Below are 72,089 nucleotides of genomic sequence, written 5' to 3'. Positions count from 1 at the left end.
CATTGAAGTAGATGCCATGTCATCTATTCACAAAGCCAATTTTCAAACTAATCCATGTATTAGAAACTATTTTAGAGTTTGTGCAAACTCAATACCTAATTATATACAAGCTATTGAAAAGGGCCCTGAGGACACAATCCCTTGGAGAGGACTACTTATATTATTTTTAGTGTTGTAGATGTATAGAACAACCAAAATAGACTAGTGAGAATACTTAGAATCTCCGCCTCATGAAAAAGAGGTTGAGTGGTTTCTAATAAGGGAGGTAGCTAAAAGCTTGTAGTACTTGCTTAGGCATGGTAGGAATTTTTATGGTCAAATTGACATCTTCAATTCGGTAATTTTTTTTGAGATGTGTGTTTTTGGGTACTAAATCTTGATAATTAAGTGGAAAGGGCTCAAATTTTTATATTGCAATGGAACGGTATAGTGTTTATGCCCTTTGAGTGTGTGGAGAATACCAACTATCCTCAATATGGTTGATGGATGTCTTGGTGTTCCTTGGCTATCCCAATATAATGGGTATTGCTTTCACCATATTGGGCATTGTAGGTGGTGGGAATGAGTGAGGGGGAAGGGGGAGGGGGAGGGGATAGTGGGGAGACGTGTCTTCGTCTCTATGCCCTAAGCAGATCATTGTCTTCAAAACAATCATTTTTGGGGGGAACACATCCCCATGAAACACTAGAAAAAGAGTTGTAGTGGGAGCCTACAATTGAGATTTGAAACATGGAAGGGGGAGGTGAGAGGGTTATTGACAACATCATAAATATAGCCACAACAAATGAGTTGAGAGTTAGGACGTTGGGGATATTTAATCATGCTAGAATGCAAGGAAGAGCAATGGCTATTTGATTTGCACCCATCTACAAGCAAATTAAAAATGTTTAAAGGGTACATAACATTGCACAACAATAATGAGTTGAAAGAAAAAGGTAATCAATTTGGTAGATCTAGGCTCATCACAAAGAGACTTATGCTTGAATTTAGAGATCTCAGGAGATAAAAAAGCCAAGCACCTTTGATTAGGACAATAGAAGTGGAAAGAGACATTATAAACAATAATACCTCCCACAAATTCCATGGTAGAACATACATTGGAAGATAAAATACTCTTTAGATTCCACATCTTGGAAATAATGAAGGCAATTTATCTTCCATTTTGCAAATATGTTCTATCTCAACATGAAGCTCATGGGAATACCCCTAGAATTGGCAAAGGAGAATCCTCAAATCCAAAACAAATGATGATAAAGATATATGGGTTGAACAATGACTCCAACAATCTATAAGAAATGCCTTGCACAAAAGGCTAGTTTATGGTTAAGAGAAGTCAAAGGGGAGGTCCAAGTGAGTTGGATGTATTGATAATAAATGTCCTTGTGAGATAGATCAATTAAGCACCTCTTTCCCTAGAAGTAGATGACGAGGACCAAATAAAGAATACTTAAAGGGAATGTGAACTTCAAAGCATCAATATTGTGATTTCTAGGGGAGCCTAAAGAGGCAATCTCCTTTAAAGGAACAAAGTGCCAAGAATGGTTTTCTCCCATGAGATAAAGAAAAACCACCTATGGATTTTACCCTGTATATCAACCAAGTGAGTCTAAAGATAATCTTAAGATGAAGGGGTTGGCCGCAAATTCAATGTGGACAATAAATTGAGTAATATGCTAAAGCAGAATCATTTGAGCCCTCTTAGTTTGAGCTTAGTCAGAAGAACCCAAGCAAGGTCCTGAAACCTTAAAACCATTCAATATTGTAGGCTTAATCATTGTATTGAAAAGATGCATTTTAGAAGGGATACCCCAGAAATGTACTTGTTAACATTGGCTATCCCCACATTGCCCTCTTTATAGTAATGAACATTGAAATGAATGTCTTTGTTGGCATTGAAGATCATGACCTTATTTTTATTTAGATTGAGAATGAGCTAGTGGAGATCACAAAATTTTGAAAGTACGTCAAGTTGCTTTCATAAGCCATCAGGGGAATGAGAGAGGATAATTGCATCATACATAACTTGTAAAATACCAATCCCTATGTAGTGAAGCTAGAAACCATATCAACATGGGTATTTTGCCTAAGAAAAACCTCTAGCTCATCAATGGTGAAGTGAAAAGCCTTGAATCTTTTCTTGTAAAAGAAATCATTAAGGATACTAACTCTAGCCTCTTAAAGCAAAGAAAGAATCAAGTTGTCTTCAAGAACACCAAGTATGCATTGGGATTGCTTGCATTGGCTTTCTCACAAGATAAGTCAAGTTTTGCACAAGAAAATGGAAACATTAAGCAATTTCTTCAAAAATCACTACTTCAAGAAGAGAAATTGGTTGCTCACAATGCAGAGGAAGTAAATTTGATTTGAAATATGTTAAGATTTTTTCTTGAACTTGTTTATGTCACAACCCTCTCTTTTTCTTACTTCCTTTCTAAAATAATTATTTATACAATCCTAAAGAAGAATTAAGAATATGTAATATAAATTTGTTATATTTATCCAACGAGATCTTGCTCTATTTATTTTTGATCTAAAACTAGCTTGAGGGAGCTCTTGACCACAGTGGTTGAAAAGGAGTTACCAAGATCCATTTTGGTGTACATCTTTAGAAGAGGTTAAAAATAACCAAATAATGGAGGTGAGATGAAAAGTCACTTGTTGGGTCACTAAGAGAGTAGGAAGATTGTATTTTTTTAGGGGTGTAGTAGTGAGAGGTGGGAATGCTTAGTAAATCACCATTGTCATTATTTCCTCCTTTAATTCGTTGCTTTTAGATTTAAATCTGGTATTTGATGAATGAAAATAGTTACTATTTGTAGCATCGTAAATTGTACTCATTTAATTATGACTCCAATTTCACACTCTCAACATATATTTTATTTTTTCGCATTCATGACCTTTTTCTTGCCGTGAATTAATTCTCAATTCAAGATTATAAGTCCTATCCTACTTCAATCCTTCAACACATTTATATTTGGGTTATTATTTTAAGTGTGCACTTTTATCTTATATCATTTTAAACTTCAATGGACATTTGACCCACTTAAGTGTTGTCATTTCTCATATAAATTATAGATCCAATATTAGTGCCCTATTATCTTGCTTCCCTTAAAATTTGGGTCTATTTTGTTAGGATGCTAAGCTTAGCTAGAATGCCTGTTGCTTTTTGGTTGAAATTTTGGGAGGATAATGTGTCAGCCTTGGCATTTCCAGATCTATCCTTGAAGTTGGGATATGACCGTTGTAAGTCAGCCAAAAAGTGAATTCACCTTGAGAACCCTATATAAGATATCATCTCTAATTCATTTATCATCTCATTTCTTACAATTCAAGAGCAATTATTATGATTCAAGAGCAGATTTGAGTCCAACGAGCAACAAGCTACAAGTAGGTATATTCAATTATGTTTTCATGATGGATTTTAATGATATATCATGTTATTACATCAACACATGGAGGAATTATTCTAAGAGCATTGCATCATCAATTGAAGGTATAATCATTTAAATTAAATATTTTCATTCAAGCATTTCATTTTAGATTTAGCCTCTTCCTTGCAAGGGTAAGCTTTTTCTTTCTAATCATCATTGTTGTAGGGTTTATTCTTACCTACGGTTTGGCTTAAACAAGCCCCTATATAGTCTAACACCATTTTTCTCCTCTTTTGTGCATTTGCAAGCTCAAGGATAGGTTTAAGTTTCAGATTGAATGTACAAGAGTACAATGTAGACAATGACAAAAGTAACCAAGCAAAATTCATTACAAAAAGACAGGACACTGACAACTAGCTCCATAGTCCACTAGGATTGCCATAGTCCAGGTGTTTTGACTTGAAAGCTGACCAGAAGGAAGATTAGAAGCTCCTGAGATCAGTTTACTTGCTATTCTACAGACATTTGTCAGGACTAGGGCACCTAGCTACAATGTCCAGTCATTTGAAGCTCAATTTTTTGTGGTAGGTTCCTCTCTACATCCCCTTTCTAGTTTTGTACATGTTAGTTGATTTCCAGACCTGCATTTGTCTATTTATTTTCAAGTTTACATCTTTTAGCCTTGTTCTTTGCATCACTTATCTAATCAATCGAAATACAAAAGTTAGCTGTCAAACATTGTGCCCAACTTTCCCAAGGATTTGTAGTTGGGCCTATTGGTTGTTCTCCAATGTAATTGGTGGGACTGAGTTTGATTCCCAGTTTGCATGTTTAGACTAGTCAACCCCATTTTCCACTACATTACATTATTAATAATGGCTTTTTCTATGGTAATCTATTTGTTTTTCGTGCCTTCTCCATGTTTGTTCATTTTGCATTTGTCTTTCATTCTTTTCCATTCATTCTGTTAAACCGATTTCATGCCTAGTATATGTTTCTCCACTTTGCATTAGTTTCATGTTTGATTTGCAAGACAGTGACACAAGATAGAAATAGGTAAGTACTAGTATAGACTCTAAGAGTATGAATTCATTGATGAGTTTAAGGCAGTGTTGGAAGTTGTTTGTCCTAATAGAGTCTCTTGTATTAATATTAATACTTTTGCTATTAGAGATGTATTGGCCTAGGTACGTACCCTTGTGATTTGGTCACCCTCTTTTTGTGTTAGAACATAGATACATATGATAGCTATCCATTGCATGTTTGAAATACATTTAATGTGATTTTAAATCTTTCAATTAGTTTGAGTAAAATATAATTCTATTGTACATTATAAAATTCTGGGAACTTCCCAAATTTCATTTTTATTTGTATTTTTATAAAATTGTGTTTATTGTGCTTGAAATAGAGTATTAAGACATTGGATAACACAGTAATGTCAAAGGTACGCTCTAGACTATCTTGAGATATATTTCAATAATAGCCATTTGGCATGACCATGTGAATGAGTCTTACACCTACCTGTTGCATTTGCTTGAAGGTTTCTAAAGCATACAATCATGAGTCCATTAGCTGTATAGTTTACAATTTTGTTGTATTCCATGAGATTGTACCACTTGAGGGATTTTGTTTACTAACTCGTGCTTTCTTATTTTCTTTGCATAAATGTTAACCAAGGTAGTTGTGCGTGTGAAAAGTGGTAATCTGCAAGATGTAAGACACAACACTTCAATAAATCATTGTATGCATGGTTAGATATAATCATAAATATTAAAACCATAACAAATCGACCTACTGCCTCCTAAAAGATGTGAGTATAGACTTGCTCTTAGATTTGTTTAAGCAATACCAGTGACTAGACTACACCAAGACGAATGATTTAATCTACATGAGCACAAGATTGAGCTAAATAGATGCAAGATTAAGCTAGATATGCAAGATTAAGCTATGAATGATTAAACTAAATATGCAAAAAACTAAAATGCAATAATCTCAAAGCACAATATTCTCAATGACTAGAGCAAAAACTGCATAATAACAAGAAATCTTGAGGGTGTTTTGAATGAGAGACGAAAGACTGAATTTATAGAGAATCGAAAGAGAGACCAACGGTCAAGATCGATTAATGATGAGCAGTTGAGATTCCTCAAGAGAAAACACAGTCCAGGTGAATTGAAATGATTGGATGTTTTGATTCAGTTTCAAAGAAGATTAGATTAAGTTAATTTTGAGATAAATTCCAATTAAAGTTTGATTGAATGCATTGAGATTATAAGTCTGAGTTTGCATGGGAGATAAAGTTAGTTGATTCCATGCACATGAGATAAAATTAGTTGATTCCATCCACATTCCTCTTATTTGCTCAAGATTTTAATTAGAAAAAGCCTCTTGAATGCAACTAAACCTCTTTCCTCATGATTTGCTTTGAGTTTTAATTTTAGAGAAAATGATTTATTCAATTTAATTGTTTTTCTTGCTTTTTTGAGATTTCTCAAGTTGTCTCAATCTTAGAAAAAAAAATATCTCAAGTTGATTTCTTTTCTCAATTTAATTCCTTTTTGTAAATCAATTCCCTTTTTTTTTTCAAATTAATTCATTTTTTTTCCAAATTAATTCATTTTTTGATGATTTAATGACAAATTTATTTATTAATCAAATATGCTAGGATATTTAATTAGATAAATAGGACAATTGATTAAAATGATTTACTTGGAATGATTAATTAATCAAATAAATATTTAATTAATATAGAATGATTTATTTGCCATGTGACATTGATGATCGAGGAATTAATTAATTAGATGCTCAAGGTTTAATTTAATTGTCTTTGGTTAGGGCCTTGGCGATGTAGTCGAGATTAGGGGCCCATGATTTAGATGACCATTTTTAGGGTATTACATTTTCCCCTTCTAAATGTTTTCAATTTTTTATTCAATGAGCAAGATATATAATGTTATTGTATTTTTCATGTAATTGTCAATTCACTATATAATAAATCTGATTATTATATTGTATGTTGCAGATGGAGAGAGAGCATTAATAAATTTCGACGATCTTCCAACATTCACTTATCGATATATATACATGCAAGTAAAGGGGATCAAGTAATACCTTGACCAATCATTTCTATTAGACATGGCCGATCTAGATATTACTTGATCGTGCCTTTTCAAAACCATAATCGTATTTAACCAATATCAATCAGTGTGAATGTATTTGATAAATACAATCGATACTAATCGGTGTTTGTGCATTACAATTTATAATCGATGTTGATCGATATTTAAGCATTGGTTAAGAACCCGATATTAATCGGGATTTGTTTGCAAGGTTATATATATACAAATTGAGGAATACGATCACAACAAGATCGTATATGTGAATATCAACATAAGTTTGAATGATCATGCATACGATCATCATTATTGGTATAAGAAAAACCGAAAATGCAATAACATATAGAAGAGTAATTATAATAATCATCAGACAAAGGAATGATAAATGAAGTCTTATCATAGTCTATCGATGAGATAGATGATTGAATGAGAGACTTCATTTATCTCTCATTCAATCATTTATCTTACTGAGGCTATCATGTATCAACACTCCCTCTTAGCTAGGGAAGATAAATGAAAGACAATATATCTAGCATCACATTTCTCATGATGGTCAGTATTCCTTATGTAGTCTTATAATCTTACTCTCCAGGGGATCATATCACCTAGACATGTGACATGAAGTATCATCAATCATATGATACAAGAAATCACATCACCTAAGCACGTGACATGAAGTATCACCTAAACACGTGATACAAAAGTTCAACACTTCAACTTGTGATGACAAGATATCACCTAAGAACGTGATATCAGTATTGCAAAGTAAGCAATACTAAGGATAAATACATAAGAGTAATTAAATCCAAATTGTGGTATGTGCACTGACATTTCCAAATGTCTTTACCACAACATAATCATGGCACATCCATGATATACCAGGAATCACACATGATATCTGGTTTGACCATTATAAGATCGTCACCTTATAATGTCTACATATAAGTGTTCATTATTTGAGAGATCGTCACCTCTTAGAAATGTACACAAGGGGTGGAGCCCATAAAAGTCATATCACGACAAAGAAGTTTACACATTAAACATCTTAATAAGTACAGGAATACAAAGCAAATTAAATTTCAATCATACTGAGACCTTTTCTGAAGTGCTCAACTTTCACCCTGGAAAGTGGTTTGGTAAGAATATTTGCTGTTTGATCTCCTGTACAAATGTATTCCAACTGGATCACATTCCTGTCTACCATGTCTCGCACATAATGATATGGAATCTCAATATGTTTGGATCTGTCATGAAACACCGGATTCACTGAAAGTTTTATACAACTTTGGTTGTCGCAATGAATAACTGTAGGTTTCATTGGTTCACCGAATAACCCCACAAGCAACTTCCTAAGCCATACTGCCTCTCGAGCAGCCATGGAGGTTGCAATGTATTCGGCCTCAGTGGAACTCTATGCTATCAATGACTGTTTTCTACTGATCCAAGATATCATGGCTGAACCTAAACTGAAACAACATCCCGAGGTTCTTTTCCTGTCATTTACACTTCCAACCCAATCTGAATTTATGAATCCGTGTAAATCTAGTTCAACTCTCTCATATTTGAGACCAAGTTTTAGGGTACCTTGTAGATATCTCATGATATGTTTTACTGCTACTAGGTGTGTCTCCTTTGGCTCACACATAAACTAACTCAAGGCATTAACTGCATAACAAATATCTGGTCTCGTATTTACCAGATACATCAAAGACCCAATCATTTGCCTGTATAGAGTAGGATCTGAGGGTTGTGATTCTGTTGCTGCTTCCTTAAGTTTATGAAGGTTTGTTTCCATTGGAGAGGTTATGGGTCTGCAGTTTAGCATTCCAAATCTCTTCAAAATGTCCAAGGTATACTTACCCTGGTTTAGTATAATGCCATCAGAATTCTGCCATACTTCCAAACCTAGGAAGTAATGAAGGAGTCCCAAGTCCTTCATGTCAAATTCTTTAGCAAGGTCTTTCTTACACTGATCTATGAGGTGATATTTTCTTGTGATTAACAAATCATCAACATATAAAATCAATATCAGCATATCACCTTTGTCTTACTTATAGTAGAGATTTGTATCTGCATCATTCTTTGAGAAGCCTAGCCTTGAGAGATAAGTGTCAAGTCTTTCATATCAGGCCCTGGGAGCCTGTTTAAGCCCATAAAGAGCTTTCTTGAGTTTACATACATGAGATTCTACATCATGAATCTCAAACCCTTCAGGTTGCTCTAGATATACTTCTTGTGCAATCTCTCCATTAAGAAATGCTGTCTTTACATCCATCTGATGTACTTTCCATCCTTTTGTTGCTGCAATGGCTAAGACTGCTTTTACTGAGGTATATCTGGCTACAGGTGCAAAGGTTTCTTCATAGTCAATTCTTTCCTTTTGTGAGAACCCTCTGGCTACAAATCTAGCTTTGTGTTTCTCAATACTGCCATCTGTAGCATGTTTGATCTTGAAGAGCCATTTGGAGGAGACAACAAATTTTCTAGCTGGCCTAGGAAAAATCTCCCAAACATCATTTTTCATAATGGACTGGTATTCCTCAGACATGGCACTCTTCCATACTTGATGTTTAAGTGCATCTGATACATTAGTAGGTTCAACTTTTGAAAGATCATTCATGAGGGCAACATAGTTGGTAAATTTGTTAGGCCTTTTGCTTTCTCTGAAGGTTCCTGAAGGGGCAGCATACTTTTGAGCTTCTTCTACAGTTTTGGTGGCCCATAGTGGTCTTTTCTTGAGATTTTCTCTAGGTGTGTTTTGTATTTCACCTTCATTTTCCTCAAGATTCTCTGTCTGAAGCTCAGGGGTAGGATCTTCATCTATGCTAGGGGCAGGAACATGGACTTCAGGTTCCATGGAACTTTGGGCTCTTTTGAAGGCTAAGTCTTCTTCAAAAATTACATCTCTACTAAGTTCAATATGCCTCTGACCAGGTATATAGATTCTGTAAGCCTTGGAGACTTCACTATACCTAACAAGTATTCCCCTTTTTCCAGAAGGCTCTAGTTTTGATATTTTCTCCTTAGGTACATGAAAATACACAGGGCACCCAAATATCCTAAGATGACTGATATCTGGCTTTACTTTAATAAAAGCTTCATCAGGAGTTTTATCTTCAAGATGAGAGTGAGGACATCTGTTTTGTATATATATGACAATGCTGGTTGCTTCTGCCCAAAGATTGGTATTGAGGTTTTGATGTAGGATCATAGCTTTAGCAGTTTCTACAATTGTCCTATTTTTCCTCTCAGCTACCCCATTTTATTGAGGATTATAAGGTATAGTAAGCTCCCTCTTAATCCCAACATTTTTACAAAAATCTTTAAACAAATCTGAGGTGTATTCCCCACATTGTCAGTTCTTAAGGTTTTAACTTTATTTCTCGAGGAGTTTTCTGTTAATGATTTAAATTCTTTAAACCTATTAAGGATCTCTTCTGATTCTTTACATTTCAGAAAGTAGATCCAAGTTTTCCTAGAGTAGTCATCAACAAATATTACATAATACAAGAATGACCCTAAAGAGGATACAGACATAGGTCCACATACATCAGAGTGGACTAATTCTAAAACATTACTTGTTTTCCTAGTACTATTTTGAAAAGAACCCTTAGTATTTTTACCTAGGGCACATCCCTTGCATGCCCCTGAATGATACTGCTTTAACTTGGGTAGACCTGTGACAAGGTTTCCCATTGATGATAAAGCTCTAAAATTCAAGTGACCTAGTCTTCTATGCCAAACTTCATTAGCATCTGCAACTTCATGGATTAAGGCTAGGTTGGGCTCTGTGCACAGCTCATATAAGTAGCCTTGTCTTTGACCAATGGTTTTAGCTTTCTTAATGGATGAATTCCTTGGCCAAGCCAACACTCTGTTGTCCATGAAGGTCACTCCGTACCCATTATCCTCTAGTGCTGAGATGGAGACTAGGTTTCTCTTGATGCCTGATACATATAATACTCCTTTAAGCTACAATGATATGCCTGACTTCAGTTTGATGGTGCAGGTTCCAATTCCTCTGACTGGATGTGTAGAGTCATCTCCGATAGTCACTTCCTCATCATTCTCCTCTTCCATGGAGTCTAGCACTACTTTTAACCCTGTAATGTTTCTTAACGAGACACTGTCGATCACCCATGAGTTAACCTTGTTTGATGCTTGGTTTGTAAGTGCTGAGTAGAGTACATACTTCTCGGAGTCATCTCCTTCCTTTGATTTTCCAGTTCTGGCAAATGTGGCTTGTTGTTTAGCTCTTTCCGGACATTTAGCAACATAGTGCCCGAATTCGTTGCACCTATAACATTGAATATGAGAGATATCCTTCTGGGAGGTATTCTTGCCTTGACGACCTTTCCTCTTCCTAAATTGTTTCTTCTTGCTTTTCTTATTGGAGTTTGTATTTAGAACTTGGAGATCTTCATCTATATTCTTTTGTTTGATCGCTTTCTTATTTAACCTTGATTCTTCTTGGAGACAGTCTGCCCTTAACCTTTCAAACTTTGGATATTTAGCCCTTGCACTGATGCCTTGGACAAATGTTTCCCATATACTAGGCAATCCATCTAGAGCAATGAGTGTTAATTCTTTGCTTTGGATCTCATATCCAAGGGTTTATAGCTCATCCCTTAGGGTTGATATCCACATGTAGTAGGCATTGACTGACTCCCCTTTGATTATAGCTATATGATTTATTTCTCTCTTTAAAGCCAAGGTTCTACTTGCATTGGATATCTCGAGTGCATCTTCAAGTACTTTGAACATGTTGTAGGCCATTTCATGTTTCCTTATGATGGGCATAATATTATTCCTCACCCCATCAACTATGATTTTGATGGCTTTTTCATTTCCTTCTATCCATGTCGCTTTGTCAGGTTCAGTCTCAGGTTCTGTAGTTTTAGCTTTTACAAATGATTCAACTTTATTTTCTCTTAGAATCATCTTGATTCTGAACTTCCATGCTGAGAAATCATCGCCTCCTCCGAGTCTATCTTCGAATCTGATAGTGCTGGCTATTTGGAGAAATGTGATGTTGGATATATTCTTGACTTGAATTTAACTCAAAATTGAAAAGCTGCATGTTCGATTTTACTATAGCTCTAATACCATGTAAATGTTTTCAATTTTCTATTCAATGAGCAAGATATATAATGTTATTGTATTTTTCATGTAATTGTCAATTCACTATATAATAAATATGATTATTATATTGTATGTTTTTGATTAAGGAAAAACAAGTTTTTAAGGGACCATAAACCCTATACAAGACAGGTTTTAGAAGGACCTGCAACCCGAACCGAAAGATAAACTTGAAAGTCCACTCAAAGAAACAAAACACAAAAGAGACTCGTCACAACAAATCAAAAGAAGGGAAACAACAAAACCCCCACCAAAAACCAACAGGCTGCAAAAAACCAACAACCCTAACCCAGCCAAGAAGGATCAAGAATTTGTCCTACCCTTGTGGGATCGAAGGGTCATATCAAAAGAGGACTGGGACAATTTAGATTTTTTACTTTTAACAGTAATCCATCCCTCCTCAACCCTAGCAGTAGCCTTTTGCCAAGAGGATGGGTTCAGAATAGAGGACCTCCCATCATCAGGAGGAACAAAGCCAACATCCAGAGAGGCAGGGATAGCAGAAGATCCAGCAACAATCTGGGATGCGGGAGGGTCATCCATCGAAGAAGAAGATCCAACATTTTTCAAATGATCAGTCCGGATACCACCGCAAGCATCCACACATTCCTGAGGCAAGGCAACACTAGAAACAGAGGCAACAATCAGAGGCGCACTACCATCGACCTGAGGAACTTGTGCCACCACTTGGGAGAAGCTTTTCTTTTTAACAAAATAGTGTTCAACATATGCACCCTTCCACAAAGAAGCAGAATTATTTTTATTTTTATCTGTTTCACATCGTGCAGCAACATGTCCACTCTAGAAGCACTTTCGACATCTAAAGGGAATACCTTCAAAGTCGAGCGGTTGGACCCAAGATCCCAAGGAAGATTCAATCTCTAACTCAGCTGGAAGCCCTTTAGAGACATCAATGTTAACCAAAATCCGAGCATAAGTAGAATGATAAATTTGGAAAGATTCCTTATCAATCATTAGGAATTCGTCTAAAGCCTCCCCCACTTCCTCTAGCAGAGAATCCGCCCATAGATAATATTGTATGTTGTAGATGGAGAGAGAGCATTAATAAATTTCGATGATCTTCCAACATTCACCGATCGGTATATATACATGCAAGCAAAGGGGATCAAGTAATACCTTGACTAGTCATGTCTATTAGACATGGCCGATCAAGATATTACTTGATCGAGCCTTTTCAAAACCATTATCATTTTTAACCGATACTAATCGGTGTGAATGTATTTGATAAATACAACTGATACTAATCGGTGTTTGTGCATTACGATTTATAACCGATGCTAATCGATATTTAAGCATTGGTGAAGAACCCGATATTAATCGGGGTTTGTTTGCAAGGTTATATATATACAAATCGAGGAATATGATCACAACAAGATCGTATATGTGAATATCAACATAAGTTTGAATGATCATGCATACGATCATCATTATTGGTATAAGAAAAACCAAAAATGCAATAACATATAGAAGAGTAATTATAATAATCATCAGACAAAGGAATGATAAATGAAGTCTTATCATAGTCTATTGATGAGATAGATGATTGAATGAGAGACTTAATTTATCTCTCATTCAATCATTTATCTTACCAAGGCTATCATGTATCAACACCCCTCTTTGAATTGATGCGCGAGCAACGCATTGATGGAAAGAATAGTTGATGTCAAATAGATATCAGTTTTGAACTTGATGGATCAAAAACTGATGAAGAGCAAGATGTTCAGCTCGATTTAAGATGATGAAATTGAATAGATTGATTAAAGCGACATTATTTTTGAACTTGATTGAACTAGGACTGATGAAGAGCGAGATAGCGTTCTTGAACTTGATGGATCAAGAGACGAGCACCAATCTAGAACTTGATTGAACTAGAATCGACTGAGTAAAGAGATAAAACCGATTCCAAACTTGATTGAACAAAAAACCAATTAGCGAGACATAATGTCCAGCTTGATTTGATGTGATGAAACTAAACACCGATTTGAAGGAGGAAAAAGTTGATATGCCCCTATGGATTGTTTTTATTTGACATTGAAGAATCTCAACTTGATATGATGCGATGTAGTTAAGAATAGTTGATGTCAAATAGATATCAGTTTTGAACTTGATGGATCAAAAACTGATGAAGAGCAAGATGTTCAGCTCGATTTAAGATGATGAAATTGAATAGATTGATTAAAGCGACATTATTTTTGAACTTGATTGAACTAGGACCGATGAAGAGCGAGATAGCGTTCTTGAACTTGATGGATCAAGAGACGAGCACCAATCTAGAACTTGATTGAACTAGAATCGACTGAGTAAAGAGATAAAACCGATTCCAAACTTGATTGAACAAAAAACCAATTAGCGAGACATAATGTCCAGCTTGATTTGATGTGATGAAACTAAACACCGATTTGAAGGAGGAAAAAGTTGATATGCCCCTATGGATTGTTTTTATTTGACATTGAAGAATCTCAACTTGATATGATGCGATGTAGTTAAGATGCCCCTAGTAACAAGGTCTTAGTTGATTTGTTTTGATTGATATTCGAGTAATCTTTGATTGAAAAGATTTTCTGCTCGACTTTTGATGAATATTTGAAAAATTTCTCGACTTTTCAATGATGTAATCACTGATAATGTTGATGTAATGAGTATGCCCCCTCGGGAGTGAAATCATAAGATAGCGAGATCGTAGTGATTTTAGGCAATTTTAATAAAATGATTTAACGACGATAACTTGAGCACAAAGATTGATGTAAGAATTAATTTGAGATGAGAGTTGATTAAAAAAAAGAAGTTTTGAGCATAAAGCAACTTGAATATTGAAAGTTGCAAGTGGTCAACATTGTGATATTTTGAAAATCATGTCGTTTGTCGATGCCCTAATGCTGGTTGCCACTGCCGTCCTGCCTCCCGCTCGTTCCCCTGGTGTTGCGGCTGTCCTGCATGTGGCTCCCATTTGCTCCCCTGCTGCGAATGGGGGATTTGTGGGGGCTTCTGTATGTGCCAAGGTGGGTGGTTCAGGGGGTTCTGGTTCTTCCGGTTCGAATGCTCGACTCCCGCCTTCAACGCGAGCTATTCCCTATTCAAGGGAGGGAGTTGTGTCTGCTCTGCCTCTTGGGGGTACCAATCCTGGGATGAAGAAGAAGTTTGCCCCTGTGGCTGAAGCTTTTCCTGTCTGTAGGTCCATTGCCATTTCCCTGGAGGAGGATACTGAGGCGGAGATTGAGCATGATGCCTCTGTTTTTGCTGCTCATGGTATTATTTCCAAATTTAGGGGTTTTTGGTCCAGTCTTCCTGATCTTCATGCGTGGATATCCAAGAACTGGGAGCCCATTCTGTCAGCTACAGTTCATATTTTCCCTTTGGCTGAAGGGTTTTTCATAACAAAATTTAAGAATGATGAGGACAAAAATTGTATTCTGTGTGATCATTTCTTCAGTTGGGATGATTGTTTTATGTTAATGGTTAAGCCTTGGCACAAAGATTTCAATCCCTCTTCTGAAACTTTCAACAAGATGTCTATCTGGGTTAGGCTCCCTAACCTCCCATGTCATCTTTGGGTGGATTCTCTTTTGGAGGAAGTGGGTGAGGTTCTTGGGGATTTTTTGATATTCAACACTGATTCTTTTAATATTCACCATTCTACCTATGCTCTCATTTTGGTGGACATTGATGTGTCTAAGGGTTTGCCTACAAAGATCAAGCTTAAGTCTTCTAAGGACCATTGGATTCAACCTCTGGGCTATGAAGGAATTCCCTTCAGGTGCAGAAAGTGCTTTAAAGCGGGTCATGTGGCTGCAAAATGTGACCTTGGTGTTACAAAGAAACGTTATGTGTCTTGGTGGAATGGTGCTTCAGATCAACATTATGCCGTTGTGAAGAACTCTTCACAACGAGGTTTCTCCCAGGTGGTTGGTCAGGATAGCCTGACTGCTACTGTGGCTCCTCTAGCAGACGGGGTGGATTTGATTCTTCATGACCTTTGGTGGCTGCTGAGGCTTGTGGATCGCAGGCTGGTGGTTCTTCTGATGATGTTGTCCTTCCCGTTGTTGACAGGGAGGAAGTTGATACTGCTGGCTCTTTGGATGCTGGTTCTTTGGGCTTGGATGACTCTTTCTCATGTCCTTTGCACCCGACTTCTTGGATGGATTCTGCTGCGAAGGTGGAAGAAGGGTGGATATCGGTGAAAAGGAGAAAATCCAAATTTGCGACTGCTTTTGATATAACCCTTCGTTCCCATAAAGGGAAGAAGTAATGTGTTGTTTGTTCTTTTCTGGTTAAGGGAGCCAGCTAAAACCCTCGTACCCCTGGTTTAGGGTGCTTGTATTTGGGATAGTATCTTGATATCATTTTTCCAGTGTTGGTCAAGGTTGCTGGTGTTTAATGTATATCTATTTGGGCAGCCTTATCTGTGGGGTTCCAATCCCTGGTTCTCTTTTGTAAGGGGTTTCGGGTCCCTTGAAAACCTGTTTTTACCTTAATAAAAAACATTGTGATATTTGAATAGAAAATTGACGTCAAATTTTGATTTCGATCCCAAAAATGGACTCAGGATGGTCGACTTAGCTAGGAGTACAATTTTTTCTTATCATTGGAGCAAGTTTGAAAATTAGGGTTTGGGCTATGTAAGGGGTTAAATGTGTCATTTTCAATTCATTTTTACTTGTCAAAGTTCAAAATTTCTGAAACTTTCTCTGGAGCAAAATGGCAATTCCCATTCAAGATCACCGATTCAAGTGCCAGAGACGACATAATCGACCTCGAAACTACCTAGCAATAGTAAGTAATCAATTTTTAGCCTCTTTCACTTCTCATTTTGTGAATTTTTGTTGAGTTTTTCATTATAAGTTTTGTTTTAGTTCGTCCCTTTTCGTTTTATCATTTGGTCAAGTAGTCTTTGTCGTACGAGTTATTGCTAAAATTTCTTTTCTCATATCATCTCATATGGTTTGTTGTATGGTCTCTACCCTTGTATCATACGAATGTGTTCTTCATAGACCATTGCATCGTTTCATATGTAATAGCGTCTTGTATTAGATAGTTTAATCGTATTACCCGTAATCTTTACTCGTACGACTTTCTGCTTGTTTGTACTTACTCGTATGTGAAACAGTGGATATTTTTAAAGATCCAAACATCAATTTTTGATTTTCATGTGGTAAATTTGGATTCTTTAGCACTTTTGACACATTCTTAGCTCAAATTTGATCGCGTAGTGATGATTTTTTGTTCAATTTTGCAAGTTCAGTTGGCAGATATATAGTTCAGATGTACATATCCACCTACTACGAGATTAGTGCGGGACTTGTTAGACGCACAAAGAGGACACATTGGATTGTCTAGATTTGGATACTTGCTTCAGATGCCTGATATCCTTGTGAATCACGGTTTGTTGACTGCTTTAGTTGAGCGATTTCATAGTGAGCACAACACATTCCACCTGCCGACTGGGGAGATGACTATCACTCTTGAGGACATATACATGATTTTGAGGATCCCTTTTGCTGGGGATAAGGTGGATTACAATGCTGCTCCAGGATAGGGTATTGAGGCACTTAGATGCATATTTCATGATGACACTATCCTTGATTGTTCTATCACATGGGAGGATATTTTGATCAGAAATGGTGCACAGTTCCCCCTTGCTTGCGTTTTGGCTCGTATTATAGGCTGTTTTGTTATGCCAGATAGAGGACAATAGGGATTTTTGTGTGGATGGGGTAGGATGCTGGAGAGATTGCTTACTTATCCTGTCATATTAGGTTGGGGGTCATGTTTACTCGCACACATGTACCACGAGATGCATGAGATTGCCTATAGAGGGGTGAAGAGTATGGCGACAGGTGTTTTGGTTATGCAGATTTAGGCTTGGGAGCATATCCTAGTTTGTAGATTATTGTAGATGATGCGTGACATGAGGGTCAACCCATTGTATATAGATATTCATGATATATTACACAACCCCACATGGGCAAGATTGACTACTGGAGGAGACAACTAGATGACATGATTGCAGTAGTGTGGAGACCATACACGGGTTTGGAGTTGTGGGATAATTGGAGGTAGCAAAGAGATATGTTTATGACTCGACCACTTGTTGGTTGATCTCCTGCGATTATTGAGTGTTTTGTAGTTAGTAGGGTTTTGAGACAGTATGGGAGGCCACAAAGTATCTCACAGGAGTTTACTGCTTATGCCAGATTTGCTGATGAGGAGAGGCAAGGATGGGGGCCTAGACTATCATATGCCTTGGCCATGTAGGAGTTATCAGGATTATAGCCACAACGGTGGGAGTATTGGGAGGATGTTGCAGATGCAGGGGTAATTCCCTAGTTTAGGGATTGGTTCCAGAGACATCCATTCCCATGATTCACAGACCCGGGAGAGTATGCACATCAGATAGATGAGGGTGACGATGTACCAACGCAAGCTCAGAGAGAGGTGGCACCTAGGAGGGGAGGATGAGATGTGGGTGCGAGCAATAGTAGAGCATCCATCGTAGGATGTCAACGTCAGAGGGGAGAGGGAGGGTCATTGGGAGCAGTTGGTGGAGATGTAGGTGGTGATGGAGGAGGAGAGGCCGCAACAAATGTAGAGATGGGTGAGGCAGCGGGCCTTGGCGGTGAGGATGCTCCTAGAGAGGTACGACATAGGTGTGAGGAGAAGGGTGGTAGAGGTGAGGAGGTTGGAGCAGGAGGTCAGATGCCTGCAGATATCATCCGTGCCTTGAGGGGTAGAGTGTATGGACTGTAGACACAACTGGCAGTTTCTTAGACTCAAATTGTGGAGCGAGATTGGTAGATTTCAGAGAGAGATCAGTAGCTGCAGAGTATGAGAGCAGAGCATGATCAACAGCTACAGAGTGTGATCAACAACTGCAAAGTGTGACAACCTTCAGCGTGAGGTTGTACATCAAAAGAGTAGGGCAAAGTATTACGTGGCAGCCTATAGCGCAGTGGTGCCAACAGATAGGCAGGTAGTGACTTATTCTCAGTATATGGCTCGATTTGAGGGAGCTAGGGCATTGAGATAGGATGATGCCCCTGTACAGTCGCCGTCACCACCTCCTCCAAGCGATGTGGGAGAAGCGGAGAGTTAGATTTTTGTATATCTCCCAGATTTTGTACCCCATTTTTGTAATCGATATATCTCTTGCTCCAATATTGTATATGACATTTTGAGATCATTTGTACCCTTTGACATTGAGATTTTTGATGAGATATATATACGACACATGATTCGACCTCATTGTACTTGTGTTGATTGATATGAGATGATTTATATGTATGTCTATATTGCTTATGATCATGGATATTTTTCTTTTTTCAAGCAAATGAATGACTTAATGGATGAACATGACGATGCAAATGTAAATGTGAATGCAAATGCTATGTTTGCTATATATTTTTTTTCATTTTTCAATGTAATAATATGGATGTAAATGGATATGCAATGAATTTTTGGATCTATATGATATGCTCATGTATGCAACTAACATCTCAGGTAGGAATTGTAAAGTCCATACACAGGTACTCAGTCACGTCGATGATGATGATTTGCAGTCGACCACTTAGCGAAGAAATGATGATTGTTTCAAATTCAATCTCTCATTCAAAAGATAAAGAGATAAATTGTATCATGCCGAAATCACTTAAAATGCACAAAATTTATTATGAATGCAACCTAAAATTTATTTCATGGATTTGGTATGCTTTTTATCATCACTGAGCGTTTTACAATGTCGGAGATAGACATAAGCATGAAGGCATGAAGAGCCAGGATGACCTAAATGTTGTGTCCTTTTAATCTAGCAAGTGAACATAAGCACCAAGGCATGAAGAACCAAGATGACCTGCATGTTGCTTGCATGCAAACACACACCAGACAAAGAAGAGTTCCTTTCTTTTCATATGCAATATTGATTATCTTGTTCGCAATGACCCTTTTATCGTTCATATCCTAGGACAAATTAAGTATTCATCCAGATTGCATGATAAATAAATTTACTCAAAACAGACAAGGAAATAATTCCAACCTCCCTGTAGCATACAAATAAACATAGTCGAGGTATGTGTGGCGATTTCACCTTGATGTGAAGGCACTTATCACAGACACCCAACTTATGAGATGTTTTCAGATCATCAGAATCATTCCTACAAGTAGAAAACAAAGAAAAGTATTATGCCCCCAGTCATTGCTCCTCTTAGTCAAGACAAACTTCCTTGAGTTACTTAGAGGGAATAATAAATGAAAATCAATTTAAAAGACAACATACAAAGAAACTTTCAATCATATCTCAAACAATTTTAGTGAGATTGTTTTGATTGTTCTTGTTTTGCTTTTTTACTCAGTGGTAAAACCTTGTAGTGGTTAGGAGACAGGTAAATGACTCGGATTGGATGACCTGGTACTACCGACAAAAAGATGACTTGATTAAACTGCTTAGGACATTTAGATTGATCAGTCAATTACCCTTAAGACTAAGACATTGATCGGTTTCAAGCCATGAGGGTTCCAAAAAGAACCAGGGTGTCACAAAAGCGACTGAAGGATATGTACAAGCTAAAGCAAAGATGCAGTAAAGCAGGAAATAAAACAAGAAATGCCAAATTTGCATTGATAGATGGAGCACTTAAGTACAAGAGGTGCCTCTTTACTAGGTTTTCACCATTTTGGCAGAATATTTATGACTTTTTATGATTTTTACGATTTTTTTAAGGACATTTTATGATTTTTCTGATTTGTTTTTTCAGGACTTTTAATGAATTTTTTTGTTCTTTCCAACTATGCCCCTAGTATGTAGACCTATATGACACGATGATCTGCAAAATGCATGTGGAGACAATTAATTTTTGACATGACTTATGTTAATGCAATATGTTTGATGAAGATGCATTTCCTATTCGAACAAGGATGACTGTGTTTGTTTAAGATTTTATAATACACCAATTGAATTGGAGGTACAAAACATTTCATAGATAAGCGGTCAATGGATCCTTAAGGTCCCTTGGAACATCCAAATTAACACTTGGTGAATAGGATTTACAAATGGAGACGCAAATGACTTCCCCATTGGTTCTTGAAACTTTGGTCTTCTTTTGCCCATGTGCATGCAAATGAGTTAATTCCCGCTCTTGTGTTCACTAAAGATCCTTAGCATCCTATATGACTAGCTACGTGGATTAATTTAACTTCAAAAGCATCCCGAATAGAGCTTTGCTGCTAGCAAGATTTTAGAGCTCCGTCGATGTTATAGACTTCAATAAATCATTGCATGCATGGTTAGACATGTATAATCAATGAATGTAAAAACCATAACAAATCGTTTTATTGCCTTCTAAAATATGCGAGTATAGACTTGCTCTCAGATCTGTCTAAGCAATACCAGTGACTAGACTACACCAAGATGAAATATTTAATCTATATGATCACAAAATTAAGCTAAATGGATGCAAACTTAAGCTAGATAGATGCAAACTATCATGATTAAACTAAATATGCAAAAAGATAAGATGCAATAATCTTGTTGGATCTCAAATCAACAGATTGGATAATTTCTAAGGAAATGCCAACTCCTATGATCAAACCCTCCAATTGACTTGGCCAACTTATAGAGTGAACCTATTTGGTTACTAACTCTCTCTCACTATAGGCTCTACAAGACCTAGGTGGGTATACCTATTCACTAGTGGCTTTCGATGACTAGTGCTTTTTATAGCAGATTGAGTGTCTTGATCTAAATTCTTCCCTGTCTCAGAATGGCATAAGTTCCTAGGATAGGTAGCTTTTAGATAAGTTCAAGATGGTTATTTGTGAAAGCTATTTGATATTTGCACTTGAAATTTATATATTTAAACTATTTCTAGTTTATTCTATATTTCCTACTCAACTATTCCTATTGCTTTAAAGTAAAGGTAATTGATATGGTAAAAAGTTATGATTTGTGAATGACCAGTGCCTTTCCTGTTATTTGGTCTACAGAGTCTTATATTTCTCTAGGACTTAATGTATGATTTGTGAGACAGTTTTTAAACTTACCCCCTTTGGTAAATCTGTCAGTTATTGTTTCTTATGAGATCTGCTAAATGTTCATATCATAAACCGCCTGAATGAATTTAACCCTAACCTTAAGGGACCATTCAAGGAAGAACTACAAGGAACAATTACAATCCACGAGTAGATCTTTTTAATCCAAATTTATAACATAAGAACATAGACTTCACTGTAAGAATACGGATAACCTTATCTCCTTTAGATAATATCACAAACAACTGCCTACAGAAAATGAGATAATCCACAACACATACGAAGGAAAACAATTGATTGAATTGATGGTTAAAAAATAATACAGTATTATCCAGAGTTTATATTATATTTCTCTTCTATTTCCTCTTCCCTCTCCCCCTCATATCTACATTTTCTAACCATTTATACATGTGGTTGAATGGGCACCATAACCCTTTTGGGGTGAAAAGTCACCATTTTACATTAAAATTAACAAAACCCTTTGAAATTAATATGCATACTAGTTAGTCAATAACCTTGCTTTAAGCTATCTTTCGGGTTTTTGTTTGGACGACAACCTTAATCTTTAGATACGAATCTGAAATTTTTTGTGGTGGTAGCAAACATCCACTTCTAAAATGGGTCTTTATCAGATTTGACATTTGCATACATTTTCATTCCAAGTTGACATATTCTTTCATGCAGGTCGAAATAACAGGCTTTTGAGCCTTCTTACGGTCTATAGCCAAAAACACATTGTACAAATCTAATATTTTTACTGGAGCTTGGAAACTTTATTTTCTGAAATGTGCATTTCTTATAGTTTCATGTTTAATTCATTTTAATTCTATGTTCATATCATCTTTTCTACAGATCAAAAACACTAGTCTTTCATGGAGTCCATTAGAATTAATTTATTCATATCCTCCTTTACTCTAGGTGTTCAAATCATTAGTCATCCTTTATGTGTCATTTCCATGAAGTGACCACCATTTTCAATAGTAGGGTGCTTTAAATTACTTGTAAATTTGAAGCCCCAATAGTGGCTCTATCTGGGGATGTATGCCCCTTGCGAGCATAGCAAGAATTCAGATCTCTGGTGGAGCAGACCATGTGCCTTATTCATTGACCTGATTTGGTGGCCTCAAGCCCCAACAGTGAAAATCTATTTTTCCCTCTATCAAAGACTTGATTTTGGGCATGTATCAACATTGCATTTTCAAAAACATCATGATCATTCATCTTGGTACTATCCCAATCGACCATGCCATTTATTGCTTCTAAAACATTTCCCAATTCTTCATGTAATAGTGATGCTATAGTGTGTTCATTTGGTGCAGTTGATTCTATCTTAGTATAAAACTTATTACTTGAAAATATTTCTTCCTCATCATATAAAGGATTTGAGAACACATGAAAATCCTTTTCACACATACCATGGCAGTAGGGAATATGATTTTCCTCTATCACTTCATCGCATAAGGGGTTTGAAAATATTTGAAAGCCATTTTCAAATTCGCATACATCTTCTTTATCAATTGTATCATCAAGGTACTTAGGTATGGATTCACTTTCCTCATGACTGGTACAATATTCTTCATCAATGTTAGCAACAATTTCTTCAGGTTCTGACTTGTACTCACAAACATCATCAATTGCTTCTTCATCAGATGGGACTTCCAAAGGGATAATTGATTCTCCTATATATTCATCTTAATTTGCATCTCTTATGTTGATGTTACTCCTCACACAAATCATGTAGTGCCCTGATCATCTCCATAGCATCTAAACATGCTAATTCCAAATTATCAGGTCCGCATTCTCTCATGAGTAATTTCGCGAGCATAGATAAATTAGGCCTTATATCATCAAGTATTTGCAAATAAGTTGTCATCATTCTACCAATTAATCCTTTTATAGATTCACCTTCCTTTCTCCTTATGCTGAAGAATGCATTAACATGTGCCAAGGGATCAATATAATGATCTGTCTGAATCTGATTATGGAATGTAAAACATTGTGGAGAATGGATTGATGGATTGATGACAGATACATTTTCTTCAATGATGCCATAAAATTCCTCTAGGAACCACCATTCAAGTTCCTCCCATGATGAGATGCTTTGCGGGGATAACAACCAAAAAATCTTCTCTGCAACATCTTCCAAAGTCATCACGAATAATTTCATGATCAATTCCACTACACAAATCTGATTTTTTTTAATAAACCAGTAAAATGCTTTCAAATGCTCAATTGGTGATTCACCTTCTGCTCCAAGAAACCTCGACATACAAGTTTTAAGCTCATACGAGAATGGATATGGATACATAGAGATGTTACTAAAATCCAACAACTTGTATACTTCATAAAGTTTCCATCGTGTAGATGTATGTTGTATCCCTAAACAAGGAGCTTCATAAGAATATGGATACTGATACATTTTGGATTGATATTGTATCAACCACTGATCTTTTCTTCATTAATTATACACAAATTCACCACCTCCTTCATAGAGGACAAAATTTATTTTTATTTCTTCTAAGTTTCTTTTCTTGTTGAATTCCAACTGCACAATGGGATGACCTTGTGTTAATGACCTTCTTCCGTACATAAAATTTCTTATTTCAAAGTCGCCACCTTTCTTCTTGAAAGGAAATTGTATTTTGTATATGAGTTCTTTCCCACAATAGAGTTTCCCACAATAGAGTCTTTCTTAAATGAATGTGTCCCCAATAGAGTCGCCAATTTGTTGGATCTCAAATCAACAGATTGGATAAGTTCTAAAGAAATGCCAACTCCTATGATCAAACCCTCCAATTGACTTGGCCAACTTACAGAGTGAACCTATTTGGTTACTAACTCTCTCACTTTAGGCTCTGCAAGACTTAGGTGGGTATACTTATTCACTAGTGGCTTTCGATGACTAGTGCTTTTTATAGCAGATTGAGTGTCTTGATCTAAGTTCTTCCCTGTCTCAGAATGGCATAGGTTCCTAGGATAGGTAGCTTTTAGATAAGTTCAAGATAGTTATTTGTGAAAGCTATTCGATATTTGCACTTGAAATTTATATATTTATACTATTTCTAGTTTATTCTATATTTCCTACTCAACTATTCCTATTACTTTAAAGTAAAGGTAATTGATATGGTAAAAAGTTATGATTTGTGAATGACTAGTGCCTTTCATGTTATTTGGGCTACAAAGTCTTATATTTCTCTAGGACTTAATGTATGATTTGTGAGACAATTTTAAAACTTACCCCCTTTGGTAAATCTATCATTTACTGTTTCTTATGAGATCTGCTAAATGTTCATATCATAAACTTCTTGAATGAATTTAACCCTAACCTTAAGGGACCATTCAAGGAAGAACTACAAGGAACAATTACAATCCACGAGTAGATCTTTTTAATCCAAATTTATAACATAGGAACATAGAATTCACTGTAAGAATATGAATAACCTTATCTCCTTTAGATAATATCACAAACAACTGCCTACAAAAAATGAGATAATCCACAACACATATGCGAAAGAAAACAACTGATTGAATTGATGGTTAAAAAATAATACAGTATTATCCAGACTTTATATTATATTTCTCTTCTATTTCCTCTTCCCTCTCCCCCTCATATCTACATATTTTAACCACTTATACATGTGGTTGAATAGGCACCATACCCCTTTTGGGGTGAAAAGTCATCATTTTACATTAAAATTAACAAAACCCTTTGAAATTAATATGCAAACTAGCTAGTCAATAACCTTGCTTTAAGCTATCTTTCGGGTTTTTGTTTCGTCGGAAGCCTTAAACTTCAGATACAAATCTGAAATTTTTTGTGGTGGTAGGAAACATCCACTTCTAAAATGGGTCTTCGTCAGATTTGACATTTGCATACATTTTCATTGCAAGGTGACATCTTATTTCATGAAGGTCAAAATAACAGGCTTTTCAGCCTTCTTACGGTCATCTGTATGGTCTACAACCAAAAGCACATTATACAGATCTAATATTTTTACTGGAGCTTGGAAACTTGATTTTAAGAAATGGTTATTTCTTATATTTTCATGTTTCATTCATTTTAATTATATGTTCATATCATCGTTTCTACAGATAAAAAACACTAGTCTTTCATGGGGTCCATTGGAATTAATTTATTCATATCCTCCTTTACTCTAGGTGTTCAAATCATTAATCATCTATTATGTGTCATTTCCATGAAGTGACCACTAGTTTCAATAGTAGGGTGCTTGAAATTACTTGTAAATTTGAAGCCCCAACAAATCTCAAAGCACAATATTCTCAATGACTCTAGAGTAAAAACTGGTGAATAACAATAAATCTCCAGGGTCCTTTGATTGAGAGATGAGAGCCTGACTTTATAGAGAATCCAAAGAGAGACCAATGGTCAAGATCGATTAATGATGAGCAGTTGATATTCCTCAAGAGAAAGCATAATCGAGCTCAATTGAAATGATTGGATGCTTTTATTGAGTTTCAGAGAATATTAGATTGATTTAATCTTGAGATAAATTTTAATTAAAGTCTGATTGAATGCATTGAGATTATAAGTCCGAGTTTGCATGAGAGATAAAATTAGTTGATTCCATGCACATTCCTCTTATTTGCTCAAGATTTTTATTTAAAAAAAGCCTCTTCGATGCAACTAAACCTCTTTCCTCAAGATTTGCTTTGAGTTTTAATTTTAGAGAAAATAATTTATTCAATTTAATTGATTTTCTTGCTTTTCTGAGTTTTCTCAAGTTGGCTTAATTTTAGAAAAAGAAATATCTCAAGTTGATTTCCTTTCTCAATTTAATTCCTTTTTGTAAATTAATTCCTTTTTTGTTTTCAAATTAATTCATTTTTGCAAATTAATTCCTTTTTTACAAATTAATTCCTTTTTTGATGATATAATGACAAATTTATTTTTTAATTAAATATGCTAAAATAATTGATTAAAATGATTTACTTGGAATGATTAATTAATCAAATAAATATTTAATTAATATAGAATGATTTATTTGCCATGTGACATTGATGATTGAGGAATTAATTAATTAGATGCTCAAGATTGATTTAATTGTCTTTGGCTAGGACCTTGGTGATGTAGTCGAGATTAGGGGCCCATGGTTTAGATGACCATGTTTAGGGTATTACAATAGCTACAACTTTGCTGTGTAAATTCCCTCTCTCCATTATCATCGCTTGGATTTATAATTTCTAGGTGAAATGTTCTATTTTATATCACTTCTCATTTCCTAAATAATATTCATTATAGATTATAATAGCATAGATTTCTATTCTTAAATGTTTGTAATCTTAGGATAATAGACAATACAAAGAGTGAATTAGTTATCTCACATAACTTCATATGTAGATAGGATTAGGCGATTTCTATGTATTGGTTTTTTATCTATTTATTTCAATAGGCAATATGTAATGAATGTCAAATGATGAGGTGTATAAGGATATCAAGTAGGTTAACCCATCAATAAGAAACTTAACACATAGGTCGAGAATGACATTCATGGTGAAGGTTGCCTAGACAATATAAAATTGTCAAGGAAGATATGATAGTTAATACTAGATAGACAAATATTGAAGTGTATTGTATAAGAAATTGAAACAAATGATAAGCATGTAAACATAAGTAGTTAACCTATAGGTGAGAAAGCACACGATATAGATAATTGTTGGGATCCAAGAACATTGAGAAGGAGGGAGGGGGGAATCAGAGTTCTGTCAGAATGATAAATTTTAACCTTTATTAACACAACAACTTAACAATTGGTAAACAAAAAAGTAGATAACAATAAGCAATAATACAACCACAAAGATGAACACCATAACAACACAAATTTATACGTGGAAAACCTCAATGAGGAAAAACCATGGTGGGATTGGAGACCCGCAATATCTATCCACAAATCAAATGAATAAATATTACAATAAGGGGCCTGCACATGCAGGAAGGCCAACGACCTAGACCGCACTGCTCATCACAAAAGAAGCCTCTCTGACTACAAAAAACTTCGGACTACAATCCAGAAAGAAGATTGAATTGCTAGAATAACATCTCCTATGCCTGAGTACAGTTCCAATTAAGCTCAATACCGAAGGGTCTTAAAACCTCTTACACAAACCCAATTTGATCACCTATGATCGACCAAATCCTTTGCATATGATTATAACTTTATTCGCACACAGATAATCACATAACCATCCTTCCCATAATCTTCCTATGATCTACAAAGAGATCTTACAATGAATTTATACCAACTCGAAACCTAAACAATTAGGTCGGCCACCTAAAAGATAATACAATAGATCCATTACATAAACCCGCAAACTAATGATAATCCAAGTCGGCTTAAGATCGAAACAACATTAACCATACAATAAATCCAACCGGTAATGCATTGAGAGCATCCACCAACACGTTACATAAACCGATCCATAACCTAACATAATAGCATTAAGTCTGGACCTAAAATAGGTCGTCGTAAACCAAATGCAACACCACTGATCAACTGGAACACGAACATGATAACCATCAATATCCCAAAAACCTTCTAGAAGCCGCACCAACACCACTTATCGAATCCATGAAAAGATCTTCAACGAAACTCTATCAGTAGAACCCTTACCGGTAACCAAAAGGCTTACTAGAACATATGATAGCTTCCAGACCACCAAATACCAAACCAACTAAATGTGACATGCATCTAAATGACATGAATAGCCAAACCAAACCAATTCCACCAATCGGAATACACCAAAGACAAATCCCCTGATCATCATCAAAGTCCAACCACTCTACCAGAACCCGGTAGACAACCAAACAAGCTAGTGTTGACATCAATGAAAAACATGAATGCAACACATAATCAATTCCTCCAAATTGCCAACAGTCTCCTCCTTTGGCATTGATGGCAACACTAGATGTGAAAAACATCCAAGTGCTAAGAAGTGCCAAACAAATATTCCCCAATGGAAGACATCCAAAAAATGATATGTCAATGAAGTTCTGAACCAATTATCTCTGTACCAATTAACCATTCATAAACCTGAACCAAACTCCCCTAGAGGGATACAACCAATCTGAAATTTTGTTCATCCCCCTTTGACTGATATCTCTGTTAAGCTCTATTTTTCACATGCATATCTCTCCCCCTTTGACATCAATGCCAGGAATCTGACATAAACATCAAAGAAAATCATTGATCCTTTGAACCACACAATTGACTACTCCTCCTGAGTAGTAGCACCATCTCATCAATCCAAAATGAATAATAGTTCTGATAATGCATACTAGATTGATGCCAATCAACATCACTTAAGTCTCAAACGGAGGGGCAAAGACCCCCAATCCGTCTCTAAAGTACTCAAATGATTCCTTGGGCAAAGGTTTAGTGAATATATCTGCAATCTGCTCTTTAGTGTTCACATAAACCAATCTAACTTCATTTGCTTCTACCTTTTCTTTCAAAAAGTTATACTTTATTGATATGTGCTTTGTCTTAGAATGAAATATCGGATTCTTTGATATGTCAATAGCAGCAGAGTTATCATAGTGAATAACTACCAGTTCATTACAATCTACCCTTATATCTTTCAACATTTTCTTCATCCATATAAATTGTGTACAACTAGTAGCAACAACATACTCAACTTCAGTAGTAGATAAAGAAATACATGACTGCTTCTTGCTGATCCATGAAATAAGTTTCTTTCCAAGAAAGAAAGCTCCAACGGATGTGCCTTTCCGGTAGCCTATATCTCCAGTCCAATCCGCATATGTATATGCACATAGTGTAAAGTCATTATAAACCATAAACCATACCTGAAAATCCTTGTATATATATGAAAATCCTAGCTACCGAAGAAAGGATTCATCATAATCAATTCCTTCCTTCTAAGAATGTCCTTTGCAAATCAATCTAGCCTTGTTCCTCACAACTTGTCATCTTCATAGATTTCATCCAACATTCATCCTTTACATGCTTCATCTACTGATGCCGACTCAATTAAAGAAATTAAGCATACCTCATCAACTACCAACCTTCTCCTTGTAGAATTATCTGATCTTCTAAATGATTCAACCTTGCATACCTAGGAGTCTTCTGAATTTCTGTTTCTCTTCTATGATCTTTTGTTACCGTTGAATTTTTTGATACTGCCGGAGTAACTGGTTCAACATTTTGTTTCGGGTACAAGTGTTACCAGATCAGTTAAGATCATTTCCACTTCCGGTTCTCTCTCATAAGTTCTGATTTGACCTCTATACTGCTCATCCACTTTGACATTAACACTCTCCACAATTCTCTGCAATCTTTTGTTATAACATCTATATGCTTTTCTTTCATTTGAACAACCAAGAAATATACCTTCAACACTTCTAGGATCAAACTTTCCAATTCACTACCAAAGATTATGAAACACTTAACTATAGATGTATGACCAAACCATAACTCATAAAGTGACTTACTGATAAACCAAACCAGATCCAAGATCCAAGATCCAAGATCCAACAAATCTTCATTAGTTAACCTTCAAACTGACTTCTCCAATGCCTAAAACAAGCTTTAGACAACTACCAGGGGTAATGCAAGATCTGTCATCAATTTGCCTCCCCCTAAGGCAAATGCCTTAGATATTAGATGAGTTTCTTGTAGGTGCAGGAACATTCTGCTATGCCGTTTGAGTAATCCGGGTATTTGCTTCAACCAGATGAACATTTGGGGCATATGATTATGCTGGTTGACCCTTAGACTTCATAACCCTCTTCTTCTCATGCTCCTTTCGAATATCATCAACCTTCTATTTTCCCTTCTCATCATTGGATTTTTCATTCCTTTCCGGTAGGTTCTTGCTTCTACAAAATTTAGCAATATGTCCTACTTTGTTGCATGCATAACAAGTGACATTGTTATTTTGAATTTCCTTGCTGTAACCTTGACCATTCCTTGACCTACATTGATTAGCCATATGCACAAACTTTCCACATGCATGCCATTTCACATTCATTCTATAATCTGTTGTCCTATGACCATACTTTTTACAATTGAAACACTGACCGATACTTGAATTATTATTCTAATTGACTCTATTTCTGCATTAACTTGCCATATGACCAAACTTATTGCAAACAAAGCATCTACCATTAAATTTATGTTCATTGTGTTGCCTTATCGATGACCTCTGATTCTGGTTGTCTGGTAGATTCTCCTATTTGTTCTTCTGACCGGATTTATCATCCTGATTTGCAGTACCAAAGATTTCTCCATGCTCAAATCCAAGGCCTCTAGTGTCTCCACTGTCCCTTTGATTCTTCAATAACTCATCAAGCTTAGCTGAACTAACCTTGAACTTGTCTTTGTACTAATTTGCAACATCCAAATCACCTCTTAGGACTATCACCATTCTTTCCAACTCTTTCTCATTGTTCTGGGATTGCACCAATTCAATTCTCAATATATCATTCTCATGCGCCAACTTAATGCATTCATCAGATCCGTCTTTCAGAGATTTAGCAAGACTTTCTTCATTCTTCTTCCGATCTTCAATCTCCTTGGACATCCTCATGGTTAGGGCTTGCATTTCACTCTTCATGAAACCATTTTCCTGACTTATCTTTTGACATAGATCCTTTAAAGCATTCTTTTCTTCATCATCCTGATTTTGTAATTGATCACATAGTTTCTTCCTTTTAGCTCGTGCAGATGACAATCTCTCTCGGAGAGTAAAAATGAATTACTTCGTAGATCTCAACTCATCTTGCAACTTCACGTTCCTCAACCTTTCAGCATCATAGTCTTCAAGAGCTACTTGAAGTTCCTTCCTCAAACTCATCTCAATAAATTCTGGATATAGGATCTTCCTCAAGCTGTTAGACTTACTTCGAGGGACCAGGCTCTGATACCAATTGTTGGGATCCAAGAACACTGAGAGGGGGGTGAATCAATGTTCTGCCGGAATGATAAATTTTAACCTTATTAACACAACAACCTAACAACCGGTAAACAAAAAAGCAGATAACAATAAGCAATAATGCAACCACAAAGATGAACACCATAACAACACAAATTTATACGTCAAAAACCTCAATGAGGAAAAACCATGGTGGGATTGGAGACCCATAATATCTATCCACTGATCAAATGAATAAATATTTCAATAAGGGGCTTTCACATGTAGGAAGGCCAATAGCCTAGAGCACACTGCTCATCACAAAAGGAGCCTCATTGACTACATAAAACTTCAGACTACAATCCGGAAAGAAGATTGAACTGCTAGAATAACATCTCCTATTCCTGAGTACAATTCCGGTTAAGCTCAATACCGGAGGTCTTAAAACCTCTTACACAAACCCAATTTGATCACCTATAATCGACCAAATCCTCTACATATGATTACAACTTTATTCACACATAGGTAATCACATAACTATCCTTCCCATAATTTTCCTATGATCTACAAAGAGATCTTACAACATAATTATACCAACCCAAGACCTAAACAATTAGGTTGACCACCTAAAAGATAATACAATAGATCCATTACATAAACCCACAAACTAATGATAATCCAAGTCGGCCTAAGACCAAAACAACATTAACGAAATAATAAATCCAACCGGTAGCGCATCGGGAGCATCCACCAACACGTTACATAAACCGGTCCATAACCTAACATAATAGCATTAAGTCTGAACCTAAAAATAGGTTGCCATAAACCAAATGCAACACCACCAATCAACTGGAACACGAACATGATAACCATCAGCATCTCGAAAACCTTCTACAAGCCACACCAACACCACTTATCGAATCCATCAAAAGATATTCAACGAAGGTCTGCCGGTAGAACCCTTACCGGTAACCAAAAGGCTTAATAGAACATATGATAGCTTCTAGATCACCAAATCCTGAACCAATTGAATGTGACATACATATGAATGACATGAATAACCAAAACAAACCAATTCCACCAATCAGAATATACTAGAGATAAATCTCCTGATCATCATCAAAGTCTAACCAGTCTACCAGAACTCAGTAGACAACCAAACAAGCTAGTGTTGACATCAATGACAAACATCAGTGAAACACATTCAATTCCTCCAAATTGCCAACAATAACTGGTCTAATACATATAATATGATATGGTATATCTAAAAATATAAAAAAAGAGTGTAATCTATGAAGTAATACTCATAGGGTTAGGTAAATCTCAAAATCACGATAAACACATGAGTATGATGATAGTATTGAGATATCATGTAATGGTCGAAATGAGTTAGTTCTCATAATTTAAAGACAAGGTAAGGTATGAAAGCATAGAAACATAGGCATGACAACCCCATTAATTATCATAGAATAAACATGAAGTATGAAGTCATAATAGACATGCAAAAAAATAGATATAACCCTTCTAGAATCTCGGTGGAACTTTTGGAAACCTAAATAAAAGACCTAAGTTATGTTAAGAAATTAATAAATAATACCCATAATGATCAATCCATTTCCTATATAAACTTGAGAGAAAAGCATGCATGCAACCTTACATGATAATCATAATGCAAAGATTAAATAGGCAAGCCACAAGATAACACAAGGTATATTTTAAGAAAAAACTCTCATAAGGGAAAATAACCCAACCTTCAAAAGCATCCACACTATGCATTAATAAAAAATAAAACATTACAATGAATTTACAAAGTTTCCATGTATACTTTGAAATACCATGTTCCATCAAAATACTTGCAAAAAAATAGGGGTGACCACCATCTCAAGCAAAATCTCTCATCCTCCAACATGGAACCTATGGAAGAAAAGGAACAATCCAAGGTGAAGATACACTAATCCAATGAACACAAGCATCACATTGAAGTGATGATAAAGGCTCCAAGCTATCGTCAAAGGTAAAAAATTCACATGACTAGAAATAACCCTCAACATATGCTAATACATCCAACCACCTTATCTCCTAGGTATCAACAACATTAGTAAACTCAAGACAAAAATATATAAAACCCATAAATTGCAATCACAAATCTCCCTACATGAAATCTATCAATGAAGATCATGCACATCCAAGAAATCCCATTGCATGGGTAGTGTTGAATCTACAAATAGGTTAGGGAATACCAAGTTTGCGAATAAACATTCAAACCAAGGTGTGGCTAATAATCAAAACCATTTAGTTCCAAGAACAATCAAAATGATCCACACTTGAAACACAAATAGTTTCATACTCTCTCCATATATGTCACCACAACTTTTACTAGTCATATGAACATGAACCTCTAGCTGGAAATAACCATAGAATAAAAGAGAGTTCAAACTTGTAAATCATATCATGTCCTTCTAGCATAACTTCATAGTGCTAAGCTATGTCAAGCATGATCTTACTTTCAACCCCAAATGAAAAGCCTCGACAACACCCAATCAATCAGTATCATAGATCAAATGAACCATACGTATCATGTAAATCAACGTGGATGTACACCTCTCTTAACTAAGGAATATCAAACTCAAAATATCCTTTCCTAAAACTAGGAATAAGCCCAATAAACATCTCCTATGATCTTCATAAATGACACCATGAAATAATTCATATGCACAAGGAGATAACCATGGTAAACACCCTTGAAATGAACCCTACAAAACAATAACCATAACTCAAGATCCAAATCCATGAACACAAAGATTAAAACATAATGCATTTGAAAATAGAATAGGAAATACCTACTAGAAGATAATACATCAAGTAGATGGAGAGTGGGGAATAGGAATGCTCTTCTAGGATACACCAAGCCACAATGACTCTCACCAAGAACAATCTCCTCTCAAGTCCACATCTAGGTGAAGACTCCTTGGTCTTCTTGTTGAAACTCCCCCAAAAGTACTTGTCTCAACAAATGTCTCTAATCCCAAGAGAAGTCTAGTATCATCCAAGCCTCAAAGCATCCATGAGCATCTACAATTGATCAATCCATGCTAAACTACATTCTCTTGAAGCTCCCAAGCACACGATTAATGTACTAACTATCAAGAAAAATAACAAGACCATTGTCAAAGCTCCAATTGCAAAATCAAGAATTTAATAATGACATCATGATCTAACATCTCCTCCTAGGAGATCACATGCTCTAATGAGCATATCATGGTCTCACTATAACCTTTATCATTTCGGAAATATGATCTAAAACAAAGAGTAAACCAAGACACAATAAACCCCTATTTTAGTTGTCACTTCATGCTTATATGTTGATTTGGGGAAATCAAGGTTAAGAATCTTTTAAAAATAGACGACCCACCATAAGAGTGCCTAAAGATATGTTTTATAATAACCCCTTATACTATAATATACATTCAGCCATGGCATTGAGGACATTATAGAATAGATAAAACTAAAAATATGTTGATATTGATTGATATTTAGTGTGTTGGGGAGATGGAGGTAGAGGTAGACCAATGCCTTTATCTAGTTGGGATATATATTTTTTGAATTCATATAAAAGATATAATAACTAAAACCAATTGTCACACCTTAATCAAAATGCCACAAAATACTACACCTTTTAAAATTCATTCATATGATAGGCTATATACATACATTTATAAGAGTAATAAATGGTTGAAAAATATTAAGTGAATATACTCAGTAATCCATGAGAATAACCATACATTTATTTTGTTATGATCAAAAGATACCTTACAAAATTTTTGCAAGGATTTTACATTCATCAGGTTTGTTGAATAATCAAAATACTAAGAGGGGAGGGGTGAATTTGTATTCCCTTGAACTTATTTAAACTTCTAATTAACCAACCACATAACATAATTCTAATGCAATAAACAGAATGGAGGCATAACGCATAACACTAGATTTTGTACGTGGAAAACCCAATATGGGAAAAACCACAGAGAGATGATACTCTCAGGATTAGTGTAATATGTAATCGGTTACACAGTACAAGGGGTGGCTCACTACCAGTTTGGACACATTGTCCAATATACAAAAGAGGGCTTACAAATGGATTACTAAGTATATAAAATTGAATTGTTGTAGTTGCATCTGACATATGCATAGAATACAGTTCCCTTGAAGTGCATAAGTTGTCTCATAAATTCGCTATACTTGATTTGCATATAATACACAACCACAATATTTCACATATAGTACACAAAATAGTTGTTTTTCAACATCCATACCTCTAACACATAATATTCTTGGCAATATATACCCACACCATATTAATTGATAAGTCAACTCAACCGGAAATGATGAGACTAGACTTATTCACATGCTACAACAACTGGGTGTCTTCATGTGGTGTTGGCTTCCAACAACAAGAATGCATTCCAACACATCCAGACATGACTGGATCTTAACGCATCTTGAATCATGTGCTATTACTATGTCCAGATAAGACTGGACACAAAGCTAGCTTCCAGTAACGCTAAATACCTGACCTCAAAACTGTACATACATGATAAACCAATATTGCATAAATGAAGCAAACTTTCTGGATCATATCACATACATACATGCCGAGATAACAAACAATATTCATGACATCAATGACAACAATGACAAATAAGCCAACATGGTTGACTAACTGAACAACAAATCTAAAATATATACCATACCCAAGGAGAAACCAAAATAAGGTTGATTTTATCTTTAGTAATTTGATCTAAAAAGGTTACAAATATGTTAGACCTATACATATTGAGAGGGTGGGGTGAAATTTAATACATTTTAGGTAAAACCACCACATTCTTAACATCATTAAAAGATTATTAATAAAAATACAAATAATGAACACATCCACACAAGAGAATACTGGATTTGCATGGAAATCGATAAGGCAAAAACGATAGTGAGAATAGTTGCTTGGATCTACAACCCAAATCCAACCTCACAAAATGATATAGAAGTTAGAATAACTTTGTAGGAACCAACACACAAGAATTACAACCCAAGGAGAAACCAATTCCTTCACAATAAGATTTGTAGGCACCACCCTACAAGAGACACCAATCCCCTAAGATTGAGATACAACACAACCACTGAGCACCAACTTGGATCAAGATGCTCCAACCATAGTTACAAGTAAAGATATATGAACAAAAAAAAGATAAGTCATGATGACCTTTACAATCACTCTTTGCATATGTTCAATCCAATTTGCATCAGCTGTGAATCTGATCTACTTGCAATGCTCATAGTGTGGATAAGATATTGCATTTTCACACTTACAGTTCAACACATATATTTACTCATAACCTTCATAGCCACTTACATAAAGTGAATGACAATATACATCCATTCCTCTATAAAATATGACAAGATCTTAGGAGGAACACCATAATATTTTCCACTATTTAAACATGAAAGCATATGAGTATTACAATACATCTTTAGAGTCCTTCATGAACACTTATAAAACATAAGCTCTTGCCAACCACTCCGTGTGAATATTTATGTAATCACACATCCCATGCCATGCTTCAAACCCTCACAAATGCTAATAAGAGATGCTCTCAACCCCTTAGCTAAAATGACCAAGTAGCCAACCTTAGACAACCATTCTTGTGTTTGCTTTTATAGAATTAAGCTCACACAAAACTACCAAGTGGTATTGTATACAACCATGTGACTAATTCCAAGAGATTACAAAACCATTAACCCCTTATTTAATATTGGGTACTGTTGTGATGTATTTACACATCACCCCATTGCAGATGGGGACCCCCAATTTTTTTAGGTATAGTTGTTGTAAATAAGGTGTCTTGGCTGATTTAATTCTAGCGTTAGAGTCTTTTAAAATTAAAAAAAACCAAAAAAATTGAAAAAAAAAAAAAATTATTAAAAATTTCAGAAATGCAAAAAAAAAAAAAAAAAAAAAAAAAAAAAATTGAAAAATTGAAATTTTTTGACTAAGGCATGGTGATACGTCGCGCTTTTCTTTCACATACGTGGCACATCGATGTCGCGTTGCTGTTGTGCAACGGTGGTGTGTATCTGTCGCGCAACGATGTCGCATTGCTGTCGCACAACGGTGTCGCGTTGTTGTCGTGCAACGATGTCGTGTCGCTGTCGCGCATCGCCTTCATGTTGCCATTGTGCATCACTTCACGCGTTGTTTGCGCTCATCGCATTGCACTTACTATGCTTAGTCATCACGCATTGCCTTTGCGCATCACTGTCATGCGCTCTTCATGCGTTGCTCTCGCACTTATCATGGATTTTTATATACGTCGTGCGAAGCCTTTGCGCTTACGCGATAGCATTGCGCTTGTCATGCATTGAAGAATTAATTAATTAACAAAGAAGATGTTACACGGCGAATGAAGAATGAATAAATGAACAAGGAACGCCACGAAATCAATACAATAGAGAAAAACGATTATACCTTGCGAGCGCTATCCGCCACACTTGCATTGCGCGACATATCTTCACGTCGCGTTCAACGTGACGACTCAAGGAGTCGATGAAGAGACATTTAGGGAAACACATTTGGATGGAGCTCACAAGACCCAAGACGGCTAACTCATGACTTTGAAATCAAGACTCAACACACCCATGGGGATTGATTCAAAGATATTTAATTAAGGTGGTAAGCTCGGTTAACTATACATTTGGCAGTCTGAAGCATCTGGAAGAGGGCATTCAACGATGCTATTCCCACATTTGAACCATACATGCAAGCCACTAAATCGATGCCTTGTACTATTGGTTGGATCAATATGCACCGTTCAATTCAAGCTCACAAAGTTCGAAGCCTCATACAAAGGCATTATTGATCACATTTTATGGCAGCCACTCATCGATTGGATTTAAAGGGTGCAAATATCGAAGCAATTCCAATTTGTACCAAGGAAGCGACCATTTAATATATGTTGTGGACATTTACAGAGGTATCACATTTCATATGGTATGCTAAAAGGCAAATCGAAGTGTTCATTTAATGAACGATGCAAAGCATTCATTTAAGGCACCCAAACGCCATTAATGAGGGTGGCGATTAGATCACATTAGCCTCCCAACGAAGCAATTCAACCAGTCACATTTACCAATCCGAATGAGACCCTCGAATAAATAGCAAGGGTCATGATTTTTCAAATGCAAACTATTCAATGTAAGTCGTCGATGCATTGTGATAGGAATTGTTATAAATTTGGACTCGGTCATTTCATTGATCAAATTCAAATCGATGTTGCTTTCATACAAGTGAATCATCCAAGCCGATCCATTACACCATTAGGGTGAGGCGATACTCAGCGATCATATTTCAGATCAAGGTATAGGGCGATTTCGTTTCGTTGTCTTCATCAAAAAATTCGAGTCAGTAATCATCAATACACATATGATACCGATTGGTGACTTTCATCAGCATACTTAATCGACAATTTAAGACAGCGATTCTGACATAGGGCGATTCATGTTTGAAGATTAAGATCTTGGGCGACTTTGGAGATGCAGCGAATTAGGCACACGATGTTGGTAAGGACGTGACTTCAAACCAACATTGCTGAGCATAGCAAATTCACCCCAGAGCACCACGATTCTACTTTTCTAGTGAATGCACTCATAAGATCCTTTATACATATCGTGGCAGGTTGATATCAACAAGTATTCCAAATTGCGCTTTGCGTAGGCATTTTGGGTGATCCAAGAATAGCAATGTTCTTCATACTCCGACTACAAGGCCGCCTTCACCTTGATCTGCGATAACATTGCAACTTTGGAGTTTGACAACTGAGACCGAGTGATAGCGAAAATACACCTAAGTTGCGACAATGAATACCCTTATCAAAGTTGGTCATCAAGGCAACAAATACATATCAGGCGACAACGCTGTCAGTTTGGGGACAATGAATTGACATTCATTTTGATCACTTCGTTTGATCAAAATAATCATAGGAAGTAACCGAATAGGAGTATGTTGAAATAAGTTGTCTAAATGCCCTTGATCAGATTGTGTTTGGTTTGTCTCATTCAATTATAATATCATTTCTGAAATTTTTATGATTTTACATGATTTAAATTATAAGATTTTTATTAAGTTTTCATGTCTAGATAATCGATTACATATTTGCAAATACATACCATTATGTGACACTAACTTAGCCAATTCTCGCAAGCACATGATGGTAGGATCACGACAGGCGCTTATCAGGGAGGACTCGAAGAGCGTCATCCTGGAGTTGAAGATCACATTATATTGGAGAAACGTAGGTGGCACAAACCTTGGAAGCATTGACATGAAGAAATTTCAAGGCATGCTTTACACCACCAAACCAACAAGACCTGCGAGAGCGATGATAGAGAGTGGCATCACCAAGGTAGTTGGATCCCTTTTAGCAGCGCAATGCAACGAGCTCACCATTGAATGTGCGAGACACCATGATCCCGATAGGAGAGTGATTATCGCACCAAAGGGAAACAACATGTTGCACAAGACAAAGTAGCGTCACCCAAACCAATCAATGACAAAGCAGGTACCAACACATACATAAACATTGAAGACGATGATGAGCAAGATGTGACATGTTTGCGAGAAGATCAATAGATGAAAGAGAGATAGATTGTCGAAGAAAGTAATTGTCGAGTCGCAAGCTCATACTAGGAAGGAATAGGAGTCACTCTTGGTGCAATATACATTTCAAGGCACGATGAGGATCATGCATAGGTAAGACAAGGTCTACGCCGGACGCGAATGCAGGTGATCACGAATGTAGGTGATTGCGAATGCAGGTGATCGTGAATGCAGGTGATTGCAAATATAGGTGATCAAGACATGTGATTGTTTTAGAAGATTTAATCAAAGTTGAAGATCTACATAAGCGGAGTTGTCATCACATCAAGAACTTGCAAATGTTGAGTATTTAGAGATATGCCTTATTCAGTTGCACACTTGTGATGAGTTATGAAGACCAAACTAGCTGAGGTGGCGTCCAGTCATCATTACAACCAATCCCATCACTTCACGAGAAGATGTCCAGATTCAATGAAATTAACAAATAAGATAATTGCTACATGGGCAAGAAGATCGAAGTACCTACCCTTGTTGCTTATTGGTTGAATTTTCAAAAAAGGACATGCGTCTTATCATTTTTGACAATTGACACTCTATTGGTTGGTTTCACTATGTTGTCATTGATGGCAACATGATTTTGTGTTTCGACTTCATATGGTGTACCGACAGACACTTCACAGATTATACACCGACACCGAGAGGACAAAATATTTCTTTGGTCACCGACAATGCAAGCCGACATGGTATAGTAAAGGTCATCGGTATTGGAGGCTGACATATCTTGGATCTGGCATCGACAATTTGTTTTAATGTTTATACATTTATGTTATCTGGTCGACATATAATCTAATATTGTATATATCTTTGTAAGCCGACATAAGGCATAAAAGTTGTATAGGGTATATAGGTCAGTTTGATTAGATCATTTTTATATATAGGGAAATAGACATGAAATAGGAGATTATGAATATGTGAATGTAATATGATGCAAAATTACTCAGAGAGATTATGTATGTGAGAAATTTATTGTAAGGGTTATTCCGGTAAAGGGGTCTAGGATTTCAAACCGGAATAGACAAAGCTTAAACCAGAACTGTATTCTGGCATAGAAGATGCTATCTTAGCAGTTCACACTTCTTTGGATTGTTGTCTGGAATTTTATGTAGTCAGTGAGGCTCCTATTTTGATCGAGCAGTGTGCTCTAGGCTGTAAGCCTTTCTGCAAGTGCAGACCCCTCATATTTTGTAATATCTCTTCATATGGCCAGTGGATTGATATTGTGGGTCACAAATCCCACCGTGGTTTTTCCTCTTTGAGGTATTCCACGTATAAATATGTGTGTTATGGTTCTCATTTATGTGATTGGATTATTGGTTGCTTTACTTCTTTCAATTCTATTTATACTAGTATATCGATTGGTGTATGAATGTTTTATTAAGGCTAAAATCTATTATTCCGGTATAACACCAATTCACCCCCCTCTCAGTGTTATTGGTTTCCAACAATGGTATCAGAGGCTTGTGCCTTAGAGGAAGTTTAACAGCTTGAGGAAGATCCTAAAACCGGAATCCATGAATATGGTTTTGGAGAAGCAGCTTGAGATGGCACTTGAAGATTATGATACTGAAAGGTTGAAGAACTTAAAGCTAAAAGATGAATTAAATTCTGCTAAGGAATTCATTCTTGTCCTACAAGAGAGGCTATCATCTGTTCAAGCTAGAAGGAAGGAACTTTTGCAAAATTAGGATGATGAAGAGAAAAATACACTTAAGGAAGAATGTCAGAAATTGAGTCAGGAGAACATGGTTATGAAGAATGAAAGACACGTTATAACTATGAGGATGTCTAAAGAGATTGAGGATAGAAAGAAAAAAGAAGAAAATCTTGCTGTATCCCTTGTTAGCACATATTTTTGCAAAAATATTTTGTGCTATCTATTCAAGTTTTATATGTATATTTTCATCCTAAGAGCATTTACTGCTGGATTGCATGTGCAGGAGATGTGTTGCTGTGTTAGAGAAATCCAATTGTAGCCCAAATCTACATGAACAAGTATCACCTGGGCATATTAAGGGATGACATTAAGTATGGTGACATTGTGATAACCTTCATCATGATAGTCTTTGCATAGCAAGAGCACATTTTAGGGTTCATCACAAAAGCAAGGTCATGAGTACATTCATAGATGTTTTCAGTGCCTTAGAAGTCCATTAGCATGGTTGTGGAAAGTTACATTTATGAAAGAAAGCCTTCTCTTCATAAAATATAAAATTATGTTTATCGGCGTAAGTCACCCCGATAAGATTGCCTAAGGAGAAAAGGGTGCGTTTCGATTGGCAAAAATCACACCGATGAGTTCGATGGCGTTTTCTCAGGGTGCGATTGATAGAAAGAAGTTTGGCGAGTTATTAATCATCGAGAAGAGCTACACCGATAGCATATCAAGAAGGAAAAGTCATCGGCATAGCGTTCACTATCGGAAGCACCAGGAAAAGCTACCCAAATACCCGATGAGGTTATCGGCAGAACTTATGCCGATGACAGATGGAGAAAAATACTTGGAGTCAATGTCATCGGGTCATCGGAAAGTATCATCTTACGCTACCCTGATACCCGATGGACTAGGTGGTGAAGGAGGTGTTATCGGCCTGACCTACTTTCATGAGGCGGTACCAAAAGGAGGAGAATACTAAGTTATCGTGGTAACTTAAACCATTGGGGAGAGGTGTTTCAAGTAATGCCGATACTCGATGAGGAAGACAAGCCAACCACGGAGAAGGAGACTTGATCGGGATAAGTTACACCGATTGAAGTCGAAGTCATCAGGATATCATTGTCTCATCAGGAGGAGACATTTTTCATTACCCCAATACCCGATGAGAAAGAAGAGATGGGTGCAAGCAAGAAGATCTCATCGGGGAAACATATGCCAATAGATCGGAGAAGTAAAAAAGAACACAAGTATGAAGTCGATGTCATCAGGTCATCAGAGGAACATAAAATGAGTTGTTCCGATACCTGATAAGGTGACTCGATGTAACAAATGAGATGCAGATTACGAAGGAGGACTCATCGGAATAACTTCTAACCATTGGAGGAACATATTTGGAGCTATGCCGATACCCAACGGGCAGAATGCCATGGAGGAATAGAAGGAGGGTACATCAGAATGACCTATGCCGATGTGACATAAAGGTGAAAGTAAAGCCTAGCTAGAAGGCGAAGCCATCGGGGAAGTTATAACCACCAGAATGAGGGAAAATGAGCTACGCTGATGCCTGATGGAGTGATCAGGGAGACCTATGCTGATCAAAAAGATGGATGGTGCCAAGTGATTGAATTATCTGGAGGAGTTATGTCGACTAGCCGTTGCAAAATTTGATTTTAAATGAATCCACCTGCCATTATTAAATACAGGCAACGGATAGGTCTGTTCTTGCATGAGGCAAATCATAGCACCATTTAAATTGAGTAAATGTTCCCGACGTATTAAATGTATATATGGAAGTTTGTATGCGAAATTTGCATAACAGATTAAAGCGAAATGAAACTGCAAAAAATTGAATTTCAGAAAGCTTGAAGGATTCAAACATGGAGGGTTCTAGTTACAAAGGCAAGAGGAAGGTCACTGAGGTTTATGAGAGCGCCTCAAAGAAGTCTAAAGGTGGGGAAAGTGCGCAAAAGTGGAAGTTAAATCAAGATATGATTAACCAAATGAGCTCACCAGGAGCCATGTCCCGAAGGTCTAAGGCTAATTTGCCTATCCGTGACCAGCTAGAAGATGATTTTAAGGAAATTGGTGATGTCTGGTCTAGGGTTAGAAGCCACAAATTGTTATTATATCATTATTCACGAAGGAGCAAGCCAACCCCAATATCAAACCCATGAACGACTAGATTGGGTAAGCTAGTGGTCCCTAACGTCTTTGTAAATATTCAATTGTTGAAAACCCTAGCTAGGGCTTATAATTCCACGAAAAAGATGTATCCAATTACCAAATGGTGATGCATTCATCTGTCTTTCAGTAGTGACCATTCATGAGGTTTTGGGTCTTGGTTTTGAATCCGATGTGCCTTTGTCTTTTGAGAAGTTGGAAGAAGAATATGCAAAGATGGATACTATATACAACGGGTGGGATTTGGCCATACATAAGGCTGAGAAAGGGAAGTTGACAGATGAGGATGAGCCCTTGTTTGACATAACCATTTTCATACAGTATCTACTGTTGTTCACCAAAAGTGATAACCCAAGAACACCTGCAATTGATCTATGAAGTAGCCAATTCAATCTATGAAGAACTTCAGGGCTTGGACAACATGACAAGGATATGAATCCTTCTACTCTTCAGGCTCTGCAAAACCTAGGCGGGTATACCTTTGATGCTTAGAATTAAACCTATTACACACCTATGACAGCATCAACATAAACAGATAGATCTCACTAGGGCTCCAAAACAAGTAGTTTATTGCAGATGGGCTAGATCTACACATGAAACTCAACTATGCTTGAGCATGAGATAGATGAAACATTTCAAAACATAACATACTAAAGGTATTCTGATTAGATTTTAAATTGGTTTGAGAACCCCTTTAATTGCAAGATCAGTGCCTTATCCAAGGGCAACAGAGTCATACATCAAACTATAAATGAAAGCTTCGATTGCAAATCCATCTTCATTATTAAATATTCATGCATTAATGCCTTGCATAAATGCATTACTAAGATCATTCACAAAATCATCAGATCTTGAAACTATATTCCATTTTTTATGACTTATTACAGAATTTAAATCCTTCCTTGAAGAATCCCTGCAAACAATCATAACTATCTCCTTGAGATAACAAATTTCATCCTCCTTGAGGATCTGATTTGATAAAATGGAAATACAAATCTAGAGACAATTCTGTGTGAATTTATGTATGCCTTACATACACAAGAACCTGCAACTAAGAACACCTATACGAAGAATTGAACTCCATTACTAAAGGAAAAGCCCTGCCCTGTACAATCTTCAAGAATACTCAAAATTGGAAGCCATGAAAACTGGAGCCATTCTCCAAATTTCTGGAACCTTACAACTGAGAAGAATGGGGAATAAAAAGAGAGAGGGAACCAAATCAAATCTGTAACTGAATTGCCAAGTGTCCCTTCTCTAACTGAATTTCGTTCCCGTGAAAACTGCTTCTAAAATACTTCACATTTGTCCAAATTAACTTCATAATCAGATTCCTCGCTCCGAGAGCTTTTCGGCGATATATAATACTTTATACTTTGGCCAAAAATTGGACCCTGGGCGAATTAATTCTCATCATGGATCCATCATTTAAATATTTCGAATTTCAATATAGTCTAAACTATATCATTTATTCATTTAAAATTTGATTTTTGCCTCCATTTGTGCTCTGACGCCTTGCCACGTGGCGGCCTCTGATTGGCTGATGGGGTTGACCGGATGCCACCTGGGATGACACCTCATCATCGCCACGTCATCTGCTTCGTCACTGCCACTTGGCCGCTTGCTTGTATGCCACGTCATCGCCACCTCACCGGGACCCGCTTGCTGGACTGCCGACTGTACCCACCACCTACGTGCCACGTGGATGGATCTCGTTCACTTTCGCTATTTCGCAGCCTTAACTCGCGTGCATCTTCCCTTTGCGAAATAGCGCGCATCGTCGATCCATCTCGAACCTGCTCACTCGTTAACCCGACCTTCGTCTGCAAAATTTCGCCTGCTTGCCTCGGGAAGCGTGCCCGCATGGGGTCCACCTAATTGCCATCCAATCAGCTCCTCTATCGCCTTGGGAAGCGTGCTCACGCGTGGGCCCACCTTGGGCACCCATGGGCACCTTGTGTCAAAAGCCTTTAAGGCTTTGACATTATAGTATGGTGCGTTTTTGTATATAAATACCAAAAACTCCCAGTGCACAGCCAATGTGGGATAATGTGTTTGCCTGAAACTGTGCATTTTTTGAAACTTTTAATGGCGCCTTGCCTGGGGCTTTCATTTGTGAATGGGATTTGATGTTGCTACCAAAGGAGACCACGTGAGGAGCATTGGACTGGTTTATATTTGCTTTGAAAACCTTGAACTTTGCCTTCAAACACTACGTGAGAGGTGAGGTTTGTTTGCTCCACTCCAATCTCCATGTTACGCAGAAGAGGGGAGCTGAAGATTGTTTGCATTGGTTTGAATTTTTAAAATCTTTCAATTTCCATACACAGCATGGGAGGATTCAGGCATACACCAATTGCATTTTTTGGAGGGCTCACGTGGAGGGAGGGTCTGATTGTTGAAGTCTTGCCTGCTGCACATTGTATTTGTTTTAAAAGACTCCAGCTGCTGGCAAACATGCATTTGAACTTTGCTTTAAAAAAAACACATTGCCTTCTGATGATCACACAGGGAGGACTTTACTGGCATTTGTTTGAATGGTTTCCTTTTAAACTTGTATGTTCACCACCACATGAACTGCCAATTTCATTTTGTTTGAAGTTTTTGAGCCCTCCAAACTCCATCTTCAACGCTGCAAAAGGAGATTTAATTTTACACCTGCCAAATGCATTTGTCTGAAAGTTTATTGCTGTTGTAGCTGCTATCAAAGGGAGTTTCAATGCACTTGGTACCTCCAATGCCACGCACACAATAGAGAAAACAAAATGGCATTTGCTGCTAATTTTCTTTTGCTCTCACACTCTCCACGTCCAGCAATGGCTTCTGCAGGCTCCTTCAAACACCACGTGAGAGAGGTCTTTGGAGGTTGTTCCCAATATTCAGCAAGATGACTAGGCTTCACTCTTAAATCATAAATGATTCACTTAGGTTGCTGATTTGTAGTTGCTTGAATGACTCTAATTGGAAAAGTTAAGAACCATGCCAATCCGCAATGCTAATATCATACACCACCATGAAAGTTGAAATTCTTCTTTCCATACCATGCTACCAAACAATAAGACTAAGAACCACCACTCATGGTCTAGTGAGAAGCTAGGGTCCATAATCTCCTCCTATCTGGCTTTCACTTTAAACCTTGAATCATATAACATATGATTTTAAAATAACAATTAAAACTTTGCCTGAAAAGATGCCTGGAGCAACAAGTCAAGTCGGGCCCCAGAGTGGGTCTGACTAAAAAAAAATTTCGTTTTCAAGCTACTGGCCTCTGGAATATCTTAGGAACCTCAAACAAACCTCTGGAATCGGTCGGCACCACTTTTGGATCATAAAATTGCATTTTACATCCTTCAGGCAATTACGCCACAATTTTCGCATTTAATCGTGAAGACGTAATTTTCAAACCTGTCAAAACACCTTTCTGGAGCTCGCCATCTGACAAGCGTGTACTTTGATATACAAGGATGACATCTACCAAACGGTTTCTCAAGATGAGTCCCGAGTGAAGAGATATTAATTTCCGAAAACGGCCAACTGGCTTTGTCAACACTGCGGACCTGATGAAGTCAATGTTCTGGCAACACATGATGCCTTTCTCAAAAATATCAAACGACCTCCGTAGGCTCTCAAATTTGGAACATAGGTACCTTTAAGTACATGTTAAATCTTTGAATTCTCAGTTTGATCACCAGACTGACAGGATGCAAATGGCGCGCTCACCAAAACGGCTACATTAACTGATATAACACTGGAAGTGCGGATAACTGAATTTGATGGCAAAATGAGTCCTTTTGAAAACCGATCAAACGGATTGATAAAGGCTTGAAATTTGAAATGTATCTCACCATTTATACCAACATTAGCTCGGAACAAACATTCTGACATGACGCTCACCAAAACATTTTTACACTTGTGCAAACACACAAACTGCAAACGGATTCGGTTTTGAAAACTGAGCAAATGGATTCGTAAAGACCTGAAATTTTGCAGGGTGACTCAAATTTATGCATACAATTGAATCCATTTTGAATTTCTCCATGAAGATCAATAGGGAAAAAGATGCAATCGCTCAAAGAAGGCTACTCCATAAAATCTGCATTTGTGCCTAAAATGTGCTTCCAGCTCACCCCTCAAAATGGGTACCTCATAAACTTATCCAAAATGAATTCTGAAAGTTGCACATCACTGAATAGGCCAAATGAAAGGTGTGGGACATGAATCCCGAGCCTTACCCTCTGAAAATCAACTGGCTCCATTTTACCCCCTTGCTAACTAGGCCATTCAAACTGACTTATTTAGGTATGCAGAGCAAATTTTTGAAATAGGCCTATAAACTTGACTCAATTTTTTAAAAAACTCCCAACATCTACAATATACATACATGCGATGCGGTCAAGTGGGAGGAGTTGAGGTTCCAGATGTGGCTCAAGTAGGACCTTTAGTACTTGCTGCAGATACACAAATGCATGAACCAAGGTGATTTGATTATGCTGCCTATGTTGTGGAAAAAATGCATGAGGGTTTCTTAAATCTTCAGAATAACCCTGATAAGTCTTAAGTTTTATTCGTTATTGATATGGATGACCCAGAGGGTTGTGGCCTGAAGAGTTGAAATTAAATGTTCATGGTAAAGATGGGCAGGAGCAACCAATACAATTGTGGGTATCACTATGGGATTCTCGGTTCATGAGATCCCATTATGTCAATTTTAAAGATTTTTTTGTTCAACCATTATACAAAGCTTTTGGGGTTTCTTGTGATGGATCATTTTCAGAACAAATTAAAAGATTTCTTAGACCCCATGAGCATGGAGATACAAGGGTGAATCATAATTGGGGTGATTGGTATGTATGTCAAGACTTCTCATATGTTAGGGTATTTGGATTCGAAGGTGCTCCCTATGTGCTACCAAAGCCCACGGCAGACCGAATTGCTTACCTAGAGATTGTGAGACAGCTGAGTGTCTCTAATGCACATCATTTTGGGGGTGCCCACAAGCAAGTCTTCTTACCCGGAACTCTGCATTTTGGTGATTTCACCATTGTATCAACAAAGGCTTATGAAGTTATTGACAAAATGTTAATAGAAGATTATAATCTGTATGAGCACACAAGCAGAAAAAATTATGACTCGGAGGGCTATATACACCAGAGCATAAAAAAGCAGAATCTTGGTGATTACTTTCATGAGCATATTGAAGCCTTGGATATCTTTAGAAATAAGGAGTCTGAAGAAGCCATGCAAATTTTTCAGGATTTGAATCAGAAATTGGAAGAAAAAAGACAGAGATTGCAGGAGATGGAGGAAGAAGAAGAAGTTGAAAGTGAATCAGGTGAAAATGAGGCTATCTCAAGATTTAAAATGCCTGATAAGGAAGAGGAACTTGAAGCACAAGACCAAATCGTTGCAAGGATGTTTGGATGTTAGGCTAGAAGAGCATACATCTTTTGTGTCAGATGATGAATTTATTAGGTCAAAGGAGTTTAAGTCCTTATATCATTTTAAAGGAAAAATTTTAAGAGAAGCAATGCCAGATGTGACACCAGAGAATGAGACAGAAATGCTCAGAAAGTTAAAGGTGAAGATTAATTCAGAGCTAGAAGGAATGACCCCTCAAAGGGGAAGGCAACTTCTTGTAGAGGTAGGAATCATTATTTTTCCAGGCTGGGACCTTAGTGCATCCTTTATTTTTGATAGCCTATTACATTCAGATAAGAAGGATTTCAAGTTAGATATTCAGGGCATAAGTGATATTTTTATTGGATCGAGATGTGATCCAGATGATGAGGCTATGATTTTGTGGGCCCTTTATCCTCCAAATAAGAGGCCAAATATTATAGATGTGGACAAGGCCTTTGGTTACATGATGAAGTTAAAGGTTGGTGAAGTGGATCCCATGGTCATAGTGGATATGGGAATTGATATTTCCAAATTAAATAAGGCACACATGGAGATGTTGGCAAAAGAAACAGGGAAATACAAGTCACTGTATGAAGAACTCTTGAGAAGTAGAGGTCAGCCTGTACCCCAAATAGCAGATGAATCAAAATTGAAGAAGAAGTGCGAGGAATTGCATAAAGAAAACAAGAAGTTGAAAGAGAAAATGCAGAACATAAGGGCAGACACGACATGTGTCTTATTGTCAAAGAGATTTGAAAAGTTAAATGGAGTTCTTGAAGACTTTTGGACAATCTACGAGAAAAATATGGATAATAGTTTGTCACATAAGAAAATTTCTGACATATTACATATGCTCCTGCAGGATAAGAAGGCTAGTTAGACAGACAGTGCAATTATTGAAAAAATCCTGTTGATGAAAAAGCATGAGAAGTTTGATGCAGCCTTGAAGGTTGAATATGATGATTGCCAGGAGATTGTGCAACATCGTATTCCCAAAGTGATAGATGAAACATGGCAGATTAAGGACAAGAATGTGTGGATTACAGAATGTCAATCATTACTTAATACTTCCCTAGGTATTGCACGAGCTAACACCTTGGACATGGCAGAGACAGTGGACCAGTTGGAAAGCTTTTTGACTATAGAGATGGTAGTGTGGGATATCATCTTCAACTCTAGCACTTACAAGGATGATTCCTACCTTCGACATATTCATAAATGTGCCTTGGTCCTGGATGGCCAAAGTTAATTTATGTCAATTGTAATATGTTTGGTAATATTGTTAGTTGTTCTAGCAGTTAAGTAGTTATAGTTAGGTTTTTGTCAGTTTTTAGTTTGTATTAATGAAAGGGTGTGTCCTTTCATTTGTGTCTTTTGAGTTGCATATGTATAGGGAGTCATTTTGTATACAAAAAAGAGGGGGGGTTTTACAATTTACAAGCTCCTATCTTTCAAATTGGGACTAGTAGTGTCATGTAAAGCAAGTCTGTAGAAATGAAAAATCATTTTGTGCAAGCAAGAATATCATGCAGTACCTGTGAGTCTGTAGTTTTTGTATACCTTTTTATTCCAAAATTAATATATAAAATTTGTTGTCTTTATCTTTAGATCATTTTATGTTACATGGTGTTGATGAATCGAGTTCTTTGGATAAATCTAATTAAGATTTGTTGCAGTGTGCCATCACATGCTGTTGTGTAGGAAACATAATTGTTTTTGTTATTCTTGCAACACATAATGAAACCATTGCATTGATAGTTTTGCACATTTGTAAGTTTTTGAAACTGTCTCCAAAGTTGATTGCAAATATTCATCCACTAAGTAACATATAAACTGTCAGATAAGGCACTTGCTAGTTTTTTGTGAGTAAATTTGGTGTGCATAAGGTCCTCATCAGGGAAACATACTTCTTATTTCTATTAGTATTATTTTTTCATAATTACTTAAGGTCCCAACAAAATTCTTTTATAAGCATTCATTCACTATTAATTACATTCAATTTTTTAGATTAAAGCAAGTTAAAAGCACATAATAAAGCATAGTTGCAGGAAACATTTTGCCATTCTTGCAAACAACTAAATTAATAAAGTTTAAATTCACTATAAAGAAGTCTCTTTGTGCTTTGGAGATTAAGGTATACCTGCCTAGGTCTAGTGGAGCCTAAAGTGCAGAGGAATTTGGTCTTTGACCATTCCTGTTCGTTGGCCAAGGCTGCTTGAAAATCAATAGGAGATTTGGCAAAGCTCTAAGATTTCCAATCTGTGGTTTTGGGAACCAACATCCCTGAAGAACAAATTTGAAGAATATGGTAGGTTGGTTCATGAAAATGATATGTTGAGAACTGATTTGGTACAATCCCAAAGTAATGAGAAAGAGCTTGAGAGAAAAATGATAATACTAAGATAATATTTAACTACTACAAGTGAGTACAAAGAAAAATTCAAGATCAACTCAGCACAACTTGATGAGTTATTGAAGAGACAGAGGCAGATTGAAGATTGTAGTGGACTTGGATTTGTGCAAGGACATAGTTCTGGTACTACTAATGAAGATCAAAACCACAAGGCATCGGTAAGACATTTCAATGCTTATAAATTCAATGGTAGATGTTTTGTTTGCAATAGATTTGGTTACATGGATAGGCAATGTAGAAACAGAGAAAATCAAAACCCTGATTCTGCTCCCGGTAAATGTTCTAAATACAATAAGTTTGGTCATAAGACAAAAGATTGCAGAATAAATGTTAAATGCTCTGCTTGTGGAAAATTTGGATATATGGCTAATCAGTGCAAGTCAAGCAATTTCACCGGTTTTAGCAAAGCAATTCAAAAAAACAATGTTACATGTTATGCATGTAATGAAGTTGGACATATTGCTAAGTTCTGTAGAAACAAAAATCCACCGGTTAGTAATGGAGGATCAAATGAGACAGGAAAAGAGAAGGTTAGTGAAATCCAAAAAGATCATACTCTGAGATGGGTCATGAATACTGAAGAACAATCATCAGATGGGAATGTCCCGGTTACTTATCCGACAGAAGAGGCTGCTCCTACACCGACATGAAGCTCATCCGGTAACTAAAGTAGATGCCTTAGGGGTAGGAAAAATTCATGAAGATTCTACATATGCCTCGGGAAGAGGTTCTAGAAGATGTTCTAGATATTGGAAAGGATTATCCAACATGGATATGTTCTGAGCGAGATCCGGTATCTTTCACCAACAGTCATTTATGTCAATGGAAGATTAGGGTTTTTCTCGATGGTTAAAAGGTCAAATACACTGCATTGTTAATCACCTTGCATTTAGAGAGATTCAAAGCGACTAAGTGCGATCAAAGGATATTCAAAGGCAATCAGATTTCTTCTTGAGAGATTCCACCGGCATTTGGAAGAATTTGTTGAAGGTTTTCACCGAGAGCGATCAAAAGTTATTTATCTTGAAACATGGAAGCAGGCTCATCTTCTATTTTTGTTTTTGTTGCAAACCCAACTGTAGTGGAGGTCAAGGACCACCCCAAGCCAATTTTCAAGCAGTATCCACATGTGGCTACCTTGGAAGATTTGGTTGGAGAGTTTTCTCACATTCCAGAGGGAGTTGTGTATGTAGAGGATGTTAGGGCATACATTCACTATCATATAAAGGACTTGGGAACTTCATAAATCAAGGGAATGTATATAAGTAAGCTAATGGGAGAATCTGGAAAGAGCAAACCGACATATAAACATATTGAAGAACTAGGTTTTACAGACATTTTGGATATTTCAGAGTTTGAGGATGAAATAATCAGATATGTATTGAGTAGAGTACATGGGGAATTCATATGGCTAGATAGACCTTACAAAATCACCAAGGAAGCCATCCCGACAATCACTGGTTTGTCATCGGTGGGGCAACATCCAGACAAGAAAGTTTCAAACGACTTTGTGAGGCAGATCACCAACGCTACATTTGACAAGAGATCCATGAAAGTGAGCACTATCACCTACACGAACATTAAATTTGGTAGCATGATTATCAGATATAAGGTAACTCAGTCAAACCGATTGAATTTTGTTTCCAGTTCATGTATTTTTGCTACATATAAAATAATGAGAGATAATGTAAAGTTAGACCTATGCGGTTGGATGCTTGATGAGTTGTTAATCAACTTAGGAAAGATTAAGGGTGAGAAGAAGGGCACTTTTCGGTATGTGAACTTGTTAGGACCTGCTTGATGTTATATTTTCTAAATGATTCACCCAGTTCTGGTAAGAGGCAATGGGGTTTTGACATTGCAGTAGGAAGACAATTGAAGCAGTCAATTGCTGCATTAGGAAGCCAAAGAGATGATAATATATGGGGGTATTTTAAGGCATTTCAAAAATCTATGTGGTCTAGGGTAAGGGTACCTGATCATATTATAGAGAAATATTCTACTGACATTTGCTTCATGGTGAAGAAGGATGAGACTCTCATGGAAGCAATTAAGCCCCGAAAGATTTGGATTGAAGAAATGAGCTATGAGGTAGATGCACAAATTCTTGATGCCTACTCAAAAATGCTAATTGATGCACCAATTGATGAGGTAGAGAATCCCTATGGAACTGCACAACATAAAACTCAAGAGGTTCAAACAGAGTTCAACCAGAAGAAAAGGGAGAAACAAGAAGGAAAAGAAAGAATTTATACAGAAGGTCTCAAAGGACATCAATGCACTAATTGATGCTATCCTGGAGAAAGGCAGAAAAAGGAAGGATCCAAAAGTTCATATTGAACCTGTTATTATAGAATCTGAATCAGAGGATGACACACCATTAGCATTTAAGAAGGTTGTTAGGAAGAAACCAAAAGAAACAAAGGTGGAAGCAAAGAAGCAACCGGTTAGGAAGGTCACAATCAAGCTACCGACATAGAAGCAAGTACCTAAAGCTACACCTAGAGCTACATTTGGTACTGCCAAGAGGAAGAAAAAGAGTGACATTGACTTAGCACTTGAAAATGGTAATGTAACTATCATACCACCTAAAACTTGTGCAGAAATTGTAGATAAAATCACAAAAGATGGCATGCTGAAGAATGTTAAATTCTATTATGAAAACTTAGAGGATGATGAACAGAGAGAGGTAGAAGAAGCAGTCCTATTATACTTGAATATCTATAAGAAATCCTTAATAGAGATATACAATCAAATACCGGATGAGTTATATAACATGTTAGATGCTATAAGATAATCTTCTATGCAAGAGGATAAACACATTAAAATGCAAGAATTATTAGCTATCTGTGTTACTATAACTCTAGATGAAATGGATAAGACAATTGCGGCGACAAACAAAAAAGTCTTCAATAGCAAACATAGGATAACTAGTGTGATGCTAGGGAGAGTGAATGAAGTAATAAAGGAAACTCAAAAAGCATAGATTAAATTTTTGGGAGAACACAGAGGATTCTTTACTTCACCGAAAACCAAGACAGATACTGTAGATACCCCATTTGAAGGAAAAGGAAAGGGGATTATGGGCACTTCACCCTTAGTTTTGAAAAATATCAAGATAGTGGAAATTGAGCCACCGGTAAATACAGATATACAGAAAAATTCTGAGATACCGGTTAATACTGAGAATGAACAAGATAATATTTTACACAATATTAACATTGAGGACAATTGTCCTCTAGATACAAATGTACAGGTTGAAGATACTGTTCCTATAGAGGAACCGACAGTTACACAGACTGCACCAAGTGGCGCAACCACCGATGCAAGTGGGGAGGTAATAAAGGATAAATCATCAGAGGAGAAAACAAGGGAATCCGACATGGTACTAGTTGTTGGCCCATAATTATTGTCAATTGACACTTCTCAGGTAGAAAAGAAAACCATCACAGAGATGAGTCCCACTAAACTGATGATGATGGCTGCTCAAAAACTAATGAATGAGGGAACCACAGACAAGGGGATTATAGATCAATCAATCACAGTTCTACACAAATTGGTCCCAGAGTGTAAGATTGAAAATGAAGCGAGCCCTTTCGGCAAGCTTAAGGTAATCACTAAGCACATATCAAAAGACTTTCAATTCTTACAACAAATCTCTAACGGTCAAGCACTAGAAAGATTTACTTAGGCTAAGGGAGCCGCCTTTGATCAGGTAATTGAAACAGAGAAGTAAAAGATTGAGGAGAAGCAAATCCTAATAGAAAATTCTTTGAAACAATGTACAAATATATATAGGGTATGTTGCAACACTGAAATACTTACAACAAATGTAGATACAAAGATAAAAGAGATTCAAGAGAAAATTGCAAGTATTGCTAACTCTTTTGATGGATTAATTTCATTGACAACATCAATTGATGGTCAAATTTTGATTTTAGAGAACCAAATTTCTCCTCTTGAAAAGGAAAGAGACAAAATAATTCGAAGAGCTATAAGTCTGAGAGGATTGGTGAGTCCAATATTGGATTCACTCTATGTACATAAGAAAGAATGTAGGGATATGGTGGGAAAGCCCACACTGACAGAGGTAAATGAGAAAGAATCTTTTACACATTTATTGAGTGGACTTAGATCTATTTCCATCACATTCAAAACCGACTGTGATACTTATGTGTAGTTACTAGAGAAGGCTTATCCATAAATTTAGAAGTTGGTCAAGCTCCGGTAAGACATTCTTGGGAATATTCAGTGTACAGTTCTTATTCTTTGACATTCATTTTTCAATTTTTTTTGGGCATTGATGTCAAAGGGGGAGTAGTATAGATGTGAAAAAGAATAAAAATAATAAAAGAGTTGCATAAATTAGGAGGAGTTACAGAGTTTTGGAGTTTTTGGAGATATGGAGTAGTTTGTATATTCATCTTAGGGGGAGTAGGGCAGGATGAAACTGACAGATGAAACCTTGACCATTTTTCACTACCATCAATGCCAAAGGAGGAGATCGTTGTCAATTGTGTTGAGACATGGACCAGCTAGGACTTGAACCTAGGACCTTCCAATGCTGCTAGAGTGCTCTACCACTAAGCTACTGTCCCCTCTTGGACTAGTCCATCGTCGGTCAGGGTGTGGCATATTTCCAACACCAACACCCCCCTTAAGCCACACCTCTCGTGTGCTTGGGGCTCATAGCTTGGACCAGCTAGGACTCGAACCTAGGACCTTCAAACGCTGCTGGAGTGCTCTACCACTGAGCTACTGGCCCCTCTTGGACCAGTCCATCGTCCGTCCGGGTATGGATTATTTCCAACACCAACAAATTGACACTCTATTGGTTGGTTTCACTATGTTGTCATTGATGGCAACATGATTTTGTGTTCCGGCTTCATATGGTGTACCAATAGACACTTCACAGATTCTACACCGACATCAACACTGACACCAACAGGACAACAGATTTCTTTGGCCATTGTCAATGCATGCCAACATGGTATAGTAAAGGTCATCGGTTTTGGAGGCCGACATATCTTGGATCCAACATCGACAATTTGTTTTAATGTTTATACATTTATGTTATCTGGCCGACATATAATCTGATATTGTATATATCTTTGTAAGCCAACATAAGGCATAAAATTTGTATAGGGTATATAGGTCAATTTGATTAGATCATTTTCATATATAGGGAAATAGACATGAAATAGGAGATTATGGATATGCGAATGTAATATGATGCGAAATTACTTAGAGAGATTATGTATGTGAGGAATTTATTGTAAGGGTTATTCCGGTAAAGGGGTTTAGGGTTTCAAACCAGAACAGACAAAGCTTAAACCATACCTGTATTCTGGCATAAAAGATGCTATCTTAGCAGTTCACACTTCTCCGGATTGTTGTTTGGAATTTTATGTAGTCAGTGAGGCTCCTATTGTGATTGAGCAGTGTGCTCTAAGCTGTAAGCCTTCCTGCAAGTGCAGACCCCTCATATTTTGTAATATCTCTTCATATGGCCAGTGGATTGATATTGTGGGTCACAAATCCCACCATGGTTTTTCCTCTTTGAGGTTTTCCATGTATAAATCCATGTGTTATGGTTCTCATTTATGTGATTGGCTTATTGGTTGCTTTACTTCTTTGAATTCTGTTTACACTGTTATATCGGTTGGTGTATGAATATTTTGTTAAGGCTAAAATCTACTATTATGGTATAACACTGATTCACCCTGCCTCTCAGTGTTATTGGTTTCCAACAATCATATGTAATTGTATCATTGGTCAAGAATTTAATGCTTTGCAATGGGTTCAAGAAACCCTAGTTAGGGTTCTATCTTGTAATCTTAGCCATTGATCTCAAAATGATTGGAGCCACTGAAATGTAATGAGAGCATTATAAAAGGACTCACTTCTTTATTTGTAAGGTTAATAGTGAGTAGTCTATAGTATTAGTCCAAGAGCAATTAGTTTTTAGAGTAGAGTAGAAAGAGAAGGCAAAGATTGTTGCCAAGACATTGTTGGGAGAGATGTAAATTTCATTGAAGATATGGTGAAATTGATATGTTGATTCAACAATTTGCATGGTCTCTACTTCTGAATTTTAATTTCATGTTATTAGGTGAATGGAGAAAATTGTATATCCATACTACTAGTGGTTTGTTGATTGCAAACTTGCCTTGTGTAGTCAACTGGAATCATTCAGCTTAAGCTTAACTTCAATTATCGCTTCTTCATTGATATGCATCAACTTGATGGTGTCTATGCTTGTAGTGATGATCTGAACATCATAAAGCTATCCTTAGAAGATCGTAATAGCCTTGTGAAGATGTTCGCTGCATGTTGAAGAAAGACTTAGTTAGAATTTCATCAAAGATCATCCATTTCTCCTACATTCTTAGAGTTAGAATAGCCTTCTTAACCCTTATCCTTTTTTCTTTTTTTTCAAAATCAAATTAAGTAAAATTCCATGTACCAACAATCATTTGAGCATTCGGGTGTTCAACATAAATCCCCTCACAGGTACCACAAATCACATCAATACCACTAAAGCTATCCGACATGTTAAAACCTATCATAACAGAACCTTGGAGTCATCTCAAGTGATCCTTCACAGATCTTCAACATTTGGGAGTCTTTTTATCAAGAGAGGATAGAGTACCATTAGTATTTTATTCTGTGTTTGATAGTGCATCAAAACACCATCAACATGTACCAAATTTTCACTTTATTAAATGTATTCTCCCATTATTAAATTATAAACTTTTTCCATGTGAATCCCCACACTAAATATTTACCAATGTTTCATACAAAACATAATGTGGCCCCAAGAATGTTCACCTCTTGTGATGCACATATCCATAGGTCCTTTTTATGCACCAAAATTAATAATAATTTAAACATTATAAACATTATGGAAGGTGTATAACACACCATATTCTAAAAGTAGACATCTATCCATAAAGGATAGAAAATTCTCTAGCTAAAGACTTAGACTCATTGAGACCAATTGGGTCGTAAGTCACTCTTTAAAGACTATACTCTCCTATTATAAGTGCAACAAGATCATCATCTTTATGGGTATATATAAATAAATAAATAACTTGAGTCTTGCCTTGGATTTCGTCTAAAGCCTCAGAGAGTAAAGAAAACCCATTTGATTACTTTTGAGTATACAAAGAATATATTTCATCTTGAGATTTACGTTGTAAATTTCTTCCCTTCCAATAATTAATAAAATTATCTTGAATTATTAAATTTTGTATTATCAAACATGTTAACACGGTCTTTCTTAGACACACCCCAAGCCCCATCTCTAAAAGCCTAAATATTAAGAACTTCCTTCATTTCCCAGATTGCCTACATATCATAGTTCCAATTAGGATCAAGGCACAAAATATGTTATTGTATTTTCTACTTTAAGTTCGATGTGAATTTTTATGCAGTACACAACCATTTCTAGGGATCCTTTACCCTAGACAGTTCCTTTATGATTGCTACCTATGAAGGGAACAATAATCATAAATAATTGGTCACCATGATCATTGCTTGCTCCTAAAATCAACTAATGCATTGTCCTTGTTGAATTAAAGATTGAGTTCTGACACCATGTTTAATTTTGCAACACAAAAGTTTGCAATAGAAGCTTGCAAGATCAAACAACAAACTAGAACACCTTCCACAAATGAGAGTAGTAAGAAAAATATGCCATATTCCTCAAAATTAAAGACTACACAATTAATTACGATTGTAAAATGAAATGCTTATTAAAAAGCATAAAAATGCCCTAAGCTAAATTTAGGAAAGCTAGAGTGCAAGCATGAGGAGTTAAAAAAATCTCAACTCTAGCAAAACTAGAAGCACACCTAAGTGAAGTTAAACAAAAATGTATAATTAGTTATTAAAATCTCTGACAACCCCTTTAAGTGAAACTTAGGGTGAAGTAGAAAACCTCTAAGCATACGAATGAAAAATGAATCCTGACTATAAGACCTGATTACGTACCTATGTACAAAAAAGAGGTCTCCCTAAGTAGAGAAAAGGGGAAAACCATGTGAGGGAAAACCCCTCTCCAAAAGCGAAAGATGCAATGCATGAAAAGAACATGAAATGCTAAACAAGGAAGGAAGGACTAAGAAGCGTTCAAATGAATGTCCCAAAAGAATAGGAACATGAAGAACATCATTTGAAGCATGAAGAAGTCATGGACAACTGTTGAATGATAACTGCTATAGTGTTGGATGAAAACCCTCCTTTGAAACCAAGATCAAGAAGACAAGAAATTTGTATGAGTTCCCCCAATGATACACTCAAACAATTAGATGGTAAACAAAGGAAAAATGTAGAAAAATCAAAGATACAAATGACACATGATTTGTATGAGTGACCCCAATGACACTACTCAACCATGCAAGAGTAAATTGCTAGTTGAGAATATAGGTGCCATTGATGCGAAGAACACTGAACAACTAAAAATGGCATAGCTCACTCCAAATCGAAATGAAGGAAGCATTACCACCAATAGTAGAAAACCCCTCTAATTCTCATAAGGGAGAGAGTTGTCAGGTCTATTGAAATTGTGTCACCATGAAGTGCATGAAGAAAAATAAATATTTGAACATGCACAAGAAAGTACCTACAACTGAGAAAGAGAATGCAACCAATGTACACACACATGGGTCAATAATCTTTAAGATTCAATGTTGTCGTGGGGGGAAACTCATCGTACAAAGGTGTGATGGTAAAAAAAAGGTACTACACAACCCCAATGAAATTTTATAATAGAGTGCATGCAAAAAATAAGGCACCCCAAAATGTGCAAAATCCTTAAAAAACACACACAAGAGTGGCACTTTATTTTAGTGCATCTACAAAAAAAATAAGTACTTGAAAAGGATGCTCAAAATGCTTAAATAGGGGAAAGTGCTAGGAATACATGTAGGATAGCCCAAGAGAAACCATCCAATGTAAGTAGAAAGTTTCCTGGAGCCAAAAAACCAAGTAATCAGCCATAAGGTGAAAAACAAAAAACACTGAATACAAGTTACTTGGGGAAAAATCTAAAAAAATTAAGAGTAGATTTGAATAGACGACTCTAAGAGATTTTCGACGATATGCAAAAATCAAAAAATAAAGTTCGTTAGGCCAAGTTATGGCCCTAGAAGTATGAAAACCAAGGATAACTTCAATAACATGTAGCAATAACCAAGTACAAAATAAAAAAAATCCATTTGCAGATTTGGATATCCCTCAAAACTAGATTTCCAACAATATGTGGTTTGTGCAATTTCAACTTCATATGATGAAGTTATGAGAAAAAAATAGCTGCTACTCTTTAGGGAAAATTAGGGTTTTGAGGGTGCATGTGCGTGCATGCCCATACAATGCTGATGTCAGTTCCTGGAAAAAAAATTCTTTTCCCTCGCATGAAAATTTTTCTACAATATTTTTCTACCTGGCAAAATATTCTCTAATCCTCGCTGAATTTAGGAGCTATCTATTTTAGGAGAGGACACAAATTTAGTGGAAAAGGACAAAGAGACACAACCAACACCATATTCATTGCAGGGATAGGCCTACACAACTCTCATAAGCTGCATATGATACAGGCACAAAAAAAGTCAATCACCCCCTTCAAAACAAATTCAAACCCTTAGAAAAATCTTGATTTTTTTTTTAGCAAAACTTTCAAAATTTTTTTTTCTTTGATTTTCCTATGCACATACAATGGAGATTCAGGGCTGTTGGTATGGTATGGATGGTTGTATGGATTTGTATGAGCCAATACAATTATTTGTGCTAATTTTTATTTTTGAAATTTTTTAACTGCTTCAGTTTTTATCATTTGATTGACAATCTTAGGGTTTTTGGCCGTTGTGGATGTGATGACGAGGTCTATTTTGCCCCAAAGTGCTTATATTTTTTGCTGACCTCTAGAACTTGCCTCAAAAAGTTTTCTCTGAGCCAAATTGACCCCAAAGTTCAACTGCTTAGATTTTGAAAAAATGACAGTTGATCTTACAATTTTTGGATGCTACAAATGCAATGGTGAGGGCAGTTTTGTTGGCATTATGTGAACTAGCATGAGGACATAATGACATTGTATGTTGTCATTGATGTCAATATGATGAAGAGGTGTGAACCGGCATATGTGAGAACCGGTATAACACTGTGAACCGGTATTTATGCCAAAGTGAAGTGGTGTGCTTGTTCATGATGAACCGTCATATAGTTATGGGAACCGACATATGGAAGTATTGTATGACTACCGGTTGGTAGTCTCAACTTTAGGGTTTCTAGTTAATGTGCTTCAAGCCTGTGTGGCTCAATCGATGATATTGTGTGATGAGTTAGCATTGTAAAGAAGAACAAATTGTGTTGCCATGCAAGCCTGTGTGCGTAAAGGATCTTGCATGAGGGAGATTGTTCCTATCTACCTCGGGAATGTGCGAAGTCTATAAAATGGTGGTAACATGTGATGGGTTATCAGCCGCCATAAAATTGGTGGAAATGGACGATGGAGAATGTCTTGAGTTTGGATGAAGATTTGCTGCATTTAATGCAGTGTGCTCAACGGTAAAGATTGAACTGTTTGAATTCCGTAACCTAACAGGTTTAGGGTTTAGGGTTTATGCTACCGACCTATCTATTTTCCTATAAGGTCGATGTTGTGTCTCTTTCTGAGGTTGTTGGCAAAAGTTGTGTGTGTATCCAAGAGAAGGGATACGTGATTCTTGCCAGACCAAAAGGAGAGAAGCGATACCTGTAGAGTATAAGTGCAGAAGGTGAAGAGGAGCTTAAGCAAATCTGCATTGGCATTGAGTGCTGTTACCAGATCATTGTAATACCTGTTGATCTCTAACCACCTCAACAGTTGGAAAATCCCTTAACAAGGTAGCCTTAATCGGCTTGCTGAAAATCCTTTAACAGGGTAACTCAAAGCTATTGAGTTCGGAATCCTTTAGCTATTGAGTTCTTGAAATCCTCTAACAAGGTAACCTTTAACAGGGTGTAACCCTTAACCGGGTATTGTAGCCATCCCTTAACCGGGTGATCTCTAACAGGATCGGTTCCTAGCAAAGTCTTTTGTAATGTCTCTAACTGGACAAGGCTCCTAACAGAGCGGACTTCTAAAGAGTTCAAAAACAGCTTGTGGGTATTCATCCCCACCGTGGTTTTTCCCAGTTGGGTTTCCACATGAAAAATATGTGTGTCATGTGTGATGCTTTTATCTTGTGATGCTTTGCTATTGTCTGTCAAGCATATGATGGTTCTATGTTTTATGCCTGTCAATAAAACATGTTGAACTAGCTATTATTATGATCTAATGATAGATTACCTATTTATGCATAAGGGTGAAATGGTAGTGTAGTCTTGAGTTGAGTGAAAAGCTAAGTGAGTAACCAGTTAATGCTTGTCTCACACACTCTTAGCTTTACTGGTTGCACTCTGTTTCAAACCGGTGTCACTGTCTGCCAGTCATTTGAAGTGTCTGCTATCAAACCGGTTTTGGACTAAATTTTTGTCTGTACTGATTCACGCACCCCTCTCAGTACCGGTTTGGTACTATTCACTCATCATTAAGTTATCAATTTGTATCAGAGCATTCTCCAGGTCCTCTATGCTATAAGCTTAACCACTTGAGGTAAAGATCCCAGTCTAATGATGAAGAGGGAAGGTCCAAAGTTTAACAGAGAAAATTTCAGTATATGGAAAGACAGAATGAAGATATTCATCAGAAGCATGGGTGCTCAACACTGGAGCTATGTTGAGACTGTCTATGTTGCTCCTACCGGTACTCTAACCGATGACCAAAAGAGAGAGATGCAGGAGAATGGGCAAGTCATGGAAGCTCTAATTAGTAGTTTATCTGACATTGAGTTTATTGATGTTCAGGATAAGGTAAATCCCAAAGAGGTATGGGATACTCTTGAAAATATCTATGGTAGCGATGAGCATGTAAAATAGGCTAAGGAAGAAAGCCTTAGAGGGAAGTTTGAAGATATGCAGATGGTTGAAGGTGAGACCATTCAACAGTATGGAATAAGGATCAAAACCGTTGTTGGAGATATCAAGAGTGCAGGTGGTAAAATAGAAGATGCCATTGTGGTAAGCAAAGTCCTGAGATCCCTATTGCCGGTCTATGCAATAAGGGTTGCTGCTATTTAGGAGCTGAGATCAATAAACAAGACTAACGTATCCTTAGACTCCATCATAGCAAAGTTGATAGCCTATGAGCTAAATAGTTTTGATGGCAGTGTTTAGAAGACTGAATCAGCTTTTAAAGCTTCTGCTATACCATCCAGAAAAGGAAAATAAGATAGCACTAGTGGTGAACCAAGACAGAGCAGAGAAATGGATGATGAGGAGATTTTGATGGCATTTGAAGCTCTCCTTGCCAGGAAAATTTTTAAAGGAACCAGAAAATACAAAGGTAAGCTACCTTTGAAATTCTTTTCTTGCAACCAGATAGGACATATTGCTGTAAACTGTCCTAATGGTGACAACAAGGACAAACTGGAAAGGTTCAAGAAATTCAAAGGAGGAAACCAAAAAAACTATTTTGTGGCAGTCGATGAAGGTGTCACAGATGAAGAATCAGAGGATGAAGAAAATGAAGATATTGTGTTTGTTGCTATCAAGGAAGATGTGTCAAACAAGAAGGCTCTTGTCTCCCGGTTTGATAATTCCAATGAGTGGATCATTGGCAGTGGCTGTTCTCACCATATGACTGGTGACCGGAGCAAGTTTCTATCCTTGGAGGAGTATGATGGTGGTGTGGTTCACTTTGACAATGATGCACCATGCATGGTCAAAGGCAGAGGGTCCATCTCTCTGAATGGAAATAGTAGTGCTGACAATGTGTATTGGGTTGATGGTCTCAGACACAACCTTTTGAGTGTTGCCCAGCTGAATGACAGTGGCCTGACTCTGAAATTCAAGAATGGAATTTACAGAATCAAAGGAAATAATGGTGAATTGGTGGCCACCGGCATGCAGACCAAAGGTAACCTATTTCATCTGAATGCAAATATAAGTACATGTCTTATGGCAAAATTTGATGATAGTTGGATATGGCATAGGAGACTCTACCATGTAAACTTTGATAACATTGTGAAAGCTAGTAAGATCAAGGCAGTTAGAGGGTTGCTGGTGCTAAGAAAACCGGATAATACCTTGTGTAGAGAGTGTTAATTGGGGCAAAATGTCTTCCTCAACCTTTAAAGGTAAATCTTTCACTGCTGACAACTTGCTTGATCTTGTGCATACTGATTTATGTGGTCCTATGAAAACAAGAAGTGTGCAGGGTGATAGGTACTTCATGATTCTCACTGATGACTTCTCAAGAATGATGTGGGTCACATTCTTGAAAGACAATTCTGAAGCCTTTGTAAAGTTCAAAGCTTTCAGAGCTTTAGTGGAGAAGGAAAGCGGTAAAAGGATCAAGTGCCTAAGAACTGATCAAGGAGGGGAATTCACTTCTGGTGAATTCAACAAGTACTGTGAAGAACATGGCATCAAGAGGTAATTGTCTGCCCCCTGGACTCCACAACAGAATGGCCTAGAAGAAAGGAATAACCAGACTGTGGTTGAAGCAGCTAGAACCATGTTGATTCAAGGAAAGGTAGCTCACACCTTTTGGAGAGAAGCGGTGAGCACTGTTGTCTACACAATGAATCAGGTACTCATCAAGAAAGGTAAGGATAAAACTCCTTATGATTATTGGACCGGTAAGACACCTGTGGTTAGCTACTTTAGAGTGTTTGGTAGCAAATGTTACATCAAGAGGAGTGAACACCAGAGAAAATTTGATGCGAAATGTGATGAGGGAATATTCCTTGGATAATCCACCAAGAGCAAAGCTCTCAAGTGTTTCAACAATAGGACTCAGAGAATTATGGAAAGCATCAATGTAAGAGTTGATGAAACCTCTGAGAAAACTGAGGAAACCGACAGTGAGCAAGTGGTAAACGAACCGGTTGCAACCTTCTGGGAATCGGTTGTTAGTCAACCGAGTACCAATAATAGTGTTCCTACCCCGACAAATGTAGATGTTGATACTGATAGAGATGAGGATGAAGAAGAAAAGCAAGAGGAATCCATCAAGACCATTCCTCGGTATGTCAAGCTGAATCATGATCCTAATCAGATCATAGGAGATAAGGATGCAGGAATCCTTACAAGAAGAAAGCCAGAGAAAACTCATGTATGATCTCTGAATTTGAGCCTAAATCATTTAAAGAAGCATATAAATATGAAGACTGGATCAAGGCAATGGAAGAGGAACTTGACCAGATAGAGAAAAATGGTACATGATCTTTGGTACCCAGACCAGAGCATAAAAATGTCATTGGTACCAAATGGGTCTTCAAAAATAAGCTGAATGAGGATGACATAGTGATTAGAAAAAAAGCCAGATTGGTATGCAAAGGATATGCTCAAGGAGAAGGAGAAGACTATGGAGAAACCTTTGCTCCTGTAGCCAGATTGGAAGGAGTTTGTATGCTTTTTGCATATGCAGCTTTTAAAGGCTTCAAAGTATATCAAATGGATGTAAAATCTATATTCCTAAATGGTGTACTTGAAGAGGAGTTGTATATAGAGCAACCAGATGGGTTTTCCCTATCTGAAGACAGTGACATGGTATGTAGACTACATAAAGCCTTATATGGGCTAAAGCAGGCACCTAGAGGATGGTATGAACTCCTGCATTCCCATCTTGTGAAGATTGGATTTGAGAGAACAAGTGAAGATAGCAATATCTACTTGAAGTCTGAAGGATATTAGATCCTGATCTGTGAGGTATTCGTTGATGAAATTATCTTTGGTGGAGATGACAAGATGAGTCATGAATTTGTAGACGAGATGAAGAAAGAGTTTGAGATGTCACTCATAGGCGAGATTAAGTTCTTCATTGGACTGTAGATCCAATAGATGAAGGATGGAATCTTTATCACTCAGTCCAAGTATGTCAAAGAGGTGTTGAAGACCTTTGGCATGGAAGATAGCAAACTGGTTGGTACACCGATGGTGACTGGTTGTAAACTATCCAAAGAGGATGACTCTGCATTGGTTGATGAGAAGGAATACTGATCAATGATTGGTAAGTTGCATTATGTAGTACATAGAAGACCGGATATTGCACATGCAGTTGGCATTACTGCAAGATTCCAGAAAAGTCCAAGAGAATCCCACTTGGTTGCAGTCAAGTAGATTCTTAGGTATCTGAAAGGAACTATTGACTATGGGTTATGGTATCCATACAATAATGATTTTAACCTGAAAGTGTTCACAGATGCTGATTGGGCTGGTAATGTAGATGACTGGAAGAGCACAACCGGTGGTGTATTCTTCCTTGGTGGTAGACTGGTCTCATGGATGAGTTAAAAGCAGAGTTGTATCTCTCAGTCTACAGCAGAAGCGGAGTATGTTGCAGCTTTCATGAACTACACTTAGACAATTTGGATGAAGCATGTATTGAATGGCTTCAAAGTTCCTGTATCTGAACTGGTAAGTATATTTTGTGACAATACTAGTGCAATTAATATCTTCAAGAATCCGGTTTTACATTCTAGAACCAAGCACTTTGAGCTTAAGTACCATTTCTTAAGGGAAAAGGTTCAGAACAAAGAGATTGCACTGGAGCATGTTTCCAGTAAGGAGCAGTTAGCAAATATATTCACCAAGCCTCTCCCAAAGACTTCATTTACATACTTAAGAGGTGAATTAGGGGTACTGCCCCTTCAGGAGGTGAACTAAACGCATATGCTCCACATCAGTCAGGTATTGCATAGTCAAATTTATTTTGGATTGATGTGTTGAAGGATGCTACTCCTTAGGGGGAGCAACATAATGGAACAGGGTAGCTTGTGCCTCCACTTTGGCATTGTTGTCAAAGGGGGAGAAGATGTGAAGTGGAGAAGATATCTGCATAAATTGGGGGAGAAAATGTGAAGCGGAGATATATCTTTTTATATTGCCATCAATGCCAAAGGGGGAGATTGTTGGCATTATGTGAATCAGTATGAGGACATAATGACATTGTATGTTGTCATTGATGTCAATATGATGAAGAGGTGTGAACCGGCATATGTGAGAACCGGTATAACACTGTGAACTGATATTTGTGCCAAAGTGAAGTGGTGTGCTTGTTCATGATGAACCGACATATAGTTATGGGAACCGGCATATGGAAGTACTGTATGACTACCGCTTGGTAGTCTCAACTTTAGGGTTTCTAGTTAATGTGCTTCAAGCCTGTGTGGCTCAACCGATGATATTGTGTGATGAGTTAGCATTGTAAAGAAGAACAGATCGTGTTGCCATGCAAGCCTGTGTGCATAAAGGATCTTGCATGAGGGAGATTGTTCCTATCTACCTCGGGAATGTGCGAAGTCTGTAAAACGGTGATAACATGTGATGGGTTATCAGCCGCCATAAAATTGGTGGAAATGGACGATGGAGAATGTCTTGAGTTTGGATCAAGATCTGCTGCATTTAATGCAGTGTGCTCAACGGTCAGGATTGAACCGTTTGAATTCCGTAACCTAATAGGTTTAGGGTTTAGGGTTTATGCTACAGACCTATCTATTTTCCTATAAGGTCGATGTTGTGTGTCTTTCTGAGGTTGTTGGCAAAAGTTGTGTGTGTGTATCGAAGAGAAGGGATACATGATTCTTGCCAGACCAAAAGGAGAGAAGTGATACATGCAGAGTGTAAGTGTAGAAGGTGAAGAGGAGCTTAAGCAGACCTGCATTGGCATTGAGTGCTGTTACCAGATCATTGTAATACCTGTTGATCTCTAACCACCTCAATAGTTGGAAAATCCCTTAAAAGGGTAGCCTTAATCGACTTGCTAAAAATCCTTTAACAGGGTAACTCAAAGCTACTGAGTTCGGAATCCTTTAGTTATTGAGTTCTTGAAATCCTCTAACAAGGTAACCTTTAATAGGGTTTAACCCTTAACTGGGTATTGTAGCCATCCCTTAACCAGGTGATCTCTAACAGGATTGATTCCTAGCAGAACCTTTTGTAATGTCTCTAACCGGTTAGGGCTCCTAACAAAGCGAACTTCTAAAGAGTTCAAAAACAACTTGTGGGTATTCATTCCCACCGTGGTTTTTCCCAGTTAGGTTTCCATGTGAAAAATATGTGTGTCATGTGTGATGCTTTTATCTTATGATGCTTTGCTATTATCTGTCAAGCATATGATGGTTTCGTGTTTTATGCTTGTCAATAAAACATGTTGAACTAGCTATTATTATGATCTGATGATAGATTACCTGTTTATGCATAAAGGTGAAATGGTAGTGTAGTCTCAAGTTGAGTGAAAATCTAAGTGAGTAAATAGTTAATGCTTGTCTCAGACATTCTTAGCTTTACCGGTTGCACTCTGTTTCAAACCGGTGTCACTGTCTGCCAGTCGTTTGAAGTGTCTGCTGTCAAACCGGTTTTGGACTAAATTTTTGTCTGTACTGATTCATCCCCCCTCTCAGTACCGGTTTGGTACTATTCTCTCATCATTAAGTTATCAAGTTTTGCTCCAAAGATGAGAAAAAAGTCACCCACCTCTAGATCTACAAAAAAGAAAATTTGAGACCTTGCAACACTTCTGAGAAATCAAACCCTCAAAGATTGAGAAGGGGTTTGCCAAATCCACGCCATGATACCATGTTGAATTTTGTAATACAAAATTTTTCAATAGAAGTTTACAAGATCAAACAACAAACTAGAACACCTTCCACAAACAAGAGTACTAAGAAAAACATGCCATATTCCTCAGAAGCAAAGATTATAGAAATAATTACAATTGTACAATGAAGTTCTTATAAAGAAAGCAAAAAAATGCCCTAAGCTAAATTTAGGAGAACTAAAGTGCAAGCATGAGGAGTTAAAAAAAGCTCAACTCTAGCTAAACTAGAAGTGCAACTAAGTGAACTTAAACGAGAAAACATAACTAGCTATTAAAATGCTCTAATAGTCCTAAAAAACACCTCCCTTGAAACCAATTGTAATGAAATTTCTACATCATGATTGAATATCAAAATAACATAAACAAACTCATATAAAATTCTATTGAATACTACATGGGGATTTTCTAAGTCTGAACTAGCATGTTTTAGTTTATTTGATCAATCTTTCTAGATTATCGATCCAAGGGAGATCACCCTTCCCTTGCATTTGTTATAAACAAGATGTCTAGTATTTCTCCCTCATGATAAAGGGTTGATACCATCAACATCATTGTTGTAGCTGTGTTAGGAAATAGATGCAATAGCTCAAAGAACAATGACATTGCCCATAAACGTGAGCCATAGGCATCATAGATATTGAACACTACTAATTTTAGAATAAAAAATATTTAAATATTTTATTTCAAAGAATAAAAGAATATTTATACTAATTGCTAGAAAATTAAGGTTATATATTTTATACAATAAATTTAACTAATAGCAATTAATTAAAACAATAATTACTAACTATTGTTGCATAGAAAAACTTATTTAATTTCGATTTCCTTTGAAAATAAACTAACCAATTTTTTTTATTAAGTTTAGGATTTAATTTTGTTTTGCATTATAAGTTTAGGAATAACGAATTCCATGAAGAAAAGACCTTGTATTGCATATTGAATAAGAGTCAATTAATAAAGGCATGAATTATAAGTAATTAATAATTCCATTATCATTATTTAGAAAAATAAAAATAAATAGATAACGAGTATTCTCAATTTGTAATAAGTATTCATTTGAGATATCAGTGCTTTTGGATAAGATTGTGTGAATTTTTTTTGTATCAATGTTTCGGATCACACTTTGTGATCCATCATCAGGATGATAGAGAGCAATCAGAATAAAAAGATAGACAAGTAGCAGAATAGGGAAACTAAAAAAGAGGTAGGGAAGAAGCATGAAGAACAAGGAGGGATGGTTGACAAGACAAGAGAAAACACAAATAAAAAATAAAAAATAAAAAATAAAAGAAGGCAAATAAATAAAGAGTCTTTTTGGTCTTTATTGTTCTTTTTTGACCTTGGTTCTTTATTCGCCTTTTTTCTTGGATTTCTTGATTTGTTTATCTCTCTATTTTTATCTATTTGCTTTCTTTTATTTTTTATTTTTATTTTCTCTTTCATTTTCTCTTCTTGTCAACCATCCCTCCTTGTTCTTTGTGCTTCTTCCCTATGCCTTTTTAGTTTCCCTGGTCTTCAACTTGTTTATCTTTTTATTCTGATTGTTCTCTATCATTCTGATGATGGATCACCAGAGTGTGATCCGAAAAGTTGATGCAAAAAAACTTCACAAAATCTTATCCAGAAGAACTGATATCTCAATATATGAATTGTGGAAACTTAATGTCTATAAAGTATTCATTTATTTGTTTATATTAGTTAGCAGTAATATTTAATGGATTTTTAAAAGGATTGTATTTGTTTAATTAGCCGATAGACCATTTATGGTGGGAAAGTGCCCATAGAAAATGTCTCATGCCTTATAATTTTTGCTATTGTCTAAAAGTTCTCATGCCTGAAAACAAACTTTAACTTGCATTCAAAATTATAAGGCTGCGAAAATTTTGAATGAAAACAGTTTTGGTCACATAACTAACTTACATGGTTGTAAAGGTTTCTATTGAATTTATGTAAGAGCCAACATGTAGGTTTCTAGAAAAGGAGTTTGTCTCTAATCTTTCACCATCTTGATGGTCGATGGTAAAAAAAATGCTCCAATTACAATTTATACGCAAGATTTCTGAAGACAATAGTGCTCAATACCTTCTTCCACTAAATATTTCTTCTCGCTTTTCCTAATATTTGTGTCCTATCTAGTGAGCACATTTGCTTTCTTCTTGCTAATAGTCTTCTTTTTTGTTCTTCTCTATTGTCATTTCTTCTCTAGATTTTTCCTTGGTCTCTTCTAACCACGTCTTCTAGTTGGAGGGGCTACAGGATAACCATTTAGGTTAACCATGCTATTATATCCTTATCATAACGCTATCTTGTGGGGTCTTCATCGCTGATGTCAGGACTGCTGTGCGAACATGGGATGCATCATCACTAACCTCCCCGCTAAGGGGTTAAGGACTTAGCCTCCATGGCAATGTGAGGGAAGTTTACATCAAACGCTGAGTAGCTCGCCAGTCCGCAAGGGCTATGGTACTTTAAAGTTAGCCCCCACGGGAGCACGGGGGG

At 36.8% G+C, this 72,089-nt stretch overlaps 1 long non-coding RNA gene across 1 annotated transcript; it reads right to left on the bottom strand.

Moving 5' to 3' along the window:
* Positions 1-45,476: 45,476 nt before the first annotated feature.
* Positions 45,477-46,058, bottom strand: LOC131030456 (uncharacterized). The gene is made up of 2 exons (XR_009102909.1): positions 45,785-46,058; positions 45,477-45,741 (listed from the first exon to the last, which is right to left on the bottom strand). It is a non-coding gene; the product is annotated as an uncharacterized LOC131030456 (long non-coding RNA).
* Positions 46,059-72,089: the final 26,031 nt, after the last annotated feature.

The sequence above is a fragment of the Cryptomeria japonica genome, chromosome 7 (assembly GCF_030272615.1).
Source record: "Cryptomeria japonica chromosome 7, Sugi_1.0, whole genome shotgun sequence".
Lineage (NCBI taxonomy): Eukaryota > Viridiplantae > Streptophyta > Pinopsida > Cupressales > Cupressaceae > Cryptomeria > Cryptomeria japonica.
This window is presented reverse-complemented; position numbering and strand designations above follow the sequence as displayed.